At 40.9% G+C, this 64004-nt stretch overlaps 1 long non-coding RNA gene across 1 annotated transcript; it reads right to left on the reverse strand.

Annotated features, from left to right (window-relative positions):
* Positions 1 to 30270: 30270 nt before the first annotated feature.
* On the reverse strand, positions 30271 to 58891 carry LOC129192594 (uncharacterized). Its single transcript, XR_008573451.1, has 3 exons — positions 58775 to 58891; positions 52939 to 53014; positions 30271 to 30838 (listed from the first exon to the last, which is right to left on the reverse strand). It is a non-coding gene; the product is annotated as an uncharacterized LOC129192594 (long non-coding RNA).
* Between the last annotated feature and the right edge of the window lie 5113 nt (positions 58892 to 64004).

Below are 64004 nucleotides of genomic sequence, written 5' to 3' on the forward strand. Positions count from 1 at the left end.
GACCAAACTTCTCAATCAATAGCGTCCTCTAAAAAGTGAGCCAAGGGCTACTTTCACGCCACACATAAACATAATTCACAGTCCGCCCACGCCCTCCAAACACTGTCTTACATGTCTCTAAATGCCTGACAAAGAGCTAATTTTCACGCCTCAAACTGGTAACCTTTGGCATCACATACAGTATATGTGTAGTGCCTGTTGCCTGTATGACAGCTTCTTATGCATATTCATATCTACATATGGCCCGCCCCGTCTCTGTGCTGTAGAACACACAAGGCCCTTCATTACTGGATGTTCTTCATCAGGTCCGGTCTAACTTGGAGGAGCTGGTTGTGTGTTTTGGGGATGATGGTGTGTATATGTGTTCTGCTGTGGGCTGTAGTGGAAAGTGATCAAAGGGGGGTATGTGTATTTGTTTGTGAATATTTGTGAGGGAGGAAACGTCGGGAGTGTGAAGTGTGCACGCACAAATCGTGGGGGTGGTGCATTTTGTGCAAATGGTTGTGTCTTTTAAGCGGCGTGTGGGAGTGTGTTTGTGTGTGCTGTGGCACACGCTCACAGGCTCTTCTTGTTTGTGAGGTGAGAAGAGAGAAAAAGTGGAGTCCCTCAGCATGCCTCCACCTCCTCTTGCTCCATCTGCCCATTTCACTCCGTTCTCCATAAATTAAAAACGCTCTACATCTGCTTTGGAGTGCATTGTTGCTTGGGCGCATTCTCTGTGGTTCCTCCCTTTATGAAAAATTAAACACTTGCATCCTGCATTGGATTATTCCCCAATTCCCGAAAGCCCCCGCTGAAGCAAACATGACAGGGGGGCCCCCTTCAATGCATCACCCCAACATCTTACAGGAGTTGGGAACATTTCAAGTGAAGTTGTGGGGAGTAAAGGAAATAATTAACATCTGTTTAGGGTAATAGTGAGCACATGTGTGAAGGCTGGAATTACTTTTCAGCACTCTCGTGAATACTTACCCACAGTAGTCATTCACCACAACAATAAGAAATGCACTTTATGGCCACAACATTAAGTACACCTGCACCTCAATTTTATTGGACTTTTTTCTTAGTTTTTCATAATTATTTTGTAAACACAAAATATTTGGTTCTGCAGCAGGACAATGATCCAAAACACACCAGCAAGTTCACCTCTGAATATATTTATGTACTGTGTTTCCTCATTTATCGCAGGGGATAGGTTCCCAAAGCAAGGAGGCCCAGACTTCCTTCTTTTTGGCCACTTCGTCCAGCTCCTCCCGGCGGATCCCGAGGCGTTCCCAGGCCTCTCCAACAAGTCCTGGGTCTTCTACCGATCGGACGTGCCCTGAACACCTCCCCAGGGAGGCGTCTGGGAGGCATTCTGACCAGATGCCCAAGCCACCTTGTCTGGTCTGGCTCCTCTCAATGCGGAGGAGTAGCGGATCTACTCCGAGTCTCTCCCGGATGACAGTGCTTCTCACCTTATCTCTAAGGGAGAGCCCAGCCACCCTACGGAGAAAACTCATTTCGGCCGCTTGTACCCGCAATCTTGTCCTTTCGGTCACTACCCAACGCTCATGACCGTAGGTGAGGGTAGGAAGTTAGATCGACCGGTAAATTGAGAGCTTTGCCTTTCGGCTCAGCTCCCTCTTCACCACAAAAGGACCGATGTAGAGTCCGTATCACTGCAGATGCTGCACCAATTCGCCTGTCAATTTCACGTTCCATCCTTCCCTCACTCGTGAACAAGACTCTGAGGTACCTAAACTACTCCACTTGGGGCAGGATGTCATCGCCGACCCGGAGATGGCACTCCACCATTTTCCCGGCAAGAACCATGAACTCAGACTTGGAGGTGCAGATTCTCATCCCGGCCGCATCACACTCGGCTGCGAACTGAACCAGTGAGAGTTGACGGCTCGATGAAGCCAGCAGGACTACATCATCTGTAAAAAGCAGAGACTCAATCCTGCAGCAACCAAACCGGAACCCCTCAATGTCCTGGCTGCGAATAGAAATTCTGTCCATAAAAATAATGAACAGAACCAGTGACAAACAGCAGCCCTGGCCGAGTCCAACCCTTACTGGAAACGGGTTTGACTTATTGCTGGAAATGTGAACCTTAAGGAACTCCAGGCAGATCTCTTCCACCCCCCGGGACCTGTCACTGAGGAGCGTTTTGACAACTTCAGCAACCTCAGCCCCAGAGATAGGAGAGTCCACCGTGGAGTCCCCAAGCCCAGGACTACTTCCAGGGCCGACTACAGGTATATCTAGCCGGAACTTCTCAACCTCGTGCACCAGCTTAGGCTCCTTCCCTACCACAGAGGTGACATTCCACATCCCAAGAGCTAGCTTCTGTAGCCGAGGATCGAACCAAGGTCCCCACCTCACTCTGCACCCGACCTCTTTGGCCCCTCCCATGAGTGGTGAGCTCATTGGAGGGGAGACCCATGCCGTCTCTTTGGGCTGTGCTCGGCAGGGCCCCATCAGATGCTTGCCATCAGGCCCTCCTCCATGCCGGGCTCCAGAGGGGGGCCCTGGTGACCTGCGTCCAGGCAAGGGAAAACGTGGTCCAATGGTTTGTTTCATCATAGGGGTCTATTGAGCCACTCTTTGTCCGGCCCCTCACCTAGGACCTGTTTGTCATGGGTGACCCTACATAAAAACCCCCGACAACTTAGCTCCTAGGATCATCGGGACAGACAAACTGCTCCACCACTATAAGGTGGTAGCTCAGGGAGTGGCAGTGCAGTTAAATATTACAAAAAAAAAAAATCACTACAAATGTTATTGTACAGACGTACCTAATGTTGTGACGATGTACAGGTCTGCATGTTGATCAATATCAACTCAGTGGACAGTGACTGCTGGAATAACAGCAAGCAGTCTTAAAACTGCATAACTTTGACCATTATTACACTTGAGTTGTCAATCCTATTACTCCCGTGTGCTGTGAGGCTCCCAAATGTGCACTTGCTCCCTTGCTTAAATGGCTTCGCTGACAAGCGGACTGGCCTGAATGAAATATGCTCTCCAGTAAGTCGGGGCATCTGTATGCAAAGGGTGTGTGTGTGCAGCAGACGAATAGACATTTTATGGGCCGCTGTAGATAATTGGGACAAAAGGGACCGTAAGATGCCCCCTTAGAGCAGCCTGGCTTGAGTGGAATAATGAGTGTAATCAGAGGTTGTGGCCGCCGTGTCGCGCAATATACAGAGCACCCAGGCCACTGGGGAGGACCCGTGTTTGTCTTTGACATTAACATGCAGGGCTTCAGGGGCAGTCATATTTGGCCAAGGCTTGGTAAGTGAGGAGCCCCTTGCAGGAAGAACAGGTGTTGCAGGCCGACGAGGCCATCAATCTCTCACTGGCCCTGTCTCTGTTGGATTCAGGGTTAATTATCGTCAAATAAACCATTAAGGAGAAGGATGGAAGCATGGAGGATGAGGGGATACTAACCTTGGCAAGAGAGGTGGAGAGTGGAGGGTGAGACAGCTGTGGGTGCTTTGGGTACGGTTACGTTGGCTTTGACGGTTGCTGAGTTACACAGTCTGATTCTAAAAGATGTTTGGGTACAAACTGCCGGGGGGGAGGACAGCATTGTGGCAATGAAGCACCGTAGCAGACAAGGCAGATCATGTCTTCAATTTATTACATAAGTTCCCTCCTCACCTACTGTACATCCTTGGCCACTTCATTAGGTACGCCTCCAATGCAACATGTTTTATAACAATAATATTGCTTGTTTCTGACTGTCACTGTGGGTTTTTCATACCTTGATGACCTGAATATTTCACAACCTTGAATATAAGACAACACTTGTCTTCCTTTTTGGAAAAATATTGGCAATAATTCAAGGATACATTTCTTAGCTGTTTGCAAGTTTGTTCATCTGATAACGCTTCACTGATCACATTTTATCTTAAAATTTGCGATATTATTTGTTTCCTCTGTTTGCTAACTTGTCCAACATTTCGGGCCACTTTTTTCTTGGAGGTCTCCGTGTCACAGGTGCATCTCTTCAGATCACAGGTGTGTGTGTGTGTGTGTGTGCATGAGTGACAGGAAGAAAAGCTCTGACTCTCTTGGGCTTGGTTTGCATGAATTAAATTCATCTTCTCTAGGGCAATTGAAAGTAGTCTGTTCTTCTAATATGTTGCTAAATAAGGTGAGCAAACAAAGCGGAATGCCCCAAAAGTCAAACTATTTGGAATTCAAATAACTTTCTGGCAAAATAGGCCTCAAAAGTCACATAACACTTCCAAATTTGAATGCAAGATGTGTAAAAAAAAAAAAAAAAAAAAAAAAAAAAAGAGGGCTGGTTGCAAGGCACAATTAAAACTTGTGTGTTCAAAAGTTTATGTTAACCTATTAGGCAACTGGCAATGATGACAATTTAACCCCCCAAAAATAACATAGGCATTAAATACATCTAATCTTCTTTTAACATTTTAATATGAACAATTCTGAGTACAGTCATTCCCCGCTACATCACGGTTCAATCATCGCTCCCTCCCACCCATGGTTTTGAGATGATGCTGTTTCATGGTTGCCTACGGTCTATTATTATTTTAAAATATTCATATTTAAGCAAACTGTACATATGTGTTGTCCAAATGTAGAATTTTCAAGCATAAATGTCTAAATGAATTAAAATGCAGTATAAACCAGGAAGACCAACTTGTGAATGTATTCTACATTGGTCACTAGGTGTCAGTAATTATTAGTTGATCGGTGAGACTTTAACAACCGGCTTTTATTGCAAGTTTAAATGATCTCACAACAGGCACAATAATAACAGAATGATAATAATAATCATAATAATAACACTAGCTGCTGTTATGGCCATAGCCCACAACAAGCTAAAACTCAAATCTGAAACCCGACGTCACTTCCTGTCCGCCATCGATCCTGCTCGTCTACAAGATAAAAGGATTATTTTCCATGAATATATCTAATATATTGGGTAATAAGAATGTAAAGGTGAATATATGGGTGTTATTCAATGTCTAGATGGCTCTAATAATGACAAAAACTGTACAGCATTTCGAAGATTGTAAATAGGTTTTGAAATATTCCATTTATAAAGAAGGAATCCAACTTGTGGAAATTCACTTATCGCGGTCGAGTCCAATTAAGCAGGCATTACTGTACAGCTTATTTTGGTACATGACAGTCAATAGAGCTCAAATGTTGCTTCAAAAACAATACACTACAGTATTTACCACTTTATTGACATTTATTTGGCGTTACTCACTGAACACTAGTACACAATTGAAACACTGCTGTAGATGTGTCCCAATACTTTTGTGCATACAGTGTAACAGAAACTAAAAGAAAATTCCTTACACAAGCAGTGTTAAAAAGAAACTCTTTTGTATTAAACTGCCCTCAAATTGCATTTAACTCATTTAGCGGTGCATTTCATACAAACAGGCTTGGTGATGCATATAGCACGTACTTTTTTCTGCATGTATCAAATAATTTGACTCAGCTTATCAGGAGTGAACACTTGCTCAGGTAAAAAGTAATGAGTGGAGGCATCAAAAGGTGAGATTGGATGTTAGAATTACATAGATTCATACCTTTATAAAACACCCCCCATAAAGTGCTCCTTTTTATTGCGGTGCACCTTTCCTCTTAATGGTATCAGTCTCATTGTGGATTAGTTCATAACATATAAATGGAAAATGCCATTCCGCTTTCTTTCCGCGCTCTTAACATATTAATTGGCATTACAGTAAATGTCGGAGCGTACAGTAAATTGTATCCGGGGAAGTCAGTGACACTTGCCCTATTGAAAATTTTACAGTGTGCTTATACCTTCATTTATCCACTCAGCGTGCCCATGAATATTTAAGGCTGACAATTAAACCCCGGACTGACCTGAAAGGATGGAGCTGGACCAACGCTGTCAGAGTGATGCTGTTTCAATGTGGACATGCTCATAAAAAAAAAACAAAACAGAAAATGCAACCCAGTAAACCTCGCCCACGCTCACATCCCCATGCTCCCGTGTGTACGCTAAATTGCTCATAGGCATACAATACAACACAAGTATTATCACAATGTCACACTGTCACTGTGACATGGCAGCCACATCACATGCGTGTCATGCTTACGGAGGTGTCATGGTTTCTTTGTGTGTGATTTTGGGGAGGGGGATGACTGTTAGTACAAGCTGATGCACCTCAGTATCCTGCTTCACCTTGATGCATAGATGATTGCACACAGTAACATGGAATGATTGAAGCACAAGGCAGGGGGTTGCAGGATGTACAAATCGGTCCACTCTGCCTTTGATAAAACTGAAGTAAGTTAGTATAGCAGGTGTGAAAAACGTTTTTACTTGTTGCATATACAGGTGGTCTTCATTTTACGGCGTTCTGTTACGATGTTTCCCATCAATAAATAACGCTGTACCAAAAAAAGAATAGAACTAGTTACGTGCGTGTGGCGGAACAACATGTACGAGGAGTAATATGAAGTCGCGTCGCTACATTAAGGAAGAACTTTTGTTCTTTTTAGTTCACTTTTTCACTTTAATTCCTCTGGTGGCAGCGCATAAAAGAAAAGAAAAGTGAAAGTAAAAGTGAAATTAGACATTGATGCTCAGCGAAGAAGTCCATAATGGCCGCATGCTCGCTTGAATCCGCTAAAACGCTGTGACCATCATCAAGGATAAAATAAATATGGTATTCTGAAACATCTGAAAAGATCTGCTCCTATGAAATGGATAGTGTTAACTAAGCAGTGGTCTCATTAGTGAGACTTCCTCCTCCCAATAAGCCTCCCTTGCAATACCTCTTCCACTGTGCAAGGCAACCACAGTTGTTCAGTCTATTTATCACTGTATTGATATGTCCTTCATGTGTTCTGTGTATAGTGACAATGGCTTATCTGCTCATTTTGCCATAAGTTCCCACTAACACTAAAACTCGACAAACATCATAGTCGTAGGAATGGAACTCGTTCCTAAGCAGAGGACCACCTGTGCAGTATGCGTTTATTATTATTGGTTTTCCATGGGTGTACATTACTACCATCTAGAGAACAAAGGCATTCAGCCTTGATGGAGATCTCTGCTCTCTCCTGAGTGCCACCGTAGTCAATGACAAATAAGCAGATTACCATGCAAAATTAAGAAGGCAGGGATGGGGACAGAACCATCGATGCTATAAACACAACACACAACATTTTTATATCACAATGAATCCCAACAAAGCAGCATGCAACTATCACCTGACTTTGTGGTTCCCTTTAGTCCTATGGAGAGCCACAGCATCTTTTAATAGTTGTTTTGGTTTGCCTTTTACAGCCCTCAGCAGTGTCGTTTTCAACTGGAGACTGTTGGGTTTTTTTTGCGAAACATAACATTTCTGAAGTATCACTGCTTTGTACTAAATGTCATATGATGTAAACACACTAGTTAAGGATATTCCACTTTTAGGGTGAACTTAAAATGCGCAATGGCAGGTGACAGGTGATTTTTTTTTTTTTCATTTTCACACAAAGACATACATTGTGCCTTTCTGTGGCTTTTGTCGTCTCTCTGTTACAACTTGCTCTCAACTCAGTGGCCACTTCCCTCCTGTCAGAACATCCTGTACTGGTTGATTCATGGATCACACAAATGTGAATTTTGCTGTTCAGTTCCTCGTTAGAGAACAGCGAGTCGTGCAAAAAAGTACTGAAACTTATGGACATGTGCATTCCAAAGTTTAAGGAAGGTTAAATTAACTTCACCTGTTACCGTTTTGACCCAAATATAAAATGACCTGACCTGAATTTGCACATTTCTTAATCAAATATCGGGCAGAAACCTAAGATCAGGCTACCACGAGCGTCTCTTCTCAGCTTAGTGCAGAAGCCCAGCCTACCGTTTAGGGGGCTGAGTTCGATCATGGCGCCTGCCAGTTTCTGTTTGTCAGCTTGTCGTCAATACTATAATATTGCAGAAACATTTATTATACTCCATGACTTTCTACAGCGTGTGTAATGTCTTTATTGTAAGTGTATCATCAGTATTCTTGCTAATTGGACAATAAAAGACAGAGAAAGGCACTGCAGTACTGTCCTCATCCTGAAGGGGTGTGGTCGTGCATGAGCTGAAAGGTGAAGGGAGGAAGCAGCGTCACTGCCATCCTTTCATAGAGAGGAAAAGCCAGCATATAGTGAAGCGTAGTGCAGCACGAGCTGGAGAGCAGCAAGTCAAATGCATTAAATATACTTTTATGGTCTGTTGAATGACTGAATTTTACTGTCAAAATGGAGCATTATATATTCACGCTGACCAGAAGGTGATCAGACATATCAGCGCATTATATTATAGCATATTATAGCGATCTAATTTATCTTATTTACAATGTATTGTGTAAAACTAAGACATGAATAACATCAAATTAAAAGCACAAAATGAATGCCGACCCACCATCCACCAGTTCAAGCCTGGTGTTTTTCTAGAGAGATTATTATATGGCTGTTTGAGGTGTGTGGTAAAAGGCAGTGCGCTAGCATGAATTAACTTGAGACAAATGTGCACATTAGCACTCAATAAGTCATCAAAACGTACCTTTATGCATTCCCACTTAGTATCAGCATTTGACCCCAAATATGAGGTGAAAGAAAAATGGTAAAAATACAGTAGTAGTCTATCTGTGCGGCATGAGATAAAGTTAGCACACGCACAATGGACATGAGAATCCGGCCACTTTTCAAAATAAAACATTAAAAAAAAATGAAATAATGGAAATAATTTTTTCTTTCTGTGCGGCCCGGTACCAAATGACCCACGGCCCGGTGGTAGGGGACCACTGCTGTATGGGACAAGAATGGTTTCCGCTTGGCAGAAACATTATGCATCAGCTACAACCGAAAACATCAAAGTCTGTCAGCTCGAAAAGGATGGCTACCTCAATTGTCACACATTCAATATCATGATTGTAATGTATTTAATGACCAAAGGGATAATGCAGAACAACACTAATATTACAAGAGAGTCCCGCATGTTGACGTGATGCCATATTCACTGACAGATATCTATCCTCGCAGCCTGAATGCAATAACCATCACATTATGCTAGATTGACCAGGCGCATTGAAGATAGCTCCGTGGAGAAAGACAGAGAGAGAGAGAGAGAGAAAGAGAACCCCTGCTGTCACCTTATTTTCATCTCCAACCTTGGATTAATGCATGTGTCTTCTGAATGAATTATACTGCAGTCTTGGTTTTTAATGATGTAAATAATGCAGTACAGCCATTGAAATTAAGCAGCCTTAAACAGATGTAGGCTTCCTTACTTCCCCGCTTTCTTTCTAGAGCGAACCATAGCATCTATAGGTCAGATTACTTTTTCAGATGTCATAAAATATAAATGAATCAAGCCTTTTTTTATCATCTCGACTCCCTCTAATCACTTTGCTGTATTTTTATCACAGTGGCCATGAGGATAGAGATGGAATGACTTCCCATTCTAATCATACCCTGAGGTAGGCCCTCCACCAATTGCATACCCGAGGAACATGACAGTTAAAAACAGACTTCATATACCAGAAGTGCATCACATAAATCCACCGTACAAATAATTTAACTCCTGCCAGATAAAACTTCTTCAAGTCTATCAATAAGACTCGTTCTCAACTTTCATAGAGTCTATCTGGACTAAACTCTATTTCTGCAAAAGAAAAGTACACATTGCATGATAATTTGCTACGAGAAAAAAAAATATCTTCTCAAAATTGCCTCGCAGGTCAGCATGCCCATTCTTGATTTTTGTCAAAGCTCCAAAGTTTCCATTTATGAAAAATGTCTGGTTAGGACTGTATCATTACGCAAAATCGCTCCCTCAGTGTTGTATCGTCTCCCTTTCAGCGCACATCATATTTGAAAGCCTGTAAAAACGGTCCCAGCGAGGACCAGCATCTCTACACACACACACACACACACACACACACACACACACACTCTATCATTTTGCACCAATGCTGATCTCCACAGGCAATCTGCATCTCGCTGTGGCCTGCATTTGCCATGGGAATAAGAATCAGACACCTGTCTGAGGTGGGAGGTTTATTTTTTTCTATTTTTTTTTATTCTCCACTTCAACAGCTACCAAGTAGCCAAGCGTATCAAAGCAACGGAATGGAAATGTCTCCTTGAGGAGTAAGAGAAAGGTACTTCAGGTTGTAAAATAAGAGAGGTATTATGTGCCACTGCTATTGGGAGACTAATGGCACTACTTTTAAAATGTAAATCAAACCCACACTGGAAACTCAGCTGTGGTGACGAGAGCAACAGATGCAAAAATGTTAACAATACATGTTATGTCATATAAATGTGCTCATGCTTATCTGTCCTTGTCTTCACTTTTTTTTTTTTTGCATTAACTTGTTTTCTTTTGACAAAAATATGCAAGGTTTGAGGGTTTGAGCACCCTCGGAGGCCAGCATCAAATCCGTGATAGCAAGTCCTGGGGGAAATAACAGCACTTGTGAATTCCCTATTGAAGCCATTGTTTGCCTCAGAATTCTCACCGTAGGATCAAAAGGAAAATGATGCCATAGGGTCACGGAGCAAAATATCGAACAGATAACAAGCAATAGTGCGAGGATCAAGTGTTTGGAAAAAACAGCTTTGTGGTATAAACGGGAGTAAAAGGCGCACTAAAACCTCAAAATAAGATCATGACGTTTCAGTTATGATAAAAAGAGTCATGCAGAAGTCCACTAGATTTGCTGTTTTGATGACCTAGTAGTTATCAGACTACGTAAACATAAAATAACTAAAAGATTTCGACAAAACTGACACTGGTTTGCTTGCTCTGGTAGTTTTGTATTTTTGTTCTCCTTGCATTTTCTTTGACCTTTTTACTGACTTTGTATTTCTTGTTTCAATTCTGGCGACTCCCTTATGCCGCAGCTGTTCCTCATCAGCATCGTCCTCTTAGGCCCACCTGTTGCGATTGGATGGCACTTGGGTATTCATCGTGCTGGAGACGCCAAGCCATGTGCCATCTCTTCATCTTTGTTTTTTGCTAGTCTGCTTTTGGCCTGTCCTTATGTCATCCAGCCCAGCTAGCATCTCCTCTGCTGTACGTCTAGTAGCTCCGCCAGGCCAGTTCGGCCTGGTGCTTCCCTTTCCTTTTTCCCATTATCTGTGGTGCCCTTTTTGTTAGTTTTTCCAGCACCGTAGCTTTTTGTTCTTGTGTTTTTGACGGCCTAATTAAAGATGTATTTGCACTTACAGTACCTCTGTCCACTCTGCATCTTGGGATCCAATCTCGCTGTGCTTCACAGAACCTTACAAAAACTTTGTGAGGACTGCCACATGGGCCAATTAAGAAAAAAAAAACGTCACATGGATGGCTTTTTGCAGGGACGCGCAAACACACACACACCGCAAAGTGTCCATAAGGTGGATCGTGTCATGCAGGGCTGTCCGTATAGCACACGGTTATACTCTCTATACTCTCACCATAGCTCAAAATTTTCTATGGTAAAAGGCAGTCTCATATTTGGGCCAATACTGAAATTAAAAAGATATTAGTCAAAATAGTCATTTTTTTAATGCTACTGTATAAACAGTCTATCAATAAAATGAAGAATGCAATATGTTTAAATTGCGAACATTGACAGCTAACATTGCTCCACACCATACTACGTACTATAACCTTGAACTTGAACCTTTTTTTAGCAAGAAAGGTGAGATGCCCTGGGGAAAACCAACCTACATATTCCATATTGTTGCTTTAAGTTATCCATATTACATACCCAACATAATACCATTAATTCTTTACGATTGCTTTATGCAAATTCAAACCCTTCTTATCTCAGAGACTTCATTAAAGCGCAGTTCCATCCATTCTGGCCCACACCTCTTGATCAGGCTGTACTCTTCATTAACTCTACCTGATTTTTTTTTTCCAGTGAATGTTCAATCTTATGCGAGCCAGGTCAAGCAGGAGCACGCATCCAGAGATTAATCATGTAGAGGAGGACAACATACACCCATACTTGTTTAATTGGCTCATATGCCCATGTTGAGCAGGTGCATGGCTTCTCTATGCAGCCAAGAGGGCAAATAAATGGATGGGCTGCTTGAGCAGAGAAATCCTCTGTGTAATTTCACTCTGTATGTTTGAGGCTTTTTAGAGACTTCATTTAGAGTACTCCCCCCCCCCCCCCCCCCCCCCCCCACACACACACGTGCTCTCTATATAAAAAGCATTATTAATATTCACTAGAAATTGGCAAGAAGAGTGGTAGAGGGTCGCTACATCCAGATGGATGTGCCTTAAATCTGTCTTCAATTAGTCTCCACTAACTTACATCTTCCAGCTGAATTCTGATTAGCTGATCTGGCAATTTACTGAGCCGGCATGGAGAGCACTTGGTTCTCCCTCTTGAGTGCAACCTTGCTGCTTTTGAGCATTGTGAACCTTTGATCAGCGCACTCCTATTACCTATAAAACCCAATACTATTAGATTCTGCATTTCCCCCATCCCCGTGTCCATAGTGCTTTCTATCCCCTCATTCATATCAAAGAAAGACAAGATTATTATAGCTTTTAGTTAATATATACCTCACAGCTACCCAGCACTATAATGAACCTGTATTGGCCTGCCTTCCGCTGTCTCTTCAGCTAGCTACTCCCCTCTTGTGGCCGACTCGCACACACAGATGAGGTCCACATGTTCACTTTATGGCCCTGGCTATACAATTAGGAATGTGTAACATGAAAACACTGCACTGATTCAATGCAACCCCCACCAATGTGGAGAAAGTAGATCAACAGGGGAGCTAAAGCATGCCTATTAACATATAGAGCCTTTATTTCAATCCCATTCACTTTTCCATCCATTTCAAAAGATTAATGCCAGCAGGTTGTAGCGGTGACGCCGCGTGAGGCCGCGACCAAGCTTCAAATTTGTTCCGTTTTTATCTGATTGCGGGGGTAAACAGCGCCGTGATGGATAAGATCTCATTACAACTGGAAAGTGAGAGTTTAATTTCCTGTACATGTTCCGTCTTTATTAATGTCAGAGGCAGCGGGTCATAAATTGCATTACAGGTCTCGCCGCTCGTGCTTGACATAAATGAGGCCACAGAGCCAGCTTACAGGGGATTACACAGGGCACAATTCTCCAGCCTATTTCAATTTGGCCTTGTCAAAACGCAGCTTTATATAAAGCATCCCAAAGTGTAAAATACACCGAGGGTGTTATAAAACTAACATGTAAGTGTTACACCTTTCACTTTTATTCTATACTACACAATCAGACTTCTCTCGACGTGTTGAAATGGTCGCTTGGGTGGTAAGACACCAGCTGGTAGAAGAAGCAGCCTTGTGTTGTTGCCTGTCAAGATGCCAACTCGACAGGAAGACGCCGACTGGCGCTCTCGTCCGGCGCAAGCCAAACTTCAATAATAAACCTGTCAACACTCGGGATCTGAATACCCAGGAGCCACAACTGTCTCAACAATCCTCCCTTGGCAATACGCATCATCATGGACCGACTCCTGAGAGACTGCATCTCATATATCAGTCAATCGCAATACGCGACAGAACCCCCCCACACACACACTGCCATCCCATCATTTCCATTTGTTTCATTATTCCCCCCACCCAGTCTAAAGTATCTCAGCAGTCCTACTGTTACAAGCACAGACAATTACATTTTCCCGCACAAAAACACAGACTTATTTCCTCACTGTAATCCTTAGTGGGCCTCTGAGTCTGAAGCGCCAGACACCCCGCAATCCCGGCACCTGATCATTAGCATGCTAAATTTATATCGATTGATGCAGTTTAAGAGCTAAACGCTACCTATTCCCCTGCTAGACCCCTGTGTAGTATCTGTGGTGGTGGGCTCCTGGTAATCCAGAGAAACCGCAACTTGTAGAGTGTGTCTCACTATAGATAAGGCAGCATGCATTAAACAGTCAATGTCAACCTGACCACAGCTTTAGAAGGTAGTTGGTCTGGTGACCATCACACATGTAACACAAAGGAATAAAAATAAAATAATAATAATTTGAAAAAATCAAAGGAAATAAATCTGTCCACACCAACAGTTGTCTAACATTAGAATTCACCGAGAATTAAAATGTCAATCAAGTATCTACCGTAACTGTGTTAATTATGCGTTTATTTAACTAAACCGGACCCTATTTGGAGGCAGGAAATTTGGAGAGAGGCTATTATTTACAAAATCTTTAAGGAAATTGTAGCTCTCTTTGACCATATAGTCATGTATTAACCACTATGTTAGCAACCAGAACCAATTTTGTAATAGCAGTAAGGAGCAAACTACTCAGCAAGCATTAATAACGCATTTGCATGAGCGTAAAAGGCCAAACATACATTTCTTTTTGTTCGGACATGCCTTGTGATAACTGGGAAGTGGGCACACATGTTTCTTCAAGATAATGTACAGACAAAATTTTCTTGCAGTTGCTCAACTGGAAGAAGTTGGATGTTTGTGGGAGGATCTCCTCTGCTGCCGGCTACTTCCATCACAACTCATGCATATATATGTACTTGCACTTGACATTATCATCAGCAGATTTGTGCAAAGGGCCCTGAGGTTAGGCTGAAATACTGCTGAGGCTTCTGTGAAAGTGGCCTGCTTTGGAGAGAGTGTCCGAGGGCTAAATACCCACCCTGAGAGGGTAAAGAAGAAGAAGAAGAAGGGAAAAGAGCTCAGTAACTGAACCTTTCAGAGCGGCCCTCGGGGGACAGCAGTAATTAAACAGTGATTAAATTAACGGGCAATGCTGGCAAAGCGCTAGCTGATTGACACTCTGCTGCCCCCGCCCTCTCGAGTTCACTGCCTCACTCTCAGCTCGGTCGTGGAGCATTGCTTTCTATTGACCTCTAATTACTTGCCACTCTGAATTCTTCAAGGTCCAATTTTCCAAAACAGTTTTCTTATTGGTGTTCCGAGCATGGATCGCTGCGCAGTTGTTTCTGAGAAAAACAGCGTCCAATATTATCAATGTTTACTTGAGATAAACTCACAACTACAAATCACTCGACTGTTGCGTCGGGAGTACTATCAGTCTTTGCTAGCAGATATGACGGCCAAATCACAAGAAGTGAAACTATACGCATGCAGAATCCAAAGCAAGCATTTCAAGCCTGCAGATGGGCAGCATCACAAGTCCTTTATCAAATACTTTGCTAAAGGGGGGAAGGGATGCTATAAATTATCAATGGTGACTCCTTAAACCCAAAGCAAATACACATATAGACAGACTGATATGTGCTGGACAACAGCAATAAAACCAGCTTTAGTAAATAATCGGAAAAGACAAGACACTGAAATTGCCTTCCTTCGAGGTCTAAAATTCTCCACACGTTCCCGGCTTATCCTGCATGCCACCGCATACCGCCTGCAGACCCTCGTATAGATTTTTATAAAGCAGATCTTGTGCGAATGAAAATACATATTGAGGGTCCTTAAACAATCTGTTAAGTCTTCTGCTCATGGAGGAGGCCTGCTTAGTGTGTAATGAAAATTCAAATAGCAGCACGGAGATGGATCACGGGAAGACAAATAACAGGAGCCCACTTTAGCTAGATGAGCTAGAGATGACAGCTATTGATTAAGTGCTCAATGAGCGCACGGCCATGAAAGGCCAGCAGACGCCACGGTGGCTCATGAAAGAATCATACAGCTCATACTCCAGGTACTCGGCGAGCATGAGCATGTCGTACTGCAGGCCAAATAGCTGACAAGCTGCTCGGGTCTTATTGGTTTTCTGTGTTTAAAAGTCTTTAAAAATGTATAGAAAATGTTTACTATGTATTCTTATTCTTAGTACGTTGAATATATATATATATACAATAAACTATTGGAGGCAGGCTGACAGGCTCATGTGGTTGTATGACACTTAAAAACTGCCAGAATCGCCTGGATAGCACGACATTACCCCAAACATGGAAGGGTGTTCTCTAAAATACCAAGAGCTGGATAGCGCCCAAGCATACATTTTGTAACCAATGTACGGTTATCACATTAACTCACATTATCATCCTTGACATTTTATAATGGGTTTCACTTTCTTTCGTGCAATTCCTTTCTCTTTAACCAACCAATTTGCGTCTGTGTAGCCAGACGGGACACGTAATGGGATGGGAGCCTATGAGTTCCTATTTTAATGCCAGTGTTGTATTGTGCCATATTGCAGGTGGCTGTATAGATGCAACTCATGCATTCGCGGAATTTCTTCCTTCCGACATTTTTGCAGTCGTTCATGATGCTGCCTTTAAAGCAGCTAATGCAGGTTTGGTTCCTGGGTCAATGTTCCAAAAAGCAGCCATTGGAGTTTTTCAAATCTGTTTGCAATCATGCTTAATAGGATGGTTTGGGTATGCAAGCTTTGTCAACTTTGAGTGACGGACAGGCCCGGCACAGTCTCAACTTCAACTTTGCCTGAGAAGCAGATTTCTTTTAAAAAGATGGCATCCCTCAAGTACGCTGCCATTGGACTCTGTAAACCGTGTTCTGATGGAAACAAGACAATAACTGCTTCTTAAAGTCATCATGAATATTCATCTGGCTACTCAGAACTGCTGGTTCCAACCTCATTATCCTTGGTCCGTGTGGCAGGTTTGCATGCCAAGTTACAGACGGGATCACTCATAAAAAACCCTTAAGGTTGACCTCAGTGGAATTCTTGGCTCTCTTGTGGGTCCAGAAAAAAGGATCGACACGCACAGGAGAAGCTTTGCCGGGTTCCATTTATACTTGACTTGTGAAGTTTGGTTCAATTGTCCAATGCATTCAATCAAACCGTAATTGTTCAATGAGCAATGAGACTTTTGGAGTGGAAACACAAACATTAAGAATGTATGGTTTCGTTTTTTATTCTCCATTATGGATGTCGCTATATGTGGTTTAAAAAGGTGTGTCATATGAATAATCAAATGGTATGGCAAGTTAAATGAAGAGTGTCAGAAAAGAGCCATCACCCAAATCTCTTTCAATATTGTGTGCATGGAAGGCACATTTGACTCGATTACCTCTTGGCATTTCCACCCTCTGTGAGTGAAGGCATATGTTGATAAGGCAATCATTGCACTGACATAGTGTAAATATATGAATATGCTCGTTCATCTCGCCTGCAGATAAAGACATAAGGGGGCAGAAATGCATGAATGGACGTGTCTCCACATACCTGCCTCCCCGGCCGCCTGCCTGAACGAGGCGGCTTGACAGTACAGCGGCGTGCCCTTCATTATAACCGGGTAATGCTCATCACAACGGCTTTTCTCCATAAACCCCCCATGCCAAGCCTCACTCACAATGAGAAATGGGGGGGGAGATAAGATGCTGGAGACCATTTCTCTTGACATTCACAACGGCAAACTCATCAGTCATGCTGTCAAAGGCGCTGGTATTGGCTAGTTTGGGATTTATGAGGAATAATGATGGGTCAAAATATAAAAAAAATAAGCTGCTAAGGGTTGTGCTTTTACTTCTGCTTTTGTGTATTGGAGGCACACTCTGCATAAAACCCAATTTCTTTTGTCAGTGACCCCCTGCACTGCCTTCGTATTCAATCTCAGCACGTTTGGGAGGGCCTGTTTGAGCTGGCCCTGGCATTTCCGCCTCACACGATAAAGGACTACATCTGCGATAGCTCTATTAAAGAAAGGGAATCATTGCCTTAGATCACATTCAAGTGTGTGTGTCACGTCCGCTGTGCTGTTAATCGCCTTCTAATTCACGTCCCACGAAAAAAAAAGCATTATCTTGGACTGAAGAATCTCTCTGTGGAAATAGGACTACAACAAAGCAGTAATGGTCTGTGTCAAACACTCTTCCGTCTTCAAATTAGTGACAGGCAATGACAGATGCTCCCCTGTGCAACTTACTTTGTAAACATGGCGGGACACTTTGAATATACTACAAGGTCCACAATTTTTACGCAAACGATTAATTCCAAAGTCATTCGAAAGTAGATTTGTTAAGATGTATCCCTTTGGGACCACACTGTGGGGATGTCCTCAAGCACCCAATTATTAGTCTCATATTATCAATTTTATTAATTACTTTTCTTAATATATCTTACAAGTGCCAGAAGGTGGCCCATAACTTTGAAAAGGGATGCTCCACTTACTGTCATATTAAATATGTGTGTGCACATTACCTGTAATGTTAACAACCTCCACCTAGTGCGAAAAAAGTGCAGCATTGCTCATAGCCATTGAGTCAAATTATTAGATGAGAGAATTTGGGGCACTTTTGATTCAAGTACACATATGAGACCCCTTGAAGGTGGAGGGTACTTGAAGCTGTATGGAAATTAAGCCATGAGATTGTAGCCGAGGGGATGGAGGATTGACAGCGACATTAGCCCCTCGGCACCTTGGTTGCATTGCACGATAGACAGGGACGGCAAATTAACTCTTCTTAATAGCAGCGAGGGATTTACAGTCTGGTTGGTGTGAACTGTTGGACCGCACGAGAGCAAGAAATGAAGTGTTTTCAGTGGTGTCGCATCAAGAGGCTGTGAAGTGTTTTGGCTAATTGGCATACTGCAGCCAACTTCACACACATTTATATTAATTTGAAATGAACTCGTGCGGAAGACTTGCGGTCCTATACTTCAAAAGGGTTCAAGAGGTCATAGTCAATTCATTTGAATGTTCATTGGCTTCATTACCAAACAGAGAGATGACACCGAGGATGCATTCACACCACATGGTTTACAAATGCAATTTTCTTTCTACCATGTGGCCCAGTTCCAATATCTGCCATGACAGTTTAGAAGAGCAATAATCCAATACCCAGATAGCATTTGGTTGAATGTGGGGAATTTATTGTTGTATAACTGCGTCTTATTGCAATGAGGTTCAAATGAAAAGTTACGTTTTCGCCAAATTAAGTTCACGACAGAGCTGCAACCAGCACAGCGCTGTTGAGTCTCAACTAGTTTGCTGGTTAAAGAAAAGCATGGCGTCAGCACTGGGAAGTTACGGTACATCCATGCTATGACAACTTCTCTGAGCAGCTTTACTCTGCATAATACAGCACAAGAATGGAAACGGAAGTTCAGAATATTCAGAGTGAGATAGTCCAGTGAAGTACATACGTTGTAACTATGGACAATGTAATATAGTCCTGCTGCTACTAACGACTAGAATCTTTCAATTTCAACTAGTCGACTAATTTAAAATACCAGTTAAAATATATTCAGTTTATTTTGTTGTGTCCATTTTTACTTTGAATACAACCCAAGGGCCAAAACCAAATGACAAATGTAAATATTCGGGGTGTCACGAGATCTTGCAAGATTAAAACATAACAAGATTTCTCATTTGGAAAAAAGCTGTCTCACACAAACAGGGCAACCAGAAGCCAATTGAACTTAAGAAGGGCCATGTGATTTCCCCATGAACAATTGCGGAATTTACCAATAAAAACAGAATTTACTGTGAAACGCCGAATCTCGTGGAAATTGACATAATGAGAATGAAATGCTGTCATCGTGAGGAAACGTAAAAAAACTAAAACACTGGCAAAAGTTGCGGGAAACGGAGCTTGAATGGAAGTTAGCAGCGTTAGCTCAGTTTAGCAGAGCATGCTAGTGCGGCTGTGTGTGTGCGACTCAGGCTATATACAGTGAATATAGTGAATATATATGCACGTTTATTCTTGCACCCAGCTCGTCTTAACCGTAAACAGATATTCTCAACATTGACAGAACACAATTCCGTTTTTTGAACAAATGCGGTGCCATATTAATGTCCAAGGAGAAGCTGTAGTCATTCTACGTTTGATCAAAGTTACTTAAGATTTGTCAGATCAAAACATGTACATTCTCTTACTTGTTTGCACCCTTATCGTTACCATTAATCACCATCAACACTAATAACAGTAACTTTTTTTCTTGAATTTAGCATTGTGCAGTTATCTTTTTGTTTAGCAGTGAACCCTGCAAAAAAAGCAAGTTTTTAGTGCATCTCAACTTTAAATTTTGACTCCCTTGTCAGGTTTTTAGTCAGCAGGTTTGGAGAATGTGTCATGCACGCGATATATTCCAAGACCCCACTTTGGAAAGGCCGACCACATCTCTATATTCCTTTATTCAACATACAGACAACTTCTCAAAAAAGCTCCCCCTGTAAGTACAGCAGTTAAAGTGTGGAATGAAGAAACTGATCAAGTACTTCAGGACTGCTTTGGCTGCACAAACTGGGATGTGTTTAAAACTGCAGCGGGGAGGGAAGATTGTACTGTTGATTTGGATGAATACGCTTCTGCTGTTACTGGCTACATTAGCACATGTATAGAGACTGTTACCACCACCAAGTATTACAGAAAATACCCTAACCAAAAACAGTGGATGAACTGTGATGTAAGGGCTAAGCTACGTGCTCGTTCGACTGCATTTGTCATGGGCACCACTGATGACTACAAAAAGACCAGATATGACCTGAGGAGGTCCATACGAGAGGCCAAAAGACAGTACAGACAGAAGCTGGAGGGCTACTATTCCACTTCAGACCCTCAGCGCATGTGGGCGGGGCTCCAGCACATCACAGACTATCGACAGCGGAGTAGCGTAGCCACGTCCAGCCATACCACACTTCCTGATGAGCTGAACGAGTTCTATGCCCGCTTTGACACCCAAACTCCTGATGAGCAGAGAGGGTGGCTGGACTTGGGGAGCACACAGAACTCACCTCTCATGGTGACATCAGCTGATGTGCGCAGGGTTCTAAACAAAACAAACCCACGAAAAGCAGCAGGCCCAGACAACATCTCAGGACGTGCACTTCGGGTTTGCTCATCAGAGCTAGCTGATGTGCTTGCTGACATATTTAACCTGTCGCTTGCACAAGCATCTATACCGACCTGCTTTAAGTCCACCACCATAGTGCCCGTACCCAAGAAGAGCAACGTGACCTGCTTGAATGACTATTGCCCTATAGCACTCACTCCTATTGTTATGAAGTGCTTTGAAAGAATAGTCATGACCCACATCAAAAAGAGCATCCCGGCGGCAACTGTGGACCCTCTACAGTTTGCATATCGCCAGAACCGGTCCACGGATGATGCAGTCAACACTGCCATCCACACAGCCCTTTCTCACCTACAGGGCCAGGACACATACGTCAGAATGCTATTTATAGACTATAGCTCTGCTTTTAATACAGTCTGCCCCCACAAACTCACAAATAAGCTCCTCACACTTGGCCTGTCTCCCTCCCTCTGTAACTGGGTGTTTAACTTTCTCACAGGCAGACCCCAGTCAGTCAGAGTCCACAATCGCACATCCAGCTCAAGAATTGTGAGCACTGGGACCCCACAGGGGTGTGTGCTGAGTCCGCTCCTCTACACGCTCTTCACCTACGATTGCGTGGCCTCCCAGAACAACACCAGCATCATTAAATTTGCGGATGACACTACAGTCATCGGACTGATCACTGGTGGTGTTGAAACATCATACAGAAGAGAGGTGGCGGACCTCATAACTTGGTGTCGTGATAACAATCTCCTTCTCAATACAGATAAGACTAAAGAGATGATCATCGACCCAAGAACAAGGGAAAAGGAGCCGCATAGACCCCTGTTTATTGATGAGACTGAGGTGGAGAGGGTGAAAACCTTCAAGTTCCTTGGCACACACATCAGCGAGGACCTCACCTGGTCTCACAACACCCAACAAATTATGAAGAAGTCCCAAAGGAGACTGTACTTCCTGAGAAGACTGAGGAAATTTGGCATGTCCACCAAAATCCTTAGTTGCTTCTACAGATGCACTATCGAAAGTGTCCTTACCGCCTCCATCACTGTTTGGTACGGTAACTGTACAACACGTGATAGGAAGGCACTCCAGCGGGTGATCAAGACCTCACAGAACATTGTTGGGGCAGCCCTCCCCTCACTGCAAGACATTTATAAAACTAGAGTCCTACGAAGAACACACAACCTCATCAAGGACAGCACACATCCACAACACTCATTATTCACACTCCTACCGTCAGGCAGACGCTACAGGAGTTTGAAGTCCAGGACCACAAGGCTGGCAAACAGCTTTTACCCACAGGCCATCAGGCTTCTCAACGAAGCACTCACACACGCCACACGCAACACAAGCACACACTCATAGCACTTTCTTTATTTATTTGTATTATTTATTTGTATTAATGTCTCTTCTGTTTTTGTTGCTTAATTTATTGGTATATATGTTTATGTGTTTATGTTTCTTATGTTCTTATTCTTTCTTGTGTTTTCTTTCTTTTCTTGGGAGAATGAACAGAATAAGATTTTCATTGCATGGTATAACTGCTGTTTTACCATGCACATGACAATAAAACTCTCTCTCTTATATCAGACACAACAATGCAAAATTAAGGAACGGGGGACCATTGTATGATATCGGATCTTTAAAATGCACCAATTTTGCTATTGTTCTCAATCAAAATCCAAAAACAAATTTTCTTATGAGGAACAGCAGTAGCAGAACACCTTTTCCATGCATTACCTGATCTGAAACACAAATATTTGCTTTTGTCAAACGGCATGCAAATTACAGTGCTGTTTTTGCGGCTCCATGTGAACTATATTCATTTTTACAACTTTATGCGAATAAAGCAAAGGGAGAAAACCATAGGAGAACGCCATGTTGATTGTTTTCTCACAAGCTCTTTTTGCTTATTTCCACATGCAGTGACACAACAATGCTTTAGGCCCAAAAAGACGAACAACAACAGACAAAGCCAAGTCTGCAAATCTTTGCCGAAGCAGCAGGGATGCATGCGCGCACACTGAATGGTATAGGAGCACCACAACAGAGGGGAGCAAGATGTTTTTCAATGCATTTAGATGAGACCTTTAACAAAAGGTCCCTAATGCAGATATCAATGAAGCAGGGGACTGGGCTATGGCAGCGAAATTGGCTGACGGAGGGATGTCACCCCACGTGCATGAAAAATGATGGATCCCATTTGTAAACTTCTCCTTTATCCCACCACCCTGCGCTCTGCCTCATGGACACGTGCACGGCCATCCACCCCCACGCCGCTGGCTATTAAACAAGGAAGCAAACCTATGACTTTGCCTGAAAATAGCAAGTGGTCTGGTAAAAATTGGCACTTTAGCAACCATTCAGTGTGACTGTCAGGAAGCCCGCCGAGGATGGGGAAGATCTCACACATGACAGAATAGATTAGCATGAGGCCATTGTTTTTCCCCCCCATCTTCCTTTCATTTTCCACACTACTCCCAAAGGACGTCAATGAAATGAGGGCCCAAACAACGGTACAAATTTAATAAAATTAAATTTTGTGGGTTGGATTGCACAATCTCCACTTTCTCGCCTCTGATTTGAGAACCAAGAGAAACTCCTAAATCTGTCAAATGAACTAAAGATGAGCTCACTGCTACAATTCAAAAGCTTTTTGTACTCCACAATAGATTAGATTGATATCTCCTTTAACCACAAGGGGTCTCGGTTTCAGTTCCAGAGCAAACCCTCCAGCTCTCTGTGTCAGTGCAGCTGTAGGTGAGTGGTTAGGAATGTAACCAAAAGGCCCCGGGTTTGACTCTCAACACTAGCATGCTCTTAGTCTTGATCTGTGTTCATGACAATACGCACTTTCTTATCTTATCAATTTTTGTAATTGTGGGATGAGTTTAGAACGCAAACATCTATCAAAATAATACAACAGGACCTTCAAATTTGCTATAAAGGTCGTACATCTTGAAACTTTCATTAAAGAAATGACTTGTTTGATTTTTCAAGACATCAACATATCTTCAAAGACATCCGCTCTGTCAACATCTAAGGCACACGTGTCAAACTTGAGGCCCGAGGGCCAGATGTGGCCCGCCACATCATATTATGTGGCCCGCGAAAACCTGGGAATAATGTGTGTCAATCATGCACTTCACCTTTTTCCTACTAAATGTATTTGTTTTTCATTTTGACATAAAAATTGTACTGCGTGCAGTTCTAAACGTTCAAATTATTTCATCATGTAACAAGATATTCCAAGCATTTTTTGTTATCAAAAATAAACACTTGTCTTACTTGTCGCCTTGACGTTCTTACTTCACTTCTCATTTCAAAGCAATTTATCCATCAATTTGCTCATAAAATATAATAATCAAATGCACTGGCAATTGTTTAATAATATCATGAGGTTATACTCATGTTAATATTATATTTTGACGGTTACAAGAGGCCCTCCGAGGGCAGCCATAACTGCGATGTGGCCCTCAATGAAAACGAGTTTGACACGCCTGATCTAAGGGATTAACTCGACAATGTTTTTTGCTTTTTCTTGGGTTTTTTGGGTTTGTACTGGGATCCATCTATCACCACAGAAGAATCCCAGTGATGGAGGAAGTGCGATAACATCCTGGCTGCTCAGTACGATTTGGCTAAAGCTACAACAACAGGAAAAAAAGAAGAATGAAATTTGCACTGAAACATATTTTATGTCTTATGTTAAGAGACCCACCTCTCTGGCAGTTTATGGAGTTGTCAAAGGGAGAGTAGTTTTACTTTATTCATTTTATACGGTGGTTACATTCTTTTTGCACTTGTGTGACATGTAAGAATGTTAAAAAGTGCAATGCATGAAGTCAGCTACCTTCTGGCAGCCGACCCTCTCGTCCTTATACACTATCACTCTGTCTTCAGCGGGTGAGTGGTAGTAATAGTAGTAGTAGAAGTAGCAGCAGCAATACAGTGGATCTTCACACATTTGCGTATCAGATTTGCGTATCGGACTTTTAGTCAACATTTTTTTGCAACAGAAAACACCTCGGAAATCACGGAAATCTGACGAGAAAAGGACTTAGGAGACAAAGTGGGGGGTAAGTCGCTGTTAATGGACTACACTGCTGACGGGGATGTCATGCAACTTAATGTCAAAAAATCCTAACTACCCCTTTAGCTTCTAAAAGGTCCCACTCTACAAGAAAAAGTTAAAAGGCTTGCTTAAATCATGCTGACCTGTGATAATAAGCATTTTAAGGGAAACAATGATATATTGCTAATCATCCTTACAAAAATGACCTGGGGTGCGCAGGCAAATTTGCTGGAAAATGAAAACGTCCCAGCGGAATGTGAAGGCCGCTTTGGTGCTGACATTGTGGTTTGTCTGATGGAGTGACTTTGAGAGGGTTTGCAGGCTGCCGCTGTGGTGTCAAAGCTGTGCCTGGGGCTGGGGGGGGGGGGGGGGGGGGGGGGTTGGGGGCCAGAGGTAAATTTGCCAAGTTAATCACATAATGAGGCCAATTAAACATTGGAGGGAAGCAGGGCGAAATGGGAGCTGCCACAGAGCCTTCAACAAATGAGGCTCGGCTGATTCCCCCTGGACACACTGGCTGGACAGCAACCCAAATGGTCCTCTAGTGGGCCAGTATTTATCTCGAATATCGCATTTAATATATGCAACATAGACTGGATTGTCCTCCAGAGGAAGAACAAGTTAGATTGTGTTGTTTTTTAGCACACTGCCTTAAATAAGGACATTCATTAGGAAACCTGCTGCACCAAATTAAAGTGATAAAACGTACGTGTAAACTCAGACCAATGGACTTTTATGTGAATTATGCTAATAAGAGATCACCACATGAAGTTGATACTGTACTGCAGTCCATAATAACTTTACTGTTGATGAATATATGCCTGCTAGCTAGCAAGTTACTATACCTTTTAAAAATTTAAATTTAAAAATCCCTTTAAATAATTTAATGAATTAATTAAAGAATTAGCCAGGTAAAATCAACAATGTATGCTACAAAAAAGGGTTGTTAGTAGGCTCCTCCATGAATCACCAACTTATCGCGGTGGAGGGCTTTGAGTGCCCGAGTGATCCTAGGTGCTATGTTGTCCGGGGCTATACGCCCCTGGTAGGGTCTCCCAAGTCAAACAGGCCCTCGGTGACGGGCCAGACAAGGAGTGATTCAGAATTCTGTATGAATAAAAACAAAAGGAGGGACCGCACCTCGCGGGCTAGACATGCTAATGTGTGTGCTCAACTGCTCTGTTTTGCTGCCAAGTTATAAATAAAAGCTTGCGTGAAGCAAGAGTAAAGTTTCTTTTCTTCCTGAAAAGCTATGTTCTATTTTCCCTGTGCTGTGACACGATGAAAGTAATAATATTAAGACTTTATTCTCGTAAATTTACAACTTTATTCTCGAAATCTCAGATTTTTTTTTTTCCAATTTGGCGCTAATATGTCTATGCTAATATATTAACAGCTACAGGTAACTGCCATTATGGAGACTCGGGCTCCTGCAATCAAAAGGCCGGGAAGTTAAACATAAAACAGCGGAAAAAGACACGGTTTCACAATAAAGGTCTGAAGCAGTGTATGTCCAAACAGTGTCCCAAAAATGTTTTCTAGGAGTTCATAAGAGCTATAGCTGTTGTAATCTTTTTAAAGACACAGACAATCTTTAAACCGAAAGAGAACACCATCGTTTAGGATATTAATTTGGTCAGAAGGCACATTTTTGCGAGAACCTTTACACAAAAAAGACACTAACCTGGAATTAGACCTGTATTTCCAGGTAAAACACATTACTGATGACATACATATTTGTGTTCGGTAACTATACGTAATGTTTCAAATACACACTACACACTAGTGCATTCTCTGTTGTAGTTAGTCAATATTCAAAGAGTTAGATTATGTTACAGGCATACAAAAACAGCCTTTAATAATCTAAGAATTCAAAAAAAATTATGGGATAAACAATATACTTTTTTGTATTTTTACAGTTATCCAAAAAATGTAAAATTGTAATTATAATTTTATTTTATTTTTTTAATAACCCGGTTTTCTCCAGTTACTTGTTTCCTCCAGCATTCCAAAAACATGCATGTTGGGTTAATTGCCGACTCTAAATTGTCCATAGGTATGAATGTGAGTTTGAATGCTTGTTTGTCTATATGTGCCCTGCCATTGGCTGGCGACCAGTCCAGGGTGTACCCCGCCTCCCGCCCAAAGTCAAATGGGATAGACTCCAGCTAAGCGGCATAGAAAATGGACGGATGGCTTGCACTCAAAATGTATTCTTTTACCCACATTATGTCAACGTAGCTCCTGTTATTATACCTCTTTAGAATCAGCAATAATGTGTGCTGCTGATGGTCCCCTGCATTGTTGACAAGAGCATCTGAGTGCCACTTTGAGGATAAATCACTCCAGCTGCAATTAGACCTCAGAGTACTTCTACCATTAATGTAAACACAAGCGCAGCACGCTCACGGGAGGTCAAACTTCTCAAAGGGTCATATCTGAACAAGATGAATGGCAGCCAAACGACAAGAGAGGCTCATACAAAGTTTGGAGGGAATTTCAACTTTAGCTAAAACATGTCTGGAGAAAGTCTCAGAGTTTCATAATAGTGAATTGGCAGAAATGTAGACGAGTGGAGTCTTAAGCCATATTATCCATATGTTTCAGTTCTGTATATTTTCACAAATATCTGTGTGTTTTTAGTGTGTTGAAATATAATGTATATACAGTATTAATATACTGTTTACAAACTTCCAAAACTACAGTAAGTCCTTGGACACAAGAAAGCTTTGGGGGCCAAAGGATTAGAGTGAGAGCTTAAACAATTGTAGGCAATAAAAGGGAATAATTGTATCATTTTATTGATATTGTGACATGGTGTTAATTGTTGAATTAAATACAGCCAAACCTCGGTTTTCGTACGCCCCAGTTTTTATATGATTTTGTCTACGTACACATTTTTTGCTAAAATTTTGCCTCGATTTTCATGCAATATTCCACTTAACAAACTAGTCCGTTTGCCCTGTACCGTATCTTTCCACAAAATCAAGTGCCAGAACAAACCACCCTACACACTGACGACTGATTGTCCGTGCATTTTTTAATCAGTGCGACCGCTAAATAAACCGCTACGGGACCAAAGAATGTTGTGAGTGCCAGCAATTTCATAAAGAAGGTGTAAAACACTAATGAATTTGAGTTCTCCAGGAAGTACGGGAAGTCCGCATCAACAACAAGTTCCATCCATTCGTCATTTGTATTTATTTTACATTGTTTTCTGCATGTAAAACTATAACTATTCTCTATAAAATGCATTTTCTGGAACGGATTAGAAGGACTTACATTATTTGCCTTGATTTTTTTAAACCAAAGTTCCACTGTATCGTTGTTGCTACAATTTGTTTGGGTAAAATCCTTGGCATGTGATTAATATCAGCTACTGGTGTCGACAATACTGGCTCGGTATCTACCAAAATTTGGAATATCACCTACCTCTAGTTTATACGAGACAGGCTCATCCAGTTTGGTGACAATGTCATGTTTGCGAGGAAGGAGGTTTTCCTTTCATAATGTCATGAAAAAAAACGTAACATCAAAACCAATCATTTGAGTGTGTCTTCTCTTAAAATTGGGGCAAACACATAAGTGAGGTTTGGTGGTGATAAACAGGCTCTATTGAACATCTATTTTGCATAACAGGAGACCTTTAATTTGCAATATACTGTAAATGTGCTAACTTGGATTAGAAAACATCAATGGAACTGAGAGAGGGGTGCATGGGGAGAAATATGGCCATTAATGAACGCATATTTTATCAACAAAGGCTTTATTACCCACCAGCTTGCACTAATCGGGATGTCGAGGATTTGTCCCAAGTAAGACGGACAAGGGAAATTAAGGCAGGCACATTTTAACACATCATATGGTGATGATTTGTTAATAAAATGCAAAGCGACTGGAGCGCGGCTATGATTTTGACTTAATCCGTCATTATCCCGCCTTTGAAGTGACCTCAGTCTTCATGTTCAGACGGTGACCCAGAAGCGCACTCGCAGCTTCTTCATTAGCTGCCATGAAATGGAGCCGCAGCAGTTAACTTTGATGTCCTGCCCACACACACGCACACACAAATTCGGTATACCTACACACACACACACACACACACACACACACATGCGTCAGATATCCTAAGGTGTGACTACACTGAGGCATGCAGAAACATTACGCTTTCTAATCAATTACAGTGCTCACCTTTGGGGCAGCACATTCATTACACATGATAGGAGCAGCTAAGGGACAAGGTTTGAATTGCACCAAATGTGATTTTTCTTGCTGAGATTGAAATGAAACAAATTATTACTTGGTTAGAGGCTAGCTAGACAAAGATGGCCAGTTTTGCACAGCTCAACATGAACACGACTGAACTTACAATGTGCACACAAAAAGTGCTCCCATGTTGAGATGTCGCTGGGAACTAGTAACTTGTCATCAGCGTGCACAGATCATGCAAAAAGTGCCTTTTTTCACAGAAATCTACTAATTTTAATAACAGGGAATACTAGAGTCATTCATCAATCTTCTATGCCGCTTATCCTCTCTAAGGTCACACGGTTATGGAGCCTACCCCAGCTGACTTCGGGCAAGAGGCGGGGTACACCTTCACACACTCACATTCATGCCTATGGAGAGTCGGCAATTAACCTAACCTAACCTAACCTAACCTATTTTTGGAATGTACATTTCCTTACTTTTTTTAAAAGGAAAAAAGTCGTAAAATCACATATTTTACAAGAATACAGCTGTTTTTTTTTTTTAAAGAATGAGAGAAAATAATTAATAATCTTACAATAAGTCCAGTGATTTTGACTAGAAATACATAATCATAGACGACCACAATGTATACCACAGGTAATAGACACTGTGGCGTAGCGCCTGAGTTGACGAGTTGTTGGCAACAATCTGGCACCACCATGCAGGAGCTTGCTGCTTAAGAGGAGAGCGCTCCTGATGGGCTGCAGGTGTGTCAATTAGGACCTCGGTGGCGGAGGAGGTGCGCTGCAAAAGAGCAGAGAGAGAGAGAGAGAGAGCGGCAGAGCAGCGCACGAGTCCTAACAACTTGGCTTTTTCTTGTTTTCAAGTCTTATTTTTTTTAATTCAAAAATCCAAATCTTACGAGAATAGAGCATACCAGTCAACCCTCCCGTTTACCCTTCATTTTCCCATATTATGCCCTTCTTTCCTGCTCCTTCAATTACAGTTGTCCCACAACACGTGCTTCAACTTTTGCGGCTTCACTCTATCAAGGGTTTTCATAAATAAAAAATTAATAAATCACTGCTGTTTTATGGTTGACTACAGCCTATTATTAGTAAAACTAAAATAAGCATATTGAAGCAAATTCTACGTTCCTGAATGAAGCATTTTCAAGCATAAAAATGGCTAAATGAACTAAAATACAAATATAAGGCATTCAGAACCACAAACCAAGACAACATTTGTACGCTAATGTACTTCCTTTTAGATAAAACTCATGATTTTACGAGAATAAAGTTGTGTAAAAGTGTCATTCAGACGTGCCACGTGTAATGTCCGACGTGTACACTAAGTTAAGACTGTGACAGAATGGAGCGATCATGTAGACCAGCCGATGACTGATAATGACTTGTTCCCAAATACAGTGCCAGAACGCTAGAACTAAAGGGAAACACAAGTTATAGTGCTGTGGAATACTACATGCCAACAGATGAAAAGAAATCCAGGACACATTTTTAAGTTGCCAAGATGTGGACATGTACTCGGAAAGCAGGATGTCTTGGCACTTTAGCAAATGGAGCTAAAAATTCCAATGTGTTGCATTGAGTGCAAATAAATGTACTAAGATAAGACTTCCTTCAATAAAAAGAGGTGTGAGTACCCATGCGGTTTGCAGCAGCGTGTACAAGTTACGAGATCTTTCCCCAGGCAGCACCTCGTCACAGCAGACAAGCAGGCCGGATGTTAAAGTGCAGGAATAGGGTACACCCAGGAACAGCAGGGCCATCTGCCCTGGGAACGCAAACATCCATCTTACAGAGGACAGCAAGTCTGCGGACAGATAAGGAAAACAAGAAGAGGAGGTGCACAGGAGCAAATAGGTGAGGACAAGGTGAAATAGAGTCGGGGGAGAAGTTGGTAATGCAGCAGTCATGTAGACTAGTTGAACCAAGCAGGAAATTCACCATAAGACATACAGTGGAGAAAGTAATTATTTGACCCCCGACTGAGTTTGTAATTTTACTCCATTACAAAGGACATGGCCTGCCCATTTTTTTTATTTAAGGTTAATTCTGCAAGAAAAAACATAAACTAAAGGTTATATATTAATGTGTATTTGACTGACGGAAATGAGTATTTGATCTCCTACCAATCAGCGAGCATTTTGACCACCACAGACCAGTTACGTGCCCGTGAAACACACAAATGAGTTCTGTTCTTTCAGCAAGAAGCTTGGTGAAGAAGAAACCACAGCTAATTCAGAAATGGAAGAATTACAACATTGTCAATTGTCAGTCAAAAATTAAAGATTGCCAAGCGACAGATTCAAAACACTCAAAATTTGAAGAGTATCTTTAAGAGGGGTGGCTCGAAATCACTCCTGGTGGCCACCTAGGAGAAATGTCGGACCACTGGAAAGGTTTCTTCTAGCGATGCTGCGATCGATCAGCCAATATTGTCTGATTTCCGTAAAAAAACTTTTTAAAAAAAGCATTTGAAAGCCAACCACAAAAAAACATTGACGCACGGCAACAAATCATGTAGGGTTTCCAACAAAATGACGTCTCGCGTTGAGCTTCAGCTACGCCAATCGATGCCAGCGTGTTTGATCAGTCCCTTACCAAACCTTTTGCCAATCAACTATTCTTGCATCTTTGTTTACATGCTTTGCGTGTCTGTCACTGGCTGTCCTTTACATTGGTGGCAGCTAGCTCGCAAGCTAGAGTTATCAGTCCTGCCTCTGGTCTTTGGACTCCAAAATTTTGTTTTTAAAACAAACAAGCAATGCGGTTAGTTCTGAGCTCGTTTTTGTCCATCAGGAAAGCTACAAGTGGATATCACGTTCATGGGGTACGTACTAACTTTTTGAAGTGTCACTGAACGACGTTACTCTCTTGTTGTCATTATAGTAATTATGTTTTGTCCTCAAAACACCATTCATGTGTGTTTGTTTAGACCATAAACACATAGTGTGTCCATAGTGTGTATTAACGCACTTCTCGTACACCCTGGCGAGATCAAATGCAATCGTGTTTCTCACCTTAACTGGGGTGTACAAAAACCGAGGTTTGACTTTAATACTGAAGCTTCTGAATCCAAGTCAAACCAGGAAGGTCAGCGGAAAGGACAAGAGTGAGTTGTGGCTACATCGTAACCATCTGTACACGACAGCAAAAGTCACAGTCAGCAAACTTTGCACACAGTCGTGATATCATCTAGCATTTGTTTTTATTTTTAGAGCGTTTCCTCATCAAGGTATAATCAGTATGGATGTCCCAATGACACAGCACTCTCCCCCGACTCCATATTACCTTATCACACTGAGAGCTTTGAGCCATGCTTCCAGCCATTAGCTTTAGATGGCAGCGGGTAGCAAGCAGGAGAGAGAGAGAGAAAAGTGGCTTCCTGGTGCCTTTGGATGATGTCATTGGTGAGAAGGTGTTTTTATAACATAGCCTGTCCATCTTGGCAACACACAGCACTTCTCAAGGCCTGCTGAGCCTCTCTGTGTAAAATTACCTTTCGGCATTTTAACCTCACCTGTTCCTTTTTTTCCCCCCCTTCAAATGTGTTCACAGGCACTTTTGTCCAATGCCGCCTGTGGCTGCACAGTGCAATAAAACCTCCATTACAGCCATACTATGCCCTTGAGCAACACTCTTCTACACAAATTGAGCACCTGCAAAAAAATAAATAAAAATGTTTCATAATGGCTCATAAGACAAGATTGTGATGTCAGGTCGTTTTGTGCAGATGTATGCCATGATTCAATTTGGAGTCTCCATATGTTGAAAAAGCTTACTTCTGTTATTAGTTTATTTATCATTTCAAGTTTGATTTTGTAAAGTGCATTAACAAGCTGGTGTGTTTTACCGCGCTGTACCGCAACAGGCAATAGTGACTCACTGTAGTATGAAGGTACGGAAATTACAAGAGAACATCGTATTTGTTCAAGAAAAAGGCCAGAATCTTATGAGAAGACAGTTGTATGTATTTAAAAGCTGTGATATTATAGAATAAACGTGTTAGATGTAGTTACATATAGGCCTCGCTTGGCACGTGTTAGATAGCCTGACCACAGCAGACTTGTTTAATCGCTGTATCTTTTCATTTGGTCTTGGCTTTCCTTTATCGCACCCTTTGCCAAACTCAGTATGTACCGGCGCCAACCAGCTAAGACCACTGTGTGACATATAGAGACATACGCCAGGAAGGCCTCCCCGCTGCACAGGGGTTGGGGGGTCTAAAGCTAAGCTAGGTAAAAGGACATCTGACCAGAAGTGCCTCGGACTTGCTCCTGCACCAGTGTGGAAGACGAGTCCCCTCAGCTGTGTATCATTCTTCTTGGTACATTAAATCGTTCAAATCGAGCTATCGTTTCCGAAACTTATTAGGAAGCATTGACGATAACGAACCAAAAGTGACAAAAACTTCAAAATCATAAAAATCAGTACAAGAGTACATCATATCTACTTGTACAACAATTAAGTTACATTTTTTTTAAACCGTACCATTACAAGAAAAAAGTGTGGCAACCTTAGAAAAAAGCCATAATTGTACAAGTATCTATTCCAGTAAAAAGTCTCGAGTCTAATGTAATTTTTGTGGAAAAAGTCAGAATCACAAGAGTGAATCGTTTTTTGTCTTTTTTTTTGTAAAAGTTGTAATCTTAAAAGAATAAACTCATATTTCTTTGAGGCTGAATGACGTTGTCATTTTGAGGGGAAAAAATCCTAATCTTGTGAGAATAAATTTGCATTTATTTTATTATTATTATTGTTTGCATTTTGTTTTTATTTGTAAGAATTAGTTATTTGTACAAAAAGTTCTAATCTTACAAGAGTAAAGACATATTTTTATGAAGTAAAAGTCATAATTTTAAAAGAAAAAGGGCATTAAAAACAACATAATTTTCAAAAAAATAAGGAATAATAATATGTAGAATATGTATTTAAGAAAAAAGTTACAACATTACAGGAATAAAGACAGACTGTAATTTTAAAAGAAAAAAGGCATTTTTTAAAGAAAAAAAACTGTAATCTAACATGAATATACACATCCATTTCCAAGAAGAAAAAGCCATAATTTTTTTTTTTTAAGTGAAAAAGTTACAAGCATAACAAAATAAAGTTGTATTTTTGATGGAGTGTGTCATTTCAGAAAAAGGTGAAAATTTGATGACAATAAGTCTGTATTACTTTTAGGAAAAAATGTTAATCTAACAAGAGTGAACACATTTTTTTCAAGAAAAAACGTCATTCCATGATTAAACCAGTAGTTCACACCTTATAAACCCTGTTTAGATTGATAGACAGACAGATATGACTAATATGAATTCAATTATTTATCAAACATTATATTCTTTGAACAACTAACCAATCAGCCAATAGTATTTGAATAGATATCCCTTGTTGCATTCCCACAAGAGTGGACATTGAAAAAAAAAATCTAGTAATATACTGCCCCCTATTGATCTAGAGTGAAACATAAACAAGTACGGTAAATAAACGCCAAGGCACTGCAAACTGTACCTTTAAAACCAGTATGCTAGGATGTAAAAGAAAATGGCTCCATTATTTACTTTGATGACCCCTGGCTGAATCAGACATGCAGCACTTTAGCTTCTCTCCTCCACTCTGCAAAGAATAGCTGGTTCAACAACACATTGAGAACAATTGTTCAGCTGCTCACTGGAGCGTTAAAGGCGGTCCGAGAAGAGCGGCCGCGGCGTGCTGCGACCGGCGCGTTATTGACAGATGGCCCGGGCCCCCTGCCCTCCCGCAGGAGACGTCTAAAGCAAACAACTACGGGATACACTTGAGGTGATCCTCGCATCAATAGCAATCAATTATTCACAGATTTTCGCCGGCTTGCGAAAAAGCAGCTCGCCCCTTGCATGTGATGAGTGCAAGACAGGCATGCATTTTGTAGGAGCGGAATGGAGCGAGTCGTGGTCCGACTGTTGTGGTGCAATGACTTTCAGCCTGTCACACTTTGACAGAGCAGCGATGAAGTGGGTCAGTGATTCTCATTGTCTGCATAACGGCTATTAGCTTTTATGGGGGGATGCATAATGCACGTTAGCTCTATTTTGGAGGTATAACATGAGGAGAAGCTTGTTTTATTCATTCAAAAACTCAGCATACTTGAACTATTTCGAGGGAATATGTTGCCTTGCACACCTCATGTACAGTATAGCGTTATGTAAGCCACTTTTTCTCAAGCTGCATTTGATCTAGAGAGTACTTGTTCTTTCATGTGTCTGCTCTGTTCAACATTCATCAACATTTCAGTAGACTTGCTGAGGTAAAGAACACCCAACCTAGCATCTTCGCACAGGAACAGTAATAGTAAAGTAACATTAATTATTATTATTATTATTTGATTGAGGGAAATAAATATTGGAGACCCAAGTCAAACGTGACTTAGTACATGGTGGAAAAAGCCTTGTTGGCAACATAGTTGGTCACCAGGTTTGCACACATCATAGGATACTCTCAGATACAGGCAACTCCAAATTTCAGCTGCCTCCAAAGACTTTCTGGGGTTCAGGTCCAGAGACTGGCAGGCCACTCCAGCATCTCAATGTGATTCTTCCTAAGCCACTCCTTTGTTGTCTTGGTCATGTGTTTTTGGTCATTATGCTGCTGAAAGACCCATGCATGACCCACCCATTGTTTTCTGGCTGAGGCAAGGAGGTTCTTGTCCAAGATTTCTCCAGTACATCAGCCCCTCAATGCAGTGAAGTCTTCCTGTACCCTTAACAGAGAAACAGCCCCAAATCAGAATGTTTCCATCTCCGTGTTTAATGGCAGGGATGGTGTTGGTGGGGTCATATTCAGCAATCCTCTGACTCCAAAAAATATTCTCATTCTTCCGGGTCATTGTATTCTCAGGGCATATACTGTAGGGAAGCTCTAGTCAGACTATAGCTGTCCTATCTAGTCTTCTAAGATAACCTGAACACTCCAGTTGTGATCGATTCAAATCAGGGATGCACCGATCAGGGCTTTATGAATGCCGACCTCAATACAGATCATATGGATTCATTATACATCTTTCAATTTATTTAGAAGTGCTATTGGCCACATATCGGCCACATATACTGTATATCGGACTTACTTTTTCAAAAGAACATACATCACTGGTGAAACTTAGGACGAGGACGAGACGTCTTCTTTAAGGAGACTTTGGATGTGAGAGTACATTGGTGGAGCTCTAGCAAGTAAGTGAGAGAGCACTCGGCAAACCCAGTGAGAAAGGCTGGTCATCTCCAGCCATCCACTTTCTATGCCGCTTATCCTCACTAGGGTCGCGGGTATGCTGGAGCCTATCCCAGCTGACTTCGGGCGACAGGCGGGGTACACCCTGGACTGGTCGCCAGTCAATCGCAGGGCACATATAGACAAACAAACATTGGCACTCACACTCACAATTTAGAGTCGCCGTTTCACTGATGATCACACCGTGAGCCTTGAAAACTCACCATACTCCATCAAGTGTATTTTCTTCAATTGCCTTATTAAACTAAAGTTTTTTAACATGCTACCCCCACAAGGTAGTTTTCGTGGCATGTGTTGGTAGTTAAGTTCTCCACGGCAGACATGAAGTTTTTTAGACACACCTGCGCACTGTGAAAGAAAGTGGGAGGAGGATGCTGCCCAAGACGTTAGTTAGGGCAAAACACTACACTGCACACATGGATCGCTCCGGGCTGCAGTAGTACTCGCCATAGGTGATTGGCTTTTGTGATTGGCGTTAAAAGGCATTTATTGGCAGATGCCGATCACATGTTTTTTATGGAAATCGGCCGATACTGATCGGTGGCCGATCGATTGGATCATCCCTAATTCAAATCTCTAGAGATCACTAACCAGGACCTCTCTCGTAATTCTGAGCTGGTCCCTCACCTTTCTCAGAATGATTCTTACCCCACTAGACATATTTCATGGAGTTATATAGAGAACGCCGCTCTATTGTTATCTTGTATTTCTTCCACTTTTCCAATTGTTGAGCCAACAGTGGTCTCTTTATCACCAAGCATCTGGCTGAGGGACAGATCTAATTTGTGCGCTTCATGGGCACATAGCTGATCTATTGTTGATATTCTGTCTCGCTCTGTTGATATAAACCTACCAAAAGTTGTGGAATGTTCATAAACTTTGGCTGTGAATCCAATTTGATTTGTTAGATGTTGTACCTTAATTTATTTAGTGACACAGAAAGCAAGACGAACAAAACCAAAATACATGCGATGTCAGCACACATCAAAAAAAGGGCACACAGAATAGGAACAACATGGCTTGAAAAACAACTTGCCAAAAATTCTCACTTAGCAGCCCAGTTTCTTGCCCTAAAATTCACTGCCGTGACATAAAATGAATGACCTGTTTTAAATGGTCCGCTGTTGGTTGTAGTCACGTGATATGTTAGAAGCTGCTTCATTTCCTGGATTAATTTTAAACTTTTCAGAATACCTTGCACACTTAGGTTCATATTTTAGGAGCCGTTATGCGCCAATAAGTCTATCGATGCTGACGGTCTTCCTTGCGTTCAAAGCTAGCGCTCACCTCAGCTCCTTCGGATTGTGCCACTGAAGTGCACAAATTAAGCTGTTTTGTATCAAAATATGCTATTTATGACAAAAAAGACATTCTTTGTAAAAATGTATGATCAACAGCAGCCGTGGCCACCACCCAGGTAGTCAGATTGATGCAATCTTGATCACATGACATTCTTATATAATTCGACAGCAAGACTGATGACGATTCACATAGTTGACTCCGTATAACGTATATGTCATTGTACATCTAATAATATAGGATTTTTCAGGCTTCCGATTGGGCCAAATGCGCAGGACAGTCGGTGAATGTGTTTTCATGTGTACAGACATTTTTTTTAACTCCACTCATGTGGGTGGAGCAGGGGAAATGTGCGTTTTGAAAATATATGTGTTCATGTGTTATTAGCTTGAAACTTCTCACACAGGGTCAAGCTCAATATGCTCTACAAAATAGCCTCTTGACCATAGACACCACAAATGACAAGTACGGTGGAAGACACATTAAATAATTCTGTCATCTAGTCATGCAATATGAGAAAAAGGGAATTTTTTTGTGGATCCACTTCACTATCATTAAGCTATTACTGTAGTTGATTTCAGCAGATTTAATCAGCAGGGTAATTCCCACCCTGTGTGAAGATAAGTCTCAAGAGCAGTTACGCTGTCCACTAGGAATGTTGATTAGACACCCCCAAAATAATTTATCCCCCCAAAAAATGCACGTACTCCTCACAAAAAAAAAATGCTCGGGACCTTTGCTTCTTAATAATTAAAGTCCGCAATTAGGCGTCTTAGCATGAGCTCAGTGTGGGCTTCCATGTAATATTCATAACCAGTCATAATTATGCAATATATTCACTGAAATAAGGGGCCATATATCCACAGCGGGGCTGTCAGGAGCCAAGACATTTTTATTTGCTTTATAACACTGTTTCATCTTATACATGAGCAGCTGGCTTGTGGAGCTAGACGAGAACGAGGACGCCTGGCCCTTGGCAGTGTGATACTGGCTTATAGAGAGAAGATAAGCTGTGAATGGTGACGCTTCCAGTAATACCGAAGCCTATTTGCTGGACAACAAAGACACCTTAGTGGACGGCAGTCAGCATAGAGCATGATGAAGAAAGAAGAACGGAGGTAGGATATGAAAAGAGAGTCTCGTCTCTTGGGATGAATTGTATAATAAATTATACATAATGCTCATCGAGACACAGTGGAAAAAATATAGGAAAAAAAAATGCCCTTGATGGCGCCTGAAGCAAATAAAGCAACAGCAGCTAGAGTGGACACATTGCAGAAAAGAGTGGCTTTAATCTTGAGATGCGCTTCAAAGCGACCGGCAAGGCACGCAAGAAACCGCCAATCAAAGCACTGGAGTAAAAACCGGGCAGTGGCGTACTACACAGGGCCCATCGTCTAGACGGAGATCACACACTCTCGTCATCACAATGGATGATTTTCTTATCATTTTACGGCATGTGAGATTACTATTAGCAGGAGTCCCGCCACGGTTTCAATAGCCCTTTTTACAGCAAGATCATTGAGAAGCAGATGTTTTTATCCAATTGGACTGTTGTTAACAAAGCTTTTCATGCTCAAGGATGATTCTCTTTTGTATAAAAGGAGATTCTGCAATGATGACTGATAGGTGCAGCATAAACCCATATACTGCATGTGTACATATAAAGTCAAACCTGTATGGTTCGGTTTTTCAATGAAATTATTGCCTCGGTTTTATATGCAATATTGTGCATATATATATAATATTGCGCGTAAGATAATCCATGTGCCATGTACTGTCGTTTCGCAAAATCAAGTGCCCAAAGTACACTATGCATTTCCTGACTCACTGTCGATACATTTTGTATTGAGTGTGACGGAAGATGTACTGTAAGTCAGCATCAACAATACAGTTATAATTTATAATTATTTCACATTGTTTTCACGTTGCATGAAAAATTATAATTATTGTTTATAAAAATGTATTTTTGTTAATATTTTTGGGTGTCTGAAACAAATTAATTGAATTTGCATAATTTCCAATGGGAAAAATGACCATGGTTTTCATAGGTTACGGGCTTTCATTGGTCCTTTTGAAAGAAATTAATGACAAAACCAAGGCTCCACTGTATATGCAGTATACACTGAATCACACAAAAAAGGGTGATGCATTTGGAAAAACATGCCCCCCTACTGTACTCCCTGTGCTAATATTTTTCAGACAAATACACCACATTATGGCGCTGTTATTAAACCTCATAAGTCGGACTGACTTGAAATTTCTCACCCACCGTAACTTTAGGATATTTATCCAAATTACCACAAAATTCTCGAGGCAACTGACAAACACATGCGTAAAATGTGCGCAACATTGGTTGAAAAACATGTCCGCCATCAAGGAAAATGTCTTTGCAGGGGCACGGGCGAGACGTACTAATTGGCCATAAGTCATGACCATTTATCGCATGATAATAAAACTAAGAGGATATTTGCATTAAATATATGCTAGCATGTCTTCCAGAGCATTCTGCTATGTTTTAGGCTTACGACACTACATCATTCCCGATCATATGAATCTAATATCTTATATTTCTTCATATTCTGCTTTTTCTTGCCATCAATTGCCATCCGTCAGAGCATCATCTTGTGACGTATTAATCAAGACAATAAACAAAAGCTGTCTGTCTCATTCGCTGGGTGTGCTGTACTGCCAATCAATGACCTTTGCGAATGTGGCACACATTTACTGTCAGTATAATGCAGATGTGATTAACATAAATAAGAGTTGAAGTCAAATAGGCGTAAAGGTCATCACTCGGGAATAGTCTGGGGTCTACTAGGTGATTTACAACAACTTAATTTGACTGTGTGGAGTAATTTATCTGCAACGGAGGGAGCCATGCAACTGACAGTGTGGAGTGTGCGCCCATATGGGTTGGGGCAGGGGCGGGTGGGGGGCAGTATGGCGTCACTGCACACATCTCGTGGCCAACCAATCAGTCAAGATGCTTTACACCTTCTGTCAGGGACCCTAACAGCTCTCATAAATTACAAGGCAATTGTACAAGGTGCCAATAACTTTTGAAGGAGAATCTCCAAACTCAACATGCTGGTGTCTCTCGTTTTGAATACATGCAGGTCAATACGCGACATGGTGAACGCACTTGCTTGAATTTTTGTTTTATTTATTTTATTATTAAACATTATTTCGTAAAAAAGCAATAATACCAATAATTCATTTTCTTTTTACGGTATTTCTTTTTTATCAGAATGTGTCAATTTAAAATCGAATCCAACACAGCTTAGAAATAAATGTTTATTTACTACGAATTCAAATTAAAAACTAATAATGTTAACGTGGTTTAATTTAATTTGATCTAAAGTAATGCCATTAGATTGTTTTTTTTTTTATCCAATCCAATCCACTTTATTTATATAGCATATTTTATAAACACTATTTCCAAAGTCCTACACAAACTAGTAAAACCATAAATAAGTAAAAGCAAAAATTACTGCAGTAAAAACAGTATAATTTACTGTAAAAAAAAATACAGTAAATTATACTTTTACTATTTAATTTTATTTATTTATTTCATGTAGTACCTTTCAAGGAGCTATAAATCAGGCAGGCAAATAAAAATAAAATAAAAACAAAAATTAACTAAAATATTAGAATATGAAACAGTGTACTTCTGTACCATTTCAGGCACCTTTATAATAGTGCTGGTAAACTTTACTCCTTTTACTGACTCAAGTTTTTATGAGTCCCTCTCTAAAGTGAATTGGGTACTCGATTCACTTGAGTCAGTCATGACAGAGACTCGCACATGCGCAACAAGTTGCACCTGTGGGAAACAAAAGTCTCTGAGACAGCGACACTCAAGCCTTCGTCGAGCACCCGTGAGTCAGTGAAACTCAAGTGTTCGTCAACCCGCGAGTCAGCGAAACTTGAGTCTTGGTCGAGCACCTGTGAGTTAGTGAAACTTGCGGGCTGAGCAAGTGAATCGTTCCTTTTGTTGAGTCTGTGATGCTGCGCGGGGAGGAAGGGGAAAGGAGAGTTGATTTGAGGCAACAAACGCATCGTTTGCTGTTTCCATGTGGCTCATACATTTATACAATGCATTAGAGCACATGTGTCAAACTCGTGCCCTGGAGGGCCGAGACGCTGCGGGTTTTCTCTCCAACCAGTTTCTTCAGCAGGTGATTTAATTGATGAGCTCCTTCCCTCAAACTGAAGGTGTTGATCATTAAAATCACCTGCTTTAGTGACTGGCTGGAAAGAAAACCTGCAGTGTCTCGGCCCTCCATGGCACGAGTTTGACACCCCTGCATTAGAGTAACAGTTGCATCATTTGTGCTGTGTTAGAACGGGTTTCCTTTTTTATAAAAATTAGTTAGCGTTAGCAGGGGTGAGTCAGTGAACAAGAAAAAGCTGTATATTTATGAGAATAACGTCGTAATGTTATGAGGAAAAATAACATAATTGTGGGCCGCACGGTGGCCAAGTTGTTAGCATGTTGGCCACACAGTCAGGAGGTTTGAATCTTGGCATCTCTGTGTGGAGTTTGCATGTTCTCCCCGTGCGTGCGTGGGTTTTCTCCGGGTACTCCATTTTCCTCCCACATTCCAAAAACATGCATGTTAGGTTAATTGGCGACTCTAAATTGTCCATAGGTATGAATGTGAATGATTGTTTGTCTATACTGTATGTGCCCTGCCGACCAGCCCTCTTGCCCAAAGTCTGCTGGGATAGGCTCCAGCATACCCCCGTGGCCCTAACTAGGATAAACGGCATAGAAAATGGATGGATGGAATAACATAATTGCAATAGCATAAAGTTGAAATAAAAGGAAAAAATACATTAGTTTTTTAAAGTCGGAATATTATGAGAAACAAACTAAAAAATCAAGTTGTAATTTTGGAAAACTAGGTTGCGGAAAAAGATACAACATTATTGGATTTGAAGTCAGCATATTATAGGATAATATTGTGGGAATAAATAGTCATAACATAACAACATAACAAAAATGTAAAGAAAAAAACAGCAGCAAAAATTTTGAAAAAAAGAGCAAAGACTGAAGTTCATACTAATAATATGCTTTTTCACCTACGTCACAAAGCTGAGATGCAATTTTTTCCTTGAAATATATGTACTTGTATACTGTAACTAAGTATATGCACGTGTTGCTTTATAAAAGATCAAAGTGGCCCTGGCATCCTTTCATTTTTCAGTATGTGGCCCACGGTGGAAAGTCTGGACACCCCTGGTGTATATGTACCGAATGAACTGACCACTTGTGTGTGTGTGCGTGTGTTTCCTAGTTAGAACAAAAGTCCACACATGCATGTGGACGTCATAACATGGCACATAGGCTGTTCGTTCCAAATGATTAAATGCATAGGAAATATAAAGAGTGGCACACCTTGACATGCAGATGCCTTTAACACTAAAATAAGTCATCTGAGATTAAGAGGGGAGCGGGAGGGACCTATCCAACCAGATGGTCTCCATAAAGCATTGGGGGCTAAAGCTCTCCCAGATGTTGAAAGGTGCTTGGTGACATGCAAAGCGAGCGAGTACCCGGTAATGCAGAGTGTATTAGCGGCCTCTTTATGGTTGCAATAGATGCTGTGGATGGGGGGGAACGCGTGGGCCGCCACTCGTGAGCTACAACCAGGCTTTTACGCTTTGATGCACCTACCCTTGAAAAAGCGAGGAGGGGGATCCGTGAGAAGACACCTCGCGCTCTCCAGCTTCCTGGAGGACATAAATCAGATTTCTATATCATCATCAGCTAGTCAAATCCAATGCATATGCAGCCCTAATCAGTAAATCTGTCAGCTTTCTCCTCTTTTAGTGATATATCAGACTCGTAATACTCTCCCACATATGCAGTAAATCTCTGACAAAGCCCACCTTTCTTGAAAATCCCCCCAAAAAAGGGGAGGACTTGAAAACAGAGCGAGAGCGGCTCATCTCTCAGCAGGAAGTCGGAATAAATTTCCCTCAGTTCCCAGTGAGGACCAGCAGAACATCTCGGCCTGATTAATGGCTGTACACTGTCTAATGAACAGTAATTGAATGGTATAATGCAGTCGGTTCTTTAAAAGCCCAGTCTGGTGCTGTCTGTGAAGTAGCAATGCAAGTGATATTGTCTTTGCTTGATTATAGTTGACCTTGCATGGGGGAGACGAGGGCCTTTGAAATGGCAAACATAAGCTTTGGGACTCAAAGACAAATGGATTGGAGAGGGAACAGGGCAGATCAATGGCACGATCGATAGCCGTTCGATTTTTTATCACAAAATTCTTAAGGAAAGGGAGACGATTGATCAAAGCGCCGCGGTCAAATTGGCATTTCTAACAATATTAATTAAGGAAAAATGCTTAGCTGACTGCTTGATAAATCAGCCGATATTGTTAAATCAAAACAAATGATGGTTGTCGTAAGTCTGCCCTGATACATTTTCTCAAAGTGGGTTACGTGGAGGAAAAACACACACACACAGAGCACATACCCCCTAGTCGCCAAATCAATCAGCTCCTTAACAGAGAAAGCCTTCAGAAAGTCCAACAAAAGTCGGTCAAGTGATTATAAGAAAAGCTTTGATGAATGTGCGTCAGGCATCCACCCAGATTCCCTCCCAGTGGACATCTCCACTTGGCAGAGATGCTGAATTGCATTATTCTTTATTTGGCCACCAGCACACAGGTCAATATCACACACAAACGCACACACACAGAATACAATCCACTGTCTGTGCATACAGTTGCGAATTAAACACAATGAATCATTTAAAAGCATTGGCTGAAAATGTAATCATGTAATTGGATCAGATCATCAATATCTACCCTGGGCAGTATGCAGGGAATGTGTGTTTCGTCCGTCTCAGGTCAAAGTATGAGTCATGGCACCGCAGTTATCCCTCATTATTATTCACAGCCTTCTAAATGATGAGGCCGGCGACCAAGAGACAGCCACGGTCTGTTTGGCCTCAAAGGGGGTGAAAAAAGAGGAGAAAAGGCATGAATAATAGTAGGATTTGTATACTCCATTACTCCTACTGTATACAAGTGTGTTAAGTCCCGCCTGTGACGTTTTGCTTGATGGTGGCCATGTTTTTCAACCAATTTTGCTTGGTTTTGTGTACCAAATTTTGTGGCCATTTGTTTAAAACACTGCATTGCCGACCGAGCGCATTGAGCTGTGTGAGAAATTTCAAGTCAATCTGACTTATGGGGTTGAGCTTGGGCGTTGAATAACAGTGGCACCATGTGGTGTATTTGTCAGAAAAAGAATAGCACAGGCAACACAGTAGGGGTGCAAGTGTTGACATTTTTTTTTTCCCCAAATATACAGTCGTCCATTGAAAAGTATTAATTAATTCATTAATGACCACTATTTTTGTGGTTGACTATGGATGATTAGTCTAAAAATATTGAAAGACAAGTTATATGTAGTATTCTGTTCACATGTTCGAATGGAGTCAGCCATGGCAAGTTCGACATGACGTAGTGGGAAAAAATATTGTCCTCTGATTCCGTGTGGAAGTTTTTGGTTTCTTAATTTGTCCTTCTTCCCCACTCCGTTTAGAACCCCTTCTTAAGTTTAGAATAAATACATTGGAGGCTAACTAGTTAGCTCAGTAGCATGCTATGTGTAAAGCGGAGGCCGCTTCTTGTGTCCATGCAGTGATCCCGTAGCCCTCACAATGTGTTGCAAAGAAAGAATAAAAGTGTGGTGTAGGTGACTACGTGGGTGTCATTTCATGCCTACAGGGGTCTAATAATGGTCAAAATTGTATTTAGAAAGTCATGAACAGGTTTTCTATGTTCTAACTACGAAAATATTCCATTTGTTTTTCATCCATTTTGAATGCTACTTCCCGGAAATTCAATGTGGAATCAATCAACCGTGTTAAATCAGGGACTGCATTGCCGTATTTTTGGACGCAGTCGCACTTTTTTCAGTTTTTCAGTTTTCATAGTCAGGTGTGACTTATATATACAAAAATATCTATAATTTAACAGGTGTTTAAATGTTAATTCATACTGACTGACATGAACCAAGGAGTGAACATTACCACTGAGATGTGCTCTAGGGTAGTGACACAGAGGATGAAAAATTCAGTGAATTTAGTGATGTGGAATGAGATCGGGAGCTTAGTGAACTTGCTTACCAGTAATTTGCTTGTTGGACTCGCTGGTTTGTTACGTTAATCTAGCCTATTCAGCCTCCCAGGTATGTTCTTTATGCTATTGTGAATAACTGAATAAAAGTTCTCATACCAGCCACCTATTCAGTCTGTTGATCAGTGTGGTATTGTGTAGTTGAATAACTTGCCTTTCCAGTTGAAATGTCTCATCTTTGACTTGAATTTTGTGATATGAATTTCTAAATAAAAGCGACTAGTCCAGTCAGACTTTTTTGACTGAAGCAACTTATACTCCGGAAAATATAGTATGCGTTTTCTCTGATGTTTTTTTTTTTTTTTTGTGATGCCACCACTGAAGCATACCAATGATCATAGAACTAGAAATGGAAGCTACTGCAATGCATTGTGTATTGGAGAATTAACTGTGTTCACACCACAAAAACTGTAAACTAAGATTAAATATGTGAAATCGTGATTTTTTTTTACTCTGTTAGATCAATTTTCTTATCTGGTATATATCAATTAAAATAAGCTAAATATTTAGACTTTTTTTCATTTGCCAAAATGCTTGAAACTTCTTATTTTTAGAAGTATACAGTCATCCCTCGCTACATCGCGGTTCAAACATCACTACCTCGGTCTATCGTGGTTTTAAAAAAAAGTATTAATTCATAAATGATCGCTGTTTCGTGGTTGACGATCGACTATTATTAATAAAACAAAAATACAAAATACTGAAAGACAAGTCATATGTAGTATTCTGGTCACTGGGCATCAGTCATGGCACATAACATGACGTTACATCACATTACCTTAACGTTGCATGTAGTCAGCCATGGCATGTGCTGACACATTATAGTGAAAAGAAAGTTCTCCTCCCATTTCGTTTAGAAGTGGTACGTTTTTGGCTTCTTTGTCCTTGTTCCCCACTCCATTTGAAAGATTTTCTTAAGTCTAGAACATAAATTGGAGGCTAACTAGTAGGCTAAATGTCATGAGTAAGGTTGGGAATCGAGCATCGATAACATAACATTCCGGACTAACATTATCCGGGATTATTCAGAAAAAATGGCTGCATAATACCAACAAAGAAGAGGCTGGCGAACACCAATGAAGAAGTGTCAGGAAGCGTTTGTGTTCATCCATTTCAAACACGGACAGTGTTTGACGGCACTCGCCAGTTTGGCTGAAATGCTGCAAAAAAAACGGTCAGCGCAGTGCAACATTTGCAACGCCATCATATCATGCAAAAGAGGGTGCACCAGTTACAGGATTAAACATCTCGGGATTGACGATGTACAGAGTCCCCTATTTTGACCCGGTACGCTGGACTTACCGGACAGGTAAGCAAAACAATAAGTTATGTTGATTTTATGCTAACATTGAAGGAGCAAAGAAATTATACTTTATACTGCGAATACGGTGGCCAACTCAAATATCCAGCTAATGTAACGTAAGGCTTTTTCATAGACAAACGACCTGATGTGAACGCTAGCTTTAGCCAGGAAATTGACCAGACCCCGCGTTGTGTTACTACATTCACCGTACGTGTTTGATATTCTGCACGCAGGTTAGTAGGAACTCAGTACCATGGTTAAGTTACATTGATTAATGACACTAACCAGGGTTCTCTTATATTACTTAAACTATGAAAATTGGTCGAACATATAACGTGCCAGTGAAAAAAATATCTTGTTCGTCAAAAATAAGTATGTTTGAGTTTGATTTCTGGCATTCATTCTTGCTTGGACTTCAGTTTGGCATTGCAGTCTTCATGTGAAGAGACTTGCCTCCCAAGCGCACGCAGTAATCAACTTATTTACGATACAGTGTTTTGTAAAATACAGAGATTTCCTTATTTTTACACTTGTGCGGCAGTTAAAAGATGCTTCATGATGCATAGAGTGTACTTGAGCGTGTTCATGATCCCATCATCAATGTTGAGGTTTTGAAGTTTTATCGAGCGGTTAACTTCTTTCTGCACATGCACTTCCAGTTGCACTTGTTAAAAAGTGATCTTAAACATTGCCTCGACTGTTAATCAAGGTTATATGACAAATTAATTCATTTTCCATTATTTCCTCTGGGTTAGTTTATATGCGTTATGTAAACAATTCCTGTCTAAAAGATGCTCATGTACAGTTGTTTCTCATTCTGCAATATGCAATTACAGTCACTGCTAAAACAACAGTTTTCTAGGTAAATTAAACAACGGCTGTCAAGATGATAGCCTGAAATGTACAGTATGTTATTCTTCCATGGCCCATCTGAATCAGCAACATTCATGCAGAACTTAAAGTAATAAGTAGTGAATGAAGATATTGATGGGGTCCTTAGCTAGGGTCATAACTACCCCCTAGAAGTCAATAATTATCCCGATAAGAATATCTTTATTACAAAAGTGCATACAGCAGCAAAATCATCGCCACACCAAAACACTCCCCCACGGTGTAATTGCCACCGCCTGGAATTATAGTTTTCATTAAAACGGAATGTTCGAGGTTATTGATTGCTTAAATAAGACTCAATATCTTCTCATTTCAAAGCCGAATGAAATTGCCACGAATGGTAATATCAGCCAACTGTTGTGTGCGCCGGTTCCCACACATATTGCTGTCCCTCGAGGATTATCAGAAAAAAATAAATGTATTTAAATGAGTGCAATTTCAAGGAGGCACAGATCCATGCAGACACATGTGTACGGCAGAAAACGCTCGGTTCATCATTGTGAACGTGCAAAAACAAGTACACATTTCAATTACTTATTATACACAGTTAGAATGGCCTTCTCTGATCATAAACATGCAATTTTAAGTGTTTTTAAAGCATGATGCAGTACACTCACAGGACATAGTGTATCTATAGAGAGGAACAACAAACACTATGTTTTGGAGACTTTAATGACTATTTTAGCCCAACAGAAGAGAGCAGGGTAGCATTAAGCATGTTATGTGCACACTAGAAAACACTGTGGAACATGTGCAGAACGCGGCTACAACCAGTCGGCCTATTTTTCGGCAGTCACATGTGTAATATACACCATCCATTGATCTATTTTCGGAAGCAAGCAATATACGTGCCCCCCCCAATTCCCAAAAACTTTATTAAAAGAGATAGAAATTTGAGAAATTACAACATAATTGTTTTTTCTTTCTTATATCATCCATTGTACAAGTGGACAATTTATAAGCCCTCTTTTCTTTGTTCCATAAATTATTTCACGATCTTTTTGCCACTGAAAAAATACACACAAAAGCATATGCTAGGAAGATATGTTTGGATGGATGGTTTGAAAAAAATTTCTAGCAGAATCCTTCAGATGAATCCACCATTGCACTCTGCTAATGATGACATTGAGACAGCACGGTATTTTATGTGTTTATTCTATTTATTTATGTGTGTTAAACGTAACATATGACGTTTACGTCTGCGCGACGTGCATCGCATATGTTTTTACGTAGGTTAGTCTTGGTGGATGTCATAAGACGATAGAAACATCCGCATGCTAACAAAGTGTTTTAACTCAATGTAACCAATGTATTACATATATGAAGTACGGTTATTGACCATTTATGTTGATACATTTAAAAAATAACTACCACAGCACGCAACGCTGCAGAAACGCTGTCGTAAAAATTTGCGAAATGAAAAAGTGACGATTGCGTTCCGGGTACGTATTGCATAGTGACAGCCACAAAGACTTTCAGACCGAAGTTCATTCATTTGTTCATTAATTTTCTACCACTTATCCTGTTCAAGGTCCTGGGTAAGCTGGAGGCAGGGGTCTATCCCAGCTGACTTTGGGTGAGAGGCAGGGCACACCTTGGAATGATCGCCAGTCAATTGAAGGGGAAATTCCTCCACTCAACCTAACACGCATATCTTTCGGATGTGGAAGGAAGGTGGAGTACCTGGTGTAAACCCAGCACAGTGAGCGCATGTAAACGCAGAATCTCCTGGCTGTGAGGCAGGGGCATGCCAAATACATCTCCACCGTGCTGCCCCATGTTAAAGTTGTTTAATCTAAAGCTCTTTCACCAGATCAGTGGGCAGGTGCACTTTCATGCAGCGGGGGCTGGGGGCACTTTCTCCTGCAACACCGCTTCTTTTGTTTTGTGCACTCAACATGCTGCCCTCTGAGAAACGTGATTAATCACAATTCCCTCATCGGATGGCAGCCTCTGCCTCATTCGACAGGACCCCACTTTCCATCCCTCACTGGCCTCACTCCTGTCTCCTCCCTTTTTCCCTTAACTTCACCAGAGATCAATGCTCATGTCAAGTTACTATATTTATTCAGAGTGGTCCCGGGGACAAAAAAGGGGGCCACAAAAAAGCCACAGCCGGTCTGCTAGCAATATGGCCGGCCAGCGTGAACTTCAACTCTGAGGTTAGCTCTTGACAGTGACAGCTCGCTCTAGACGCAGGGGTAAAGCTCATCCAGCAACGTCAAACTGAGTTTCTGGTAAACACCCTCCTTTTTGTCTGCGCTTGAATAATGAAACACACTCTTGAAAATGAATCTACTTCAATAGCCTCGAGTCATTTCATTTAAATGGCTTGATGCCTGGTGGATTTATCAGTATGCGAGAACATTGCGCAGAAAATGATTCATGTTTAGTTTAATCAGAAGGGGGAAAACTAAACGAAATAAATACGGTCAAACCTTGGTTTTGGTCGAAAATGTTTAAAAATGTTTTTTGTACACTATCTCGGGTTTTGTACAACATAACAAACCAGTCCGTTCCAGGTCCCAAACAAAGCCTCTACGCACTGCTGACTCACTGTCCGTGCATTTTTTTTATTGAGAGTGATGACTAAATAACCCGCCATGGGGCCAAATAAAGTTGCAAGTGCCAGCAATATAATAAAGAAGGTGAGAAACACTATTGAATTCAATCTCACCGGAGAGGATGGGAAGTTCGCCTCAACAATAAGTTCCATCCATTCATCGTTTGTAACTATTTCACACTGTTTTCTGCATGTAAAACTATAATTATTCTCGATGAAATGTATTTTTTGTTAATATTTGTGGGTGTCTGGGGTGGATGAATTGCATTTACATGATTTCCCATGGAGAAAAAAAATGCATTCTTCTTTTCTTAATGCCGAAACGTTAGCAAAAAGAATGTCTTTCAAAATAAGTCGTGTTATAGTTAGTTATAGTGTTTGCATTGTATCATTGTGCACAGATGGTGAAACAAACACCCATAAAACAACAGCTATCAATTAGCTGACTCAAGCCAGCCATTACACAATTACAGACTGTTAATAATATGGCATATATGAATATTAAACTGGCTGTTCAGCCCAATCGATACCTCTTGATTTGATATTTTTTACAACCCTGATCCTTAACTTATTACAGTTTTGATTCCCGCATCAGAGCAAAATGAGCGTGTTTTGTTTTCCCCTCCACACTCTAACAAGCCAATCTGGATAAATACTCAACAAAATGGCCTGATTGAGTTCATTTATGATTTAAGCCTGCTTGACAGTGTTTGAAGTCTTGTTCTGTTTAATATTCACCAAAACGACTCGTGTTTCCGCTCCTGCCAGCGGGGGTGGGGGGTAGGGGGTGGGTTGTTTGGGATGGTACAAAAGGGAACTGAAAAGTCCTTAAATATCGGTTCTGAAAGAACACATTTGCCCCATATAACAGCTGTGTGTTCCATATACTGTAGAATGTACACTCACGCATGCTTTACAAAGACAGTTTTGATTGACACTGTCAGAGAAGTAATAATTTACCAATATGTTTGTGATTGTGGGTGTGTCTAATATTCTGACGTTCAAATTTTGACAAAATAAGATGATTTAAATGATATTAATTCATTAATTCATAGTAAGTGTGAAAGGTTGTTTGTCTATATGTGCCAGGGTGTACCCCGCCTCCCGCCCACAGTCCACTGGGATAAGCTCCAGCATACCCACACAACCCTAATGAGGATTAAGCATAAGCACATTAAGCACTTCACCACTAATGCACTTTTATCAAGCTATTCATTGGTCAAAAGTTTTAGAACCAGTTATTTATTCAAATTGAAGTCGTTCAAGTCCAATGGATAGCTTGAAAAAAAATAAATAAATAATGCATGTTGTTCTTTATCATGAGTGTATTTCTTAACCATAGGGCCGCGGGCCGCGCTTGGGCCGCCAGCGCCACCTAGAGGGCCGTGAAAAACTTTTAGTTTTGCACCTGTGGGCCTCAAGGGCCACATGTTGTTATCAGACTGTACAGTATATACGGGCTGTTATCTGTGAGATAGTCAGTTGCAATAGCGCCTCATCCCACCACTGGTGGCGGGAATACATCAGTCACTTGTCAGCGACACTTGAGGGCAGAAGAAGACACTTCAACTAGCACCTAAGTGTTAGAGAAGTTTTTAAAAAGAAAAATAAAGATGAAACTAAAGACGAATCCCTTGAAAAGGCGGAATTTTTCTGGAAATACAATCAAGACTTTATCAAGAACTGCTTTGTGAATGGAGGCACCGAGGCAGAGCCCAGAGCGCAGTGTGCGGTATGCACCTTAACACTGTCCAATGAAGTTCTGAAGCTGTCCAAGTTAAAGCGGCATCTCGAGACCAAACATCCGACGGTTGTAGGAAAGCCGGTGAAATTCTTCAGATGAAAAGAAAACATGCAAAAAGGTCTGTGGTGACAATGGTTAGCAACTCCAAATGTGCTTTGAAAGCCAGCTACCTGGAAGCCAGACGTGTGGCACAGAGAAAGAAGCCGTTCGCTATAGCGGAGGAGTTGATATGTGCCCGTGAGATGATCAGACAGGCCGCCGTAAAGAAGTTGCTGACCATCCCACTTTCAAATCACACTGTGAGTCACCAAATCATGGACATGGCCTCAGACATACAGCATTTATTTGTTTAATTCATTTTATTTATTTGACAAGGTTTTAGCTTGTCAATTCGCAAGTGGATTTGATTCATTTCTTCAGTAGAAATCAAACCAAGAACAAGATCCATATAATGTTTTAATATCTGAATAGGCCCCAGGCCACATTGTACAGGAGAAGTTGGTCCCCGAGGTCAAAAATGTTGAGAACCCCTGGTATACACAGTATCTATTTAGTATGGCGGTACTTGATCTATTTTAGTACATTTGGGTCTCAGGAAGGAACCACATTTCGAATTGAAATTACAACAAAGTTTGAGACGTCTAACAATAGTTGATTTAAGTGACTAGAAGCTTACCTTTGTGGTTTACTTCCCGTCTTTTTGATGTTTGTTTTGTTCCCTTAGTCTCTGGTGTGCGTACGTGTGATGTTCTCTGAAATTAAAACAAAAAAAAGATTGACATAAACATATTTACAAAAACACAACTTGTTCCTTCACTTTTCTACATTGACCTCCATTCGCTTGTAGCTCCCCCTGTTCTCTCTGCAATACTGTATCGAACTCACCTGCTTCCAATACATCCTATGCAAGCGCACAACCTATCAATCACAAGGTAGGGTGGCAAACAAACCATTTATTGATGTCATGGAATGGAGGGGAGGGGGCAGCTGTGAATTTCTAACTGCATTTGTCTTATTTATCAAGGCAGATCAAACAATGAAAATCCAATCAAGGTTATGGGAACGTGGAGGTTTGGGACGACAGTGATGCTCAGACAGCAGAGTGCACATTGGAATTAATGCTTCCATCCGCATACTCTCCTGCAGGTAGAAAGGTGAACTGTCTTCCATACAATAAGAGGCACACACAGAATTAATGTTTTCTTGCAGCAGCCTGCCTCTGATCCCTGGGCTGGCTCCAGGGGAGGGGGTGTGATTGTGCAAGCTTCCACCAGACTGCACTTGTGGTGTTTGCAAGCTCACTAACATGGAGTCTGGGGGAATTGTTGTCAGTACTCACTTGTTTGCACTCTTTAATGCACAGTCTGTTGATATTCTTTTGAATTCTACGCAGCCGCTGGCGAAGCGGGGGGAGGGGGGTGTATAAGAACAAGGCAATGAAGTTTGCCTGGTTCGACGAAAAAAAGGACGGGTTGAAATAGAGTTCACACACTCGCACGCTCGGCTGTGTCCACAAGCAGAAGAGATGAAAGAGGAGACGAGCAACTGGCACAGTATAGCTTCCTCATTCAATTTCATAAGCTCTATTCATGAGTGGAATCCAAATACATTTAGGCAAGCAACAAAAACATGACAAAATTCGCTTTCCATGTTTCCATCCCGATATGGAGATAAATAGATGTTATTTAAATCAACAGACTTAAATGGAGATGCTGCCTTTCAATAATAGCAGGTAATAGAATAGATAATATATATATAGATAGATAGATAGATAGATAGATAGATAGATAGATAGATAGATAGATAGATAGATAGATAGATAGATATCCACCTGCTGTGGGTTATTTTATGATTTTGCTTCATTGATCACCATTATCTTAAAATTAGCATCGTAACATTTTTTTTCCAGTGTGAGAGTGACAGGAAGAAAAACTGTGACTCGCATGGGGAGAACTTCTTTTGGCACTACCTGTTGATTTGCATGTGTAGGTCTCAAGACCTCAAATATGACAAAAAACATTTTGGAGACTTTGTTTTGGGAAATAAATACCGGGTCGATACAATGTTCTGTGTTATGACATTTCGTGGCCATGAACGTGCTTCAATAAATGAATTAAAAACATAATTTAAGTCCGTAAACACAAGACTCACTTGAGAACTACTTACACGGGGCACGCTACAGTATAGCAATAACAGAATGCAGTGCATGCCTCATGTGTGGTCAAGAATACAGTGCATACCTGCACAGTGACAATGGGGAAGGACAACACTGCTTATTAGTTAACTTTGTATTACTGTATTTTATATGTCCTTCATTTGTTCTGTGTATAGTGAGTGACTTAAGAGTTCATTTAGGTATAAATTCTGACTTTCACCAAAGCTCAATTTACGTCACAGTCAAGGAACAGAACTCGTTCGTAACTCGAAGGCATCTTGCACAGTATTTGGTCCTCGGATATGAGTTGGTGTTAATGCAGTACGGAAGTACGACGGCTAACGGACGATGCACACGCATCTACCCAAACACACCCACGTGAAATACAGCTACAGTCAAACCTGTTTTAGCGGCCACCTGTCTATAACAGCCACCTGCCTATAGCGGCCACCAAAAAATCCCCCGCAGAAAATGTACGTGTTGTGGACCCTGTGTATAGCAGTCACATGTCTAACGTGGCCAGCGGCCACCCATTTTGTATCCCTTGGTCAATATCTGACCGCATATAGCGGCCAAAATACCGACTCAAGCAGAAGCTTCATGCACGAAAAAGTTTCGTTTTTTAAGCAATGAAGCCGTCGTGTGTAGACTTTAATTACCGAGTCCTAGCTCAGTTACAATCATTCACAAGATCCACACAAACTGTGAGTTGTTCGACATAAAAAAGCCGTCTTCTTACTTTGCAATGCCGCCTTGAAAAGATTCAATGACGGCCAAAACGGTAATCTTCCCACTTTGCAATGCCGCCGTAAATAGATTCTAAAATAACCAAAACACCTGAATTAAACATATAAAATTTCACTTAATTGCCGACTAATTAGAGATTAGAAGCCCATTCAGTAAGAAAGGAGCGATGGTATTGTTAGCACCTCCTCTGCACTCTATTGTTCACGTACACACCCATTCATGACTGCTTCAGGCGTATCCTGTACATATATCCTCAGGCTCGTTCACTAAAATTTGTATTTCTTGCTTTTAAAATCGTGTTTAAAAAAAAAAATCAAAGATGAAAATTTGTGACTTTCTGCAGGACAGGAGTGAGCGTCCCCTATCCCACGCTCTTATTTTGGCAGGCTGTGCCTTCTCCGGGGAGGAAGAGGCAGCCACTCCTCGCCTGGTGGACGCGCAGCTGCGGTCAATTAACATTTGTGGTGGATAAAAGGTTCATTGTTGTTATTGTCATTGATATTACTAGTTTCCTCACCGGAGCTGTTACCTAGATTTACCTACCTGTTTATGTGTCAACAGAGCGTTTTCCCCTCTGTCTCTTTTGGTTTTGCTCCAGTCTTTTTGTGAATACCTGCGCCGGTTTCATTAAAGATTCCTTATTTTTGCACTCCATCGCCTCGTCTCTGCATACCGGGGGTCAAGCTTTCGACAGCAGCAACAAAACATGACAAAATTAATTTTTAAAAATATTTCTCCGCTACTTATATTTTAATAATTTTATTACCTTCTTTGATTTAATTTTTAAAATTACTTTTAAACACAAATTTTTTTAATTTTTTTTTAACATGTTAATATGTGCGCGCACAAATTCAAAATGGCCACCAACCTGTCTATAGTGGCCACCTGTCTATAGTGGCCACTTTTGCTGTTTCCCTTCAGCAGCCGCTATAGACAGGTTTGACTGTACTTGCATTTAAACCAGCGGGTGAGGAGTCAGTCATGTTTTAGTTGTTTACATAAACACAGTGATATCAGATTTTTTTCAGTTTTTTTTTTTAAACAAGTTTTCTGTGCTCTAACTAAGAAAATATTACATTTATAAAGAAGAAATCCACTTAATCAATTACGCATGATAAATAAGGGATTACTGTACATGTAAAAAAAGTCAAATGCCTCAAAACTAGTCCAATTTGTTGAGTATGACTACAATTCCTGCAAAAAACATACCTAAAGTCACTATACATTATATTAGCATGCCATACGAATCAACAACACATCTCAGTCAACCGAATTACAGACGGCATCAAAGGATTAACTCATTTCCATCTTCTGTGTTCATGTGTTTGACAAGAACTACTGTAAGTGGTCCATTTTGTTTTTAAAAGTCGACCAAATCGAGGTTTACCCGGCGCCACAAATGGATTGTGTTATGATTGTGACAGTGCTTCACACAAGCAAGCAGCAGTCGACTGGAAACACAAGCAGTGGAGAAGCTGAGGTCATCCACATCTACTGTGCAATATCCCGTGGGAGCGCCGGGCGGTGTGCATCAGGAGGCGCCCCCCGAGCATGAGTGAGAAAAAGTGCTACATAGGAAAGGATTGAGTCATCTCTGGTCGTCTCAAGCGCCACAGAAGAGGAGTCAACAAGAGGACACTGTGATATGATATCCTGAGGGGGGCAACAAAGGTCCAGAACAAGTGGACCCACCAGCTTCCAGTTTGCATGCATGCTGCGGTATCAGCAGGAGCCACTCCTTGGCTCCAGTACTCCTCAGGGAGTAGACACGCTGGCAGCGGCAGGGTGTGTAGTTTCCCATAGCACTCTACCACTACTACTGCTATTAAGAGTGGGTGCATCTAACCAACTAGGAATAGTATCAATACAAAGGGTAATAGAAGTATTGGATCGATACTGATAACATTTTTATTTTTCAGTTCTCATCTGTTTATTTTCACAAATATCTGTGTTTCTTCTTGTTGTGTTGTTAATATTGTTACATTGTAGATGTCCTTATATATATATATTGTTTACAAACTAAGGGAATAAGGCCTTGGACCCAAGATGAATAAGGGGCGCAAAACCCTAAAAGATTGCAATGACAGCAAAGACAATAGTAGATTTTGCTTTTGACTGAGTAGCAGGGGAGCTAGTGACTCAAAAGGCAAAAAATCGCGCCATGAAGGGGGGAAAAGTTAGGAGAATTCCAAGGGCCCCCCAAAAAATGTAATTAAACTATGATTTTGCTATCTAGGTTGAGATTTTTCTATCAAATATACAGTTTTCCCTCACTATATCACAGGTCACCCTCACTCTATCATGGTTTTTCCAAAATGAATGAATGAATGAATGAGCACTGTTTCGTGGTTGAATTTGGTCTATTATTATTTGGTAAAAAAAAAAAAAATACATGCATATTTAAGCAAACGGTACCTATTAATTAATTATGCATTTTCAAGCATAAAAATAAAAATACAAATATAAAGGCATTCAAAAGATCTGATACGAAATGTAATACAGTATCTGTGACTTGTGTGCGCATTTAAGAAGTGGGGACTGGGAAGTAGTGACGTGTGTGACATCGGCTGGCTAGCCGTGTTGAGAGTGGCCGACAGCAGCTCCTGTGTGAATGTTCACTGTATGTGATCTCTGCTTTTTAATAAAGTGATTCTCTCCTTAACCATAAACAGCGACAGTAGAGTAGTATTCTACACTGGTCTGTAGGTGTCAGTAACGTTACATTGACCAGACAATAGCCACCAGGAAGTACACTGTCTCTGCTAATATCTTATTTGTCTATTTTCTATTATTATGTCTACTATCATAGAAGTGTAAATGTGACTATAGGGGTGTTATTTCATGTTCTAATAGTGGTTTAAAAAAACGGATTCAAAAGGTCATAAAGAGCTTTTCTATGCTCCAACTACAATATTGAATTTATTAATATTGAATTAATATTAACATTTACTTCGCTTCACTTATCGCACTCAGGTCTGGACCCAATTAGCCATGATAAACAAGGGAGGACTATAGTCATAAAACAATCAAAAACAATCTCTGTTAAACCCACATTGACTAAAAAGTCAACATCCATATTGACCAACCATCCCCATATCTGCATGAAATGGTGCTGCCTTCGTGCGCAGCATGGTGCCAGAGAGATACAATCTTGCCTAGAACTAAAATAAAATCCCTTATTCAAAAAAGAGAGGGACGAAAGGCAAAAGAAGGATATTGGATAGTGCTACTAGGGCTGCGTTGTGCCAACAAGTTTGTTTCGCTCCCATCTTCCGCAGTAACATGGAATAGTCCATTGCATGAGAAGGGAGGGGGGAAAGACGGTCGAAAAGACAATGATAGATTACACATTTTGATGTAGTATGAAGCACGTCAATGAAGACTAAATCAAGTTTTTAAGAATCAGTTTTTATGCGACAGTTGGGGGCCCCTGGAAATCTCTGGGGCCCCAGATATGCTAAATACATGAACACAAGTAGCTAGCCAAAACACAGGTGATACATTACTAGCAGCTAACAGTACACCAACACGTTTACAAACACATTGAAAGTCATGATTCAGGAACATTTGAGATCACTATTTCAAGTGATTTGTACACATTGATACTCACCAATATGAAAGCTCCCGAAGGCTAAAACGTTTTAGAGCAAATGCAGCTTGTTTATGAGCTTTTTCATACTTCGTTTCTGCAGTTGCTAGCTTGTGTTTGACCCAGAGAGGAAAAACGTCAAAGATCGTCTAATGACAAGAAAAGCACTCACTCTTGCTGCCACTGAAACAATTGTTTTTTAAAGATGACTCACTTTAACTTTTTACCCATAGCTTTTAGACCATTTTCCCCCCATACATGTTTAACATTTATTTATCAACTGTGAACTTATTTACACATTTAAAACAACCCAGAAATCACATGAAACCACTGTCTTCGACTCAAGGCCACGACAGTCCTTACTCAGTCTCGTTTATTCAGTCTTTTTTCTATCTACAGTATCTTTTGCAACTCCTATTCTACATTTTCCTCATGTACTGCAGTCAAAAAAATAACAACTGGTCCATGATTATGAAGAATGATTTGGTGAGCCACTCTTAATTGTAACAACCAGCTCTGCAACTTAGGACGCATAATCATTCAACTTCAACTGTAACTCTTTTTAATCAGCAAAGAGTTGAAGCCGCCACTTTTCACCGTTTAGTAATAACACATCATGAACTTATCCGCTGTTATTAATGAACCCTAATCCCCTTAATGACGGGATGGCAGGCCGACCTCCTGCCAAAGACCACACTGAATGATTAGACTTGTTTTCAGCTTTAAACTGAAGAGTGGACTTTTCTGCAGGAACTGCAGCAGTGAGTAATGCACCTGCTTTATCACAATGGTTTAGTGAGCGTCTCCTTTTAGATAAAAGATAACTGCCGGAGCAAAAACGCTTGATCAAAACATCCTTAATTTAAACGTGAAGGGAACAGCTAACTCAGCATGGAAGCCCAACAGGAACACGGTGTGCAGGATGATGTCATTATTGCAGCGAGTAGTCAGTGAAGGCTCGCCAGCAGATGTCCAATTCCAGCGCAGTTCCCACACACACACACACACACCGCAGGCAAGGTTACCTTTTACACAACCTCCGTGGGCACGTTTAAAGCATCTTTTTATGGGCTTTGCAAACCAGACGGCTGTTGCTTTGTGAGGTCAAACTGAAATTAATGACAGGGAAGACCCTGTTAAATGTACATGAAATCAGTACGTCTTAACGGGTGACAGACTGAGACGGGCACGGGCTGGATCTTTTAGCCTCCTCAAAGCGTCTTGTTAAGCGGTCAAATCATGTTTACAGATATTCATGAGGGATCAGATGAAGAGGAGAGGGGGATTCGATTGTGGCACCATCCTGTCTGGTGGATGACTCATGCTCAGACAAGCCTGGTGGGGGCCCAACGCCTGACATAACACTGTCTATGTCTCCACTTTGTGGTCGTGCATGAAATAGCAAGTTTTGTTTCTATTTGTTTGCCATGAGCAGTATTACAAAAAAATGCTTAGACTTTTTTGGGACACTTATTTATTATAAAAAAAAAAGCGTAGTACTTTATTTATTTTTTAAATGAATTATGATAATGTATTACAATTAATACAGTTAATATAGTATTTTTTTATATATATATTATTGTCATGTTCTGTGTTTTGTCTGCTGACCTTTATCCACCATGTGTTGCAGCACACTGCTGAGCCACCTGGGAGGTGTCAATTGACTCACCTGTGTGCAATTACCTATCCTGTCTTCCCAAGCTGCATTGTGGACTGCCAGATTGTTACCTGTTCTTTCCCTGCTACCCGCTACCCGCTGCCCGGGATCCGGTACTCTGGGCTTTGGCAAATCATAACAATTATATTATCATTACAAAAACTGACTGACTGATATTATTCAGTAGTATAATATTAAATATACTTTCATGTAATATTTTTCTTTATTATATTATGTTTTTAGATTAAAACAAATAAATGTATATCATATAATAATAATAATAATAAAGTTACTATTTAAAAATAATAGTTGGAATATAATATTTAAAGTGCTCATGACACCAAAAAAAGTTTTGGAACAAAACAAAAACAAAATGAAAGTACTCAAACATTTTTGTCATACTGCTGTCAAAGATAAATAAACATAGGAGTGAAATGAAGTTGTAATTTTGACACACACTCCAGCGTGTTTTCTGAACGGATGCCGTCTTGGCTGTGACATTACGACCATTACGACTGAAACAAACACCGTCATGAAGTCACAGCAAAGCCAAGAAAGTGACATATTCAAACAGTAACACAATGATATCATTGACTGATACAGTGTTGTGATGACTATGATTTAACACACGCAAAATTGGCCACAAGTATGTTCTTTTTGACTGTCAGTAAGTAACAATAAAAGACCAGTGAGCAGCGGTCGATGCTTATTTAGCCCTGTCATGAAACTGCATACTATTATTCTAAGATTCTTAGAATAAATAGTAAAGTAAAATTAGTTAAAAAAATATGGAATTACTTATCTAAACTGACAGGACTGATAGGATAGAAAGACGAGTGACAGTAATCCATGTTTAGTTAGCAAAACACTTTCCGGCCGGCAACCAGGTTCAAACGCAGCCATGAATGCACAGCAAAGCCAATAAAGTGGCATATTCACAACAATAACACAATAATAACATTCACTGATATTGTGTTGTGATGAGTATGATGTTTTCCAGGCAGTGATAGCCACTGGCAGCTATCAGCTAGCTCTATGGACACTGCACAGAGCTGAAGACAAGTGACACCAATTATTGTTTAGCTAGCAATTGGGCATGAAAACTCATATTATTCTAAGATTTGTAGTGATGCTGCATTCAAAGACAACCCTTTTCCACGGTCTTCAACATTTTGTGGGTTTTTGACTTTTTATTTCCATCTGCGGTGCAGTATCAAAACAATATGTCCCTCAAAGTTGCCGAAATACCGAAGCATCTGACGTGGCGAATGGGGTCTTTTAGAAATGTGAACACGCTTACTCCTCAAGTGTTCCCTCCAAAGCCTTCAACACAATGAGCGGTCATCATATAAAAAAATATATAGATAAAAAAATATATAGCTAACAACAGAGATTCCTCCAGAACTGGACCGTAACAATTGAGAAATCATTGGAGCAAACGATAACTTGGAACTTGTGTAAACATTACTTTGTCCTCCTTTTCCAGTCCAAAAAGTGTAAAAAAACAGTAAATATTTCAACATTCGGGAAAGCATCTAACACGGAAAATATGCCTTTCAATGTTATTTTTAATAACAAAAATAGCATGTGTTTTGATGTGATGAGCCCTTTAAATATAAACATTTGCATTATTATTATTACCACTCTTCCTTAATTAGGGAGGGAAAATCACATAAGACGTTACCAAATATGGTGTATTTCATTATCAGCAATTATTGCGCTGACATGGGGGCATAACAACAGAGAATTAAATGTAATTGTTATGATTAAATTAATATTTTGTTGCACGTGCATAAAACTGCAGGTCAAAGACTTGTCTTTGAAGTGATGTTTTATACTGTAGGTATTTCTACAATTATTAAAGTGTTATGATGTGTAAGTATTTATGCTCATACTGTATTGAGCAAACACATCCTTTGCTATGTGGCAGTAATTTCCAATGCTTTCTTCTTGTATCACTGGTATCCTTCTGTGATGGTATCAAACACACACAAAAGCCAAACAAAAAGCTTTTTGGAGGCTGTTTGACTTCATAGTCCAGAAAGTTTGGGTTGACCTCCAAATAATACCACTTTTGAGGTGTTGGACTTTGCAGGTTCCATGTATGTGAACAAAACAGGCGCCATCTGATACATGGCTCATTTTTCTCCATGTGAAAAAAATGTCATGTGCCGCAACATTGTCATCTTTCATGGTTAGAACCATCACACGTCAGCCACATCTCTCCCTCAGCTCTGCCTCAAATTGCTGAATGTGCATGTTCTCATCTTCCCCATATGTGATTGGATCCTCATCTCAATGCATTTCACTGTCTACTTAATCACAATATGAATCGTCCCCAGTTCTGGTGTGAATATTTCTTTTAGTTTCTCACGCCGAGAAGTCCTCCTCTTGGTGCAAATGATCTGTGCACAAGGCCCCCGCTTCACTTGATCAAGTAGGCCAACCTGCCTCAGTCTGTGGGGATTACCCATCAAAGTGGAACGCAACGGTAACTCAGTGCCTCCTGCTGACAGTGATGGATGATAGCGCTGTTTCATAACCAATTGCACTCCCACAGTATGTCGGCATACATGGGAATGTTAATTGAAAAATGCTGGGGGTGCAAACTAGACACGCCTGTCACGTATCACACTGGCGAGATGTTGCTGCAAGATGTTTTCATGGTGACACTAGCAAACTTGTTAGCAAACTCTGCTCCAATTCTGAAATGACAACATAGTCGGAGCATTTTGTTACTTCCTAATCACGATGACTTCTAGGAGTACTGCTGAAGGGAACTAAAGCAAACATCAGTAGAGTCATCCCTCGCTCTATCGCGGTTTTTAAAGACTTTATCAATAAATGATAACCCAATGCAGGGTGTGTACCCTGCCTCTCGCCCAAAGTCAGCTGGGATAGGCTCCAGCCTACCCCCACAACCCTAATGAGAAGCGGCATAGAAAATGGATGGATGGATTGGATAAATGATCGTTGTTTTGTGGTTGAATATGTTCTATTATTCGTTTTTAAAAAACAAGTGTATTTAAGCAAAATTTACATTTGCATGGCCTAAACTAAGCATTTTCAAGGATAAAAATCATCATCCTAAATAAAGCAAAATACAAATATAAGGCATTCAACAGACGTGTTATGACGTGTAATACAGAGTGACTTGTGTGCGCCTTTAAGAAGTGCGGCCTGGGAAGTGATATGTGTGACGTTTAGCTGAGTGCTAGCAGCAGGACAGCAGTGTAGAGCAGGGGTCACCAACGTGGTACCCGCGAGCACCAGGTAGCCCCCCCACGACCACATGAGGTGCCCGCAAGCCTGCTTTTCATTCAGGTTTTCAGTTAATAATGAAAGAACAGTAGAAAGAAATGCATTCTGAAATACAAAATGTGAGTTGTGGACACCAGCATTTTGTTAATGTTCTGGTAAAACAAGCACATTCGCTTTGTTTGGGTTTAAAATAAGCTCTGAAAATAAATGTTACAAAAATGAGTAGCTCTTGGCCATTTTCATTTTGTAAAAGTAGCTCTCACAAGGAAAAACGTTGGTGACCCCTGGTGTAGAGAGTGGCCAACAGCAGCTCCTGTGTGAATGTTCACTGCA

Source organism: Dunckerocampus dactyliophorus, chromosome 13, assembly GCF_027744805.1.
Source record: "Dunckerocampus dactyliophorus isolate RoL2022-P2 chromosome 13, RoL_Ddac_1.1, whole genome shotgun sequence".
Taxonomy (NCBI): domain Eukaryota; kingdom Metazoa; phylum Chordata; class Actinopteri; order Syngnathiformes; family Syngnathidae; genus Dunckerocampus; species Dunckerocampus dactyliophorus.